The 72,089-nt window shown below is 36.1% G+C and overlaps 1 long non-coding RNA gene across 1 annotated transcript; it reads left to right on the forward strand.

Moving 5' to 3' along the window:
• Positions 1-4,463: 4,463 nt before the first annotated feature.
• LOC140498647 (uncharacterized) lies at positions 4,464-28,337 on the forward strand. The gene is made up of 5 exons (XR_011965159.1): positions 4,464-4,542; positions 9,991-10,072; positions 23,772-23,878; positions 26,023-26,067; positions 28,237-28,337. It is a non-coding gene; the product is annotated as an uncharacterized lncRNA (long non-coding RNA).
• The last annotated feature ends 43,752 nt before the right edge of the window (positions 28,338-72,089 follow it).

A 72,089-nucleotide genomic window follows, 5' to 3' on the forward strand; every position in this document is an offset into this window, starting at 1 on the left:
CAGTCTTCTTTCACCTTATTCCCTGCTATATATATTCTTCCATCCACACTGTTCTCTGTGCTGTTCCACAAAGAAGACATTCTGTTTCTTAGCTGTGGGCATTGTCTCTGTCTCTAATGCCTGGAATGCTCTCCCTCCTTGTCTCTGTGTACTGACTCCCCTGGCTTCTTTTAAGTCTCCACTAAAATCCTGCCTTCCACATGAAACCTTTACGAAACTCTCTTAATTCTAGACCTCCCCTCTTAATTATTTCCTATTTACCCCTTATATTAGATTGCAAGCCACTGGAGTGCAGTGACTCTTTTTTTCCTCTTTTCATATTCCCCAGTACTTAACACAGTACCTGTAACATACAGTAACTGCTTTTTAATATTTATTGAATTGAATTGATAAAACAACACTTGCCTACTTGCACACCTATCTCTGTGCTTTTACACTGACTATACTAACGTATGGAATATTCTCCCTGATGACTGCTGGTGCTTAGCTTTCATGGATTCCTTTAAGACTCAGCTCAACTTCTACCTTCATAAGTCTTCTTATCATTTCTCAAGATGCTAGTACTTTTCATCATTTCATGGAATTCTATCCATGTTTTTCTAAGATCATCAAGCTCATTTCTTACAGCACAGGAGTATTTCATCACAATCACATGTGACAAATTTTCAGCCACTCCCTAAAGGATGGGCATCCCCACAATTCTACTACTTTGCCACTACAAAGAGATTTGCTATAAATATTTTAAAACATATAAGTTCTTTTCCCTTTTCCCTAATTATTTAGAGAAAAAAGTCTAGTAGTAGTATTAGCTACAGATGACATATTAAGGAAGATACTATCTGCATCCAGAGGGGAAAAAAACCTGATAAATAGTAGCATGTATGGGATGGTTTCACACATGCACATGTACACACACACATATACACACATTTATGACTAATGATAGTCATCTCTAGAGTAAGGGGGAGGGAAGGAAAAAAGGAAAAAATGTTATGTGATAACTTTATTATATGTTTAAAAGAAATAGCAAGTTGTACATAATAGATTCACAGTTTTATGTATAATCACATTTTTTCTATTCTACAGTAATTCAGAAATGCTTGTTTTATTTCTTCAGTTCAGAAAAAAAATCTTAAGAAAAGATGCAAATGTTTTTCTGTAGAGAATTTTTTTCCAACTACTCTGCTTACACTTTAATATCCTTACTTATTTATACTTTTTCTCCCCCATTGGAATGTGGACTTTTTGAGTAGAGGGACAATGTTTTGGCCTCTCTTTTTATGCTCAACGTTTAGCCCAGATGGCTGGAGGTTAATTTTGTTCAATAATTTCCACCATGTCTAACTCCTTGTGACTCCATTTTGGGGTTTTCTTGGCAAAGATACTATAGCAGTTTGTCATTTTCTTCTCCAACTCATTTTACAGATGAGGAAATTGAGGTAAACAGTATTAACAGGTAAACAGGGTCACACAGCTAGGAATTGCCTGAGACTGGATTTGAACTGAAGATGAGTCTTCTTGGTTCCTATCCAGGGTTCTATCTATGGTGCCAATTTAAGAAGACTACTAAATTATAGAGATGATATTGTAGAGAATGAATTGTTTAGCAGGGGGGAAAAGGTTCATGTTCTTACCTTTCTCCCTCTAATATTTCTGTTTTAGCCAATGAACCAAGGGATTATCCTACATTTATTTCAAGTACTACCTTAGGGAAAAATGCTTAGTACACTATTACTTAGAACAAGAAAGTCAATGAACTCATAAGTAACACTGGAAAGTTTTCAATGTCTTGGGGACACTCTTTAGAGGGCAGAAAATTCAATCTTGGTAGTATCTAAGAAATAACAACCACAACAACTTTTATGAATTTGTTAATGATTTACAACGATTCAATACCAAGTTGTTGCTATTGCTTAAGATGTCAGGCCAGCTATGCCAGGACCAGAATCTCCCTGATGAAATTTCATTTGATATCCACAACATGGGAAAGCTTTTCCTAAAAGAAGACAAAGTTGTCCCTTTGATCTCACTTCCTAAATGCAGTTTCCAGGTCATCTAGTGAGATGAAAAGTCCCAGACACGTGGAGTCTCATCCTTTCAGACTTGGGTGCCAAAGACCATGAGAGTGCCCATGTGGGGGTGGCAAGTTATTTTGCAGGGTGGTCTTGAAAGAATTCACAGAGTCAGTCCATCTCCAAACCAAGCAAAGGCATTTATTGAGGATTACATTCTTCAAGTGGGCTAGGTTCCTTAGAGAAGCTAGTAACTAACAAACAAGACAGGAATTTTTTATAAGGCAAAGATGTATATGAATATGCATTATAAAACATATGAATATTAAAATAAAGGAGGGATTTGCTAATATAAGAAGGGATCCTTGCATTGGTAGAACTGCATGTGTGACTACCCAGAATGCATATAGAAAAGACCACTGGGGGGAATATTAATGTATGATAATGATATTATAATAAGCTTCTCTAAGTCATAAGTTCACCTAAGGACAATTCTTTGCTGTTACTATGCAGGTGTTCCCTTCTGTGATTTAGTGGTCAAACAACCTGCTCACTATCCTGTTGGTACTGTTTTTTTGTTTATTGGTTGGCTATTATGGGTCTTGCCTAAAAACAGCCAGATGTGGTTGACATGCTTGGTGCTCTAGTGAGGTATATGAGGAAGCTGAGATTTTGGGGCTGGGGGCAGCAGCTAGATGCCATCATTCAAACTCTGATAACTTACTGGCCAGAAGCATTTCTACGTGGAGATGAGGGAAGCTTCATCCAGAAAAGATGAGTATTCTTTTTTACATTCCTTGCTTTATTAGGGTAAAATAAATCTCCTTTCGGAAATGTTCAACGTCTTATGAGTTCCTCATTTAATTCCAAAATTGAATCTAGACCAAGACCGTGCTGGCATTAGAGGCACACCTCCAGCAACACCTATGTAAAACTTAAGACAAAAGATCCAGTGATCTCATAGGAACGAGACGATGCCTGTCCTTCCTGAGGAATAAAGGACGTGAAATGATCAGACCTATAAGCAATAATCTTCTTCCATTATAAGGTAATATTACAACAATTCAAAACAGGTGAATGAGGCCTCTAGCACGTGAAGCTAACCTGGCAACATCTGAAGAAATGAGCCCCAAGGTAAACAAAATAGGGAGACTTTCAACTTAATCTGGAAAGCTTCTACTTTCCACAAGGAAATGTTCCATTAGAAAAGGGGACAGCAAAAAACAGCCAAAGTTTCCTGTCAGCTTCTCCAAAAGAAAACGTTACCCTAAATCTTTAGGAAAGTTTCTTCAGACATGCTTATTCAAAGCTCGTTATTACCTTTCCCAATTCCATGCCCCCAGGGATCCTGCCATTTCTGATTCATCTAAATAACAAAAAGATAATTAAATAAAAGAAGGAATGTTTAAGGGGCATTCCTTTTATCTATCTTAAGGAAAAGAAGAGACAGTTATATGAAGTAGTGGATAGAAGTAAGGACTTCGGAAGTTCTGAATTCCAATAATCGTAATGATAGCTAGTATTTATATGTCACTTTATGTTTTGCACAGTGATTTACAAACACTATACAGTTTCTTTTCATAACATTTATTCTTATCTGGGAGGTAGGTACTATTACTATCCGTATTTTTTGTTGTTTAGTCATGTCCGACTCATTGTTGACCCCATTTGGAGATGTTTTAACTAAGATATTGAAGTGATTTTACTTTTCCTTCTCCAATCCCTATTTCACAGATGAGGAAACTGAGGAACAGAATGGTTAAGTGATTTGCCCAGGGTTACACAGGATATAGATGTTGATTTGAACTCAGTCTTCCTGACTCCACATCCAGCACTCTTTCCATTAGCACACTTAGCTACTTCAGACTATAGTGCTATGTAGTACTATTGCTAGCTTAACAGTAGCATCTACGTTGCAAAGTTGTTATGAGGATCAAATATAGCGTCATATGTAAAGTGCTTTGCAAACCTTAAAACATGTCAGAGTCTTCTTTTATTAAGTTTGTGATTACTAAGTGATTTTAGAATGTTATGTGAACACACACACATATAATTGATTGAAGAAGTTGGTGGTCTATTATGTAAAAAGACTGGTCATAATGATGTTTCTTGGCAATGTAATCAGGGCAATGCTCAAGTCAACTCACGGTAGCTGGAGAACCAATTGTTAAATTTTCATTATGAGTAGAGCTCAAAAATCAGTAAATTGCACATCAGTGTTTGATTCATTGCTTTGTTGATTGTCTAGACTTAAGAAAGTGATGGAAAAGTGTTAATAACAGAGCCTAAGCTAAAAGCGCATCCTGCATACATTTTTGAATCCAATTGTTAAGTATTTACCAGTACAACTCTAAATATAACCTTCTATTATGAGATCATTTCCATAGGGAAAAAAAAAATCAAGATTCTGGTTCTAGTGCCTTTTCCAGAAATCTAAGTCACTGTAAGGACAAGTACTGCTGGTAATATGAAGTCTTTAGATAGTCTGAAGAATGACTCATTAACATCAGGACAGCTTTCCTGTAGCAAGGTCATTCATCCAATTTTACAACTTTGGCAAAGAAGGCAGCTTTCAGACTGGGTTCAAGTAAGGGCAAGGTGAAGTGGGATGAATAAGAAGGAAGGAGACGCATGAAAGGACTTAGTGAAGTAAAGTAATCAAGCAAGGGAACACAGGTGGAAAACTGTAACCTAGCAGATAGAGTAGTGGATCTGGAGTCGGAAATATTTGGGTTTGAATCCCACCTCTCTTAAGGAAGTCCCTCAATTTCTTTGAGTTTTAGATTCCTTATCTGTAAAATAGGGATAATAACAACTGTTCTAGCTGGTTGATATGGTTTTTGTTATGAAGTGCAAAGTAGATAAAGCATATAAAACATTTTGCCAATTTTAGAGCATTATATGAATGTCAGTTATAGGGATCATAAATCTAGAGCTGGAAGAGGAACATCATTTAGTCTAATCCTTTAATTTCATAGATAAGAAAGCTCAGGCTGAGAGTATTGAAGTTATTTGCCTGAGGCCAAAAGGATGGTAAGTATAAGAGGCTTGATTTCAGGGGGCAGTTAGATGGTGCAGAGGAGAGAATACCAGGCCTTGAATCAGGAAGACTCATCTTCCTGAGTACAAATCCAGCCTCACACACTTCAGCGCTGTGTGACCCTGAGCAAGTCATTTGACCCCATTTGTCTCAGTTTCCTCATATGTAAAGTGAGCTGGAGAAGGAAATGGCAAATTACTCCAGTATCTTTGCTAAGAAAATCCCAAAATGGGGTCAGGAAGAGAGATAGGGCTGAAAAAAACATCAGTAGTCTAAAAGTTATAAATAAATAATGAGAGGCTTTACAATGAACAATTACTATTCCTTAGTGGAAGGGCTATCATGAAAGTGGTAAAAAAAAATTGGTTCATTCATTTTCTTTCTCTTTATCTGTACTCGTATACCAGAATAACAATATTATCAGTTAAAATAAGTTTGAATGTGACAGAGAGAATATTATTAGAGTATTAATAGATTCCCCCAAGATATTTTAAGGTTCATCTTTTCCCACTAGATGAGGTAAAATACATAAATAGACAAATGAGTAAACAAATAACTGAATGGATGGATAGATAAATAAATGAATTACTTAAATAATAAGACCACAATGATTTAAAAAGAGTTTTGCCAGTTACCCCCAACAAAACCAGGCAAAATTTTTAAACTTGATTCTTTCCATGACCAAACTGTATGAATAAGTTGACATATTTTACATTTTCTCATAAAATATATGATTGTTCATTATTTGGTGAATTGAAGCTCACTTTCCATTTCAAGAAAGACAAAAGGGTACTTCATGATTTTACTAAAATGCAAATGAACTAAAACAATGTGTTGTCAAAATGAGAAAGATGAATGCAAAATGTGAGTTCTAAAAGATGATCTGACCTCTTTTTGTCATTCAGAATCATGAAATCTTTCTCTATGGCTTTTTAAAATGTGCAGACTTAGATATTTAATACACCTAACTTTTTTTCTGGAGAAGGAGAAACTTCAATGAACACCCATCCAATCATCCTTTCAGACACACCTGAAATGGGAGATTCCAGAGGTGATCCATGGATTAATGTTGTCATTGAGCATATTTTCCCTCAAGAATTCATCAGTTTGATGTTAAAGGCTCAATGTAGTTACCATGTTCTTTTGCACATGTTCTTTTGAAGAGCAGCTGTTCTGCAGCTTTGTAAAGCTAAAGGCACAAGACAAATGGATGATCTAAAGCAAACTCGGGTGGTCAAACGGTTGATTACATATCAGTTACAGCATGTTGGGCAATCATCCAGTCTACCATTTCTGCAGTGCCGATTTCCAAAGAAAATGTCAATGAGGAACATGCATTGTCTGCCTATTACTGGCTTTAGTTGGATTTCTATAAATGCCGTGCAATATTAATACAAGCCAAATTTGAGCCAATGAATGAACATTATTTCCATGAAACAGTCTCATAATGCTCTGTATTAGGCTTGCTAATCACTCTGACCAATCGTAGGCATCCTAAAATTGATAAGTCTGGTGAATAATTAGTTAGAAAATTGGCAGAATATCCGCACACACACAGAGGCACACACCTATAGGTACACAGACACAGATAAAAATAATTTCTTCCCACCTATCTCTGTATTGTTTATGTTAGCTTGCACTATAGAATTCAGAATGCAGCATTATCCCTGACGAAATCAAATTAAACTTAAATTGAGCTGCTCCATAAGACCAAATCGTAATTCCTTATTTTTCTTTTTTGAAACCAGTGGCGGGCTTTGACTAGCCCTGAACACACAAGGTTGTATTTAAACTATGATAAAACATCTCCTATTGTTCAAATAGAAAAAAAAAATTGGTCAGTTACAGAATTTGGAAATGAGAAGAAAGCAAAGCACATAATAGCAACTATTGAAATGAATGTGTCTTCCTTTTATATTTAAAATTAAGGAAGATTTCTGCCTTGCTTTGCAGGTAGGTACTGAGACCCATTGGTGCCATGTGCCTGGATGTAAGAAAAACAAATAATTTGTCTCATTATTTTGCTGCAGCTCTCTGGTGACTTCCATTTTCTTTTTTTTCTTTTTTTTTTTTTGTATGTGTAATGGTAATTATACAAGGTTTAATATTTCCTCTGAAGTCTTAAAAACAGGCCAAAATGAAGGGGGGATACTTCATTGAATCATACCTAGGACTATACTCACTTGGAATTTTCTTATTAAGAGGATAATTCGTTTAAAATAAACAAACAAAAAACCCTGGTGACCTAAAATATACAAGAACAAATCTAATAAAAGGTTAAGAATCTCTGAAAAATATTGTCCCTTTGCAACGTCTTCATATATTCCTAAGTATATGTTCTCTTAAGAATTTGATCCATTCTTCATGTAATGTATAGAATTTAACCAGATAGCTTTTCTTCACTTGTTTAAAAAAAGCAGAAATCGAAGTGAATTTTACAATGTAGATGGACATATAAATGTGTGTATTAATTATTATGTTTATTAACTAAATACTACTGTATATGTATGCAAATATGTCGTGATAAAATACATAGTCCTAATTCCAAAGAACTTATGAGATTTCTTCTTCATATAATGATTTTTAATATTTTTTTTGGTAGTTTTAGCAAAAGAGTCACTACCATGTTGGGAGTACCATTCTAATTGGTTCCTCTGTGGAGGGAAAAGAAATGTGAATCATTTCAATTCACACTAATTCTGAGAATGTTTCAGGTCATTGACCTGCACAGATAGGATGTACATTAAACTCCACCTATCATTTCATGATATATTTAATTTCTGTATACTAGATCTCACATGTTCCCATTGTAATCATATATGTTGGTTATTTCATTTTGGTACATATGTGGGAGGTGGGTTGAGGAGAACTTGATACATGTCATTCAAGTGTTGCCCATGTGTATAAAGAAAACAGATTTAAAAAATATATTTTAAATAAACCTAAAAATTATTTTAAAATAGATTTTTAAACATTTCTTACTAAATAAGTGATTAAAATTATGTACATCAGAGTGAAAATTTCTATCCCAAAGTGAAGGAATAGAAACAAACATTTTTGTGAACTTTGTATCTTTAAAAAATTGGGCAAGTGGGTATGTACAGGCTTAGGCTCAAGTTAAAAATAATTTTCACTTCAAATTCTGGATGTAGTAGTGACTGTGGAAGTACAATCACAAAATACGAAATTATTTAATAGCAGCTTTATGTAAGGTTGGTAATGAGAGACTTGAAATATATTAAGAACTTTCATTTATTAACTGAGATATTGTGATGTGGGAAAAGGCTTTTCCCAACCTTTTTAGAACTTTAATGAGGCCATTTTAAAAGATTACTACCACCTCCTCAATACACCCAACTTCTCAATCCTGCTCTCAGGGAATCACATGAGTACTTGACCTCAGTAAGATTTTAAGAAGAAAAACAAACTTCATAAAACTTAATCACATTAGTTAAAGCTGGAAGGGTGTTTTAATGTGCCTCCTAAGCTACCAAGTTCCATTACCTGAAAACCATCAACATAATCCTTCCTAAGAAAGAAAGGAATGAATCAAATTGAAAAGATTTGTAATTGAATTATCCTCAGTCTCTGGGCCAATTAGAAACATTTTTTATAAGAACACCTAGATATAACCTTGACTGTTTCTAATTAGTCCATCAGCTCAGATAATAAGAAAACGCAAGAACACTTTTACAGTGTTGTAAATTGAAAAGGGTTCATATTGTTGATAGCACACATATTACATATATGAACAGACAAAGAGAGCAAAGGGGGGAGAGAAAGTACATTTATAATAAGTTGCAGTGGTATGACATAACATATTTCCATTAGTGATTAATCAAGGTCATTCCTTCACAAGGAGGAAGTTATAATTTTATTGTTCTCTAGTTCGTATTCTTTTTGGAGTTGACTTTTTTTTAAAAGCTACTTAGATTTTTCTTTTAGAAGTAAAATGCTCAGAGAAGGGATAACTTCAAAGAAGAGTCACAAGCTGAAAGACTGATTACCTTTGGTGTCAAATAAAAGAGAAAGAAAGAGAAAGAGAGAGAGAGAGAGAGAGAGAGAGAGAGAGAGAGAGAAAGAGAAAGAGAGACAGACAGACAGAGATAAGAGTTTAATTTTATTTACTGACAGATTGGAGATTTTTAAATCATTCAAAGAAAGAGTCAATATATAAATTTTTAAAAAGAAACACGATTAAGGTACAATTAGATGAATTTTGAACTTTTTGTTTTGGTCTTATATTCAGGAAGTTCAGAATCATATATAAACATACATATGAATATGTATATATACTTGTGTATACATATGTACATATACACATGTATGTTTATATACATCTATATGTATTATGTACATCTAATCTATCATCTATCAATAACTTTGCCTCCATGTCTACTATATATGTATGTATGTGTACATACACATATATACACATAAATACACACACACACATATATATATATACATACATACAAATAAAAGTTTTGGTCAGGTGGCTTCCTTGCTTGAATAAAAAAAAAAACAATAGCTTTGACAAAAAAAACATTTATCTTTATTTTCAAAACTTGAAAATTTTTAGTGAGAGTTAAAAAAAATAACTCGATATTTATGAAGCAAATTTAATAAGATCAGTTTTAAGAAAGTCGTCTGGGACAAAACAAAAAAGTTTCAATTTTTCTAATTTTTTTTTGTCTTTCCTGTATAGAGTTGACAGTGATTTTAAAAGCAGTGGTGTACAGATAGGGGAAGATATACACTTAGAGAAACAGTCTAATAATTAGAAAGGAATGGAACTTTAACTTTGAGAAGCAAGGGCTGGGGGGAGGGGCAGGAAGAACAAAACAATTTCAGATTTTCCAAAGTCTCTTCTTTACAAGACTAACCTAATTCAACAGAAATTTTTCCTCACTATAATTTGCATAATCATATTTTCAGTTTTAGAAACTCACTTCTCTAATCTTCGTGACGCACAATGAGCTTGACAAGAACAGACCTGTACACCAAATCTGCAACAGAGGTAAAGCATTTCCCTCATTACCAAGCTTGCCAATTTGGCAATTTTGAGAGATTACAAGGAAATGAAAGTGGAATATGATTTGATTTAATACTCTAGATTGATTTTTAAATTTGTGTTCTTTAAAATATGGGATTGTTTTAGTCTATAGATAATAATGAAGATAAAGTAAATATTTTGAGGATCTAGTGCCAAAAATACAATTTAATCATCATTTGGAATGGATTATCAAAAGCAATCTGATGTCAATGAGAATGGCCAGATGATACTGAACAAATAGAATCAGATCCATCTTCAAGAAGGGAGAGAGATTTATAAAGACATCGGACAAATTCCATTTCATTACTTAAAGAGCTCTAAATGAACTATAAAGAAGTACTTAGCTACTATGTGATTGCTATTTTTCAATTTTTCAATGAGATATTGTATTGTAGTAGAGAGCTAGTCAGCCTTTAAATCAGGAATACTTGGGTTTAAATTCCCCCTTTGACAACGTGTTTGTGACCCTGGGCAAATCATTTAACTTCTCGTTTTTAAGGCTGGAAGGCTGTAAGCTGCATTCATATTCTAGAGGTCCCTACACCAATTAAATCACAGGTCTAGCTACCCCCCCCACCAAAAACTAAAAAAGTTTTCTCTTGATGAAATGCAACCGTCTGGAAGAAAACTGTAATGAGGTATTTTCCTAATCAGTCTATATTTTAATGTAATTTTAGGGTCACAATGTTTAGTTATACAATCTGCTCTAGTATACAAGTAACGTTTAACATTTCTAATGGCAATAGTAGAAATGTAAAAGTGTGAGAAATAATATAAAATTCTCTATTTTCAGTCTTTTTTCCTATTAGGAACATTTATGTCCATCATCAATGCAGATCATGATTAATTTGTGCTTTAGGGAAGAAAAAGAAATCACCAGATGCCAAACTTTGGGTTATGAACTTTTCAGGCTGATTCTTGCATAATGACAGATATACTTGCCCACATTTGAATGCCTTGAAACTTACTAGAACCTATGGAGTATGGGTTCCTTTGACTTAACCTTAGAAAACCCAGGGTTAGAATCACAAGATAATAAGGTGCCAAAGTCAGGTATTAGTAGAAAATTAGGAATATTGAAGAAGTTAAAGTATTAAGCACATGGGAGTTAGTGAAGAAATGTGAACATCAGGTCCTTTTTTAAAAATTGTTACAACACATATCTTTTTAGATTAAAAATTCTTACCTCCTTACTTAACACTGATGGTCTAGTGGGGCTTTTCATACTTAATACCAATTTTCCAGACATATCATGGTGATAATAAATACTATACATTATGAGCACACTATTTTCTTCTGCTAGCCTATACTCACTGGGAAAAAGAGATGGGGGAAAAACGAAAATATTGGCAGGGAATTCCCAATTGTCTACATGAAATTTTATTTGTGATAATTCAATTCTAGGTCATAAACCCCCTTTTCATGGTGATTCACAATCTTTCTCAGGGGAAAAAATGCCCTCACTAGGCCATGCCCTTTCTGAGGAGATATATAGGTCATGTTCAGGCTCCTTAAGTCATTCCCTTGAGCCTTATCACCAAATATGTCAATTATGAAGTATGAAACCATACTTTGCTCCCCCAAGGAGAATGAAGAATTATACAACCATATAAGACTTAAACCCTCTTTTTTTGCAATCTACATCCAAGAGGGTGGTGCCTTTGGGACAGAGAAAGACCTTGATAAGATAAATTTGGGTTGGCTCCAAAGTAGCAACATTGAGTTGCCTGCAAGATGCCATTACAGGTGTGATACTATTAATAATGTTAAAAATTCATTTTATTCACTATCCCTTAGTCATGAAATGTGTCTTTTCAGATTCAGTATAATAAACAAGTTAGATAAAAACAAAATCTCAGTTCTAAAAACTCAAAATGAGGAGACACCAGTAAGAAGTATATACCTGCAAAAAAAAGTAGCAATGTTCTGGGGCTGAAGTTTAGACTGAATGCATTTGTTTGTTGAAGAAGAGCTGACAAAAAGTAAAGATCTTTTGAAATAAAGTCCCAGTTAAATGAATGTGGTCTTTAATTTTCAACTTCCCTTCCACACAGACCTCCTCTCTCTTCAACTCTTTATTTTGCAGGTTAGAAATGCCATATGCTTTGTGGACATCCTACCAGGTAGTCAGCAAAAAGTGAATGCACTTTATTATGAGGTTTCCTGAGGGGGCAGGTGTCCTGGGCACTTTAAAACCATTAATAATAAATTTGCATTTGTTATTGATGTCTTAATGTTACAAGTGGCTCAGTGCAGTTACAAGAAAACATAAGGAAAAACGTGGGCTTAGAGAAATTACATTTTCTAACCAGAGGAACATCAATATGCCACTTTTATTTTCCTCTCCTGATAAACTGTAGCGAGGTAAAAATGCCTTACTACACTAAAATCTTACCTTGAGGTTACATGCCATCTATCTGTAGCTAAGGCATGAGGAAACAATATAGTTCTTGCCAGCACAAAAAACAAAAGTCAGGCTACTGAGGGATTGTCTACATTTTTTATATTTATGTTATGGTTAATCATACCCTTGCAGCTTGTAATCCCTTCAATTTCTGACTTCATCCATTAAGGGTTAGGTGTTAATATCACCAGTCTTCATCATAGTCTAGCCAAGTAATGGGAATATCACATAATATAGAGATGGCGAGAACAGTAGCCCTAACACCTAGAACTGATTTATTAAAAACAACAAACAAACAATGACTAAAAGACATACTTCTGCAGGTAACTGCTGGGAGAGTTTTTAGGTTTCTGGTTTTTCATGTATATAATGGGCACAGGACATATGAATATAAGTATGCTCAATTTGAAGGAGTGCAATTTTTTAAATGAAAAGTATTCCATAACTCAATGATTGGCATAGCATTTGACATCATAATGCAATCTTGTATTGGCTGAAAAAGTTTAGTTTAAATTAAAGTAGGAGAAGGGGACAGTGAAAGGATGCTTAGGTCTGCACCCTCAGTTTATAGGAGTGTATTGACTGTATAGTTTGGAATCTTGGAAAAGGTTAACTTGGAGTTCAAAGGAGTTGATGTTCCTTGTTATTACAGCTCCAAAAGAAAACCTGGAATATCTTACCTTTAATTGAATCAGATTTATTCATTTTATGCAATTAAAGTTTGACTTTGTAATACAGTAATAAAATTTCTTCCTCTTTGGAAACATGACAGCCTTTCTCCCACTGTTCATCTACACAGCCATGTAATGGAGACCTATATATATGTATATATATATATATAATATACACATATGTATATATGTATGTATACACACTCACACACACATATATATATATGTATGTATGTATTTATGCAAGAATTCCTCCAAAAGCAAGCTCTAATTTCTGATTCTGTCCAAAGAGAGATGCATATAAATCTCTATGACTAGAAGAGATAAGAAGATTATAAAAATGTCAATACACATCATAACCCTGAACATCTAACCCAGAGATAAAGGGAGAGTCATGGGTTACTATGGCATTGGTAGCATGATAATCTATAACAAATCTATGGAGAATCTCAAACTGTAAGGAATACAACGACTTTCTTAAAACAAGAACAACACATGAGGGAAAAAAGCAAGCCGTGGAAACATAAATTCTGCTTGAGTTTTGTGTCACTAAGACAGAATAGTTCAAAATCAAATATTATGTGAAGTGCTTTAGATTGCTCTTATGAAAGGCACTATAGAAATGTCACCCTATTATAACCTACTGTATTTAAGAATTAGCTACAGCAGGACAGCCACAGGAGATGAATATATACTGATGTGATCATCGCCTTCAATTGCCCACCAGCCATTAATACAAGGCACTCTTCAGAAAAGAAGCTGGAAGACAAAGAAATAAACACATTATTTAAAAAAAAGGACTGCATTTAATACCAGGATTTTCTCCCCATTCTAAGAGACTCTCCTACTACAGTATTTTCTCTTTAATAATAGGAGCCTTTCATTTAAATGATGCAATCAGTATGCCACAAGCGGGTTCTTTCTTTGGTGGGAGGAGTCAGCAGCTCCAACATTCAATTGACCTGTTTCCAAATAATCTACAGAAAAAAAATGAAGTTTAAGCCCTCTAACAAGAGCAGTTTTCACAGTCTAGCATACAAAGAGAAGGATTCGGTAAAAAGATGAGAGGGCAAGCCGCATTGTGCTGGCCCACTTAAATCTTATTTCCAATTCACTAAATGTGTTATTTGACTTGGCAAGTGAGCTGGCATGTGTATTAGATCAGCAGGGAGCCTAATCAAGGAGATGCCAAGTTTGCTGCAGCCCCTCTGTGCTGCATTAGCCTCAACTAGTGACCTTAAGCAAAGTGGGTGGTTGAACCCAAAAGAGAATAGCTTTAACTTTTGCTTGAAGTTCAGCCTCATTTGAAGTCTCCTTTTGTGCTTTATTCCAAAAAAAAATGCAAAAAGCATTTAACAGAATGGAATCTAGTCTGCTCAGCACCATCTTCACATGCAAGGCTTTATAGAAGCTTGCCTCCATTAATGCTGACGCATGCAAAAGAGAAGAAAAAGCATGAACTCAGCGAAGGCACTTGATTTTGCAGCTGCAGAACAATTCGCTTTGTAGCTCAGTAACTCAGATGGGGTTTTTCCACCCAGATAAACTGCTAATTTGCTAATTGATACAAAAAGTATTTTCAAATATTAAATAAACTGCAAATAAAGCAAAAAAAATGGACATCAAATTACAGAGTAGTAGGAAAGACATGCTTTTGTCCATCTTTCCTAAATAGAAAAGAATTTTAATGCTTCTTAAACACCTCATCTTTTCTCTATCATCCTAGTTTCATGTACTAGGTGGTGAGTATAATAAACCTGCTCAAATGTACTTAGTACTGTGTGAAGGATTTTAGTAACTGCAGTTTTTACCAAAAAATACATTGCAGTGTGCAAATAATCCATCTAACATGAATTTTGCTGTCAAAACCATGCACTCATGGTTTGATTTTCCTAATTGTAATGTTGCATCATGATCCCACAACTCAAACCCCATTTGGAAAAAAATACATTCAATCCATTATTTATCTGAGTATTTCAGTCAATCTCTGGCATACTGAGTTGAATAAGTGTGGACATCATTATTAGCACGACCAGCATCAATATATAGAACTTGGGTGCTTTAGGGCATTTTATTTTAAGATACTGTTTTGTAATGTTGCCCTTGTGTCTACAGACAACCAAAGGGGATACTCTCTTATCTCTGTCTTCATCCTTGACTATTTGCTCAGCTTCTTTCCCTAACACCAGTTAAATTATGCACCAAGCCACTGAATCCTTTCAGCTCTGGAGACTGCAGAATTAATGCAAGCAGAGGACAACATCCATCCCATCAAAGACTAGTTCCCTTGGTGCTCAAGTCATGGGACAAGGCTGAAAAATTAGGTTTCTCTCTTAATAGAATGTCTCAGGTTGAGGGGAAATTTTACTGAGGCAGTTAACACTGATGCATGTGATCTCAATTTAGGTTTCCTCATTAAAACAGAATTACTTCTGAAATGTAATTGTCATGGCACAACACAGATATTTAGAAAAGTATAATGCCATGACTGACTTTCTAGACATCAAACATAAATATAATTGGCACTGACATTGTTCTCTTTTATTCAATGATCTCTAAACATTTTCCAAACATTAATTGCAATGGTACCCTAGTGGGGTTGATATTATTATACCTATTTTCCAGAAGGGTAAGCAGGAAGCCGAGGGCCCATTTCTTGTCTTGCCCTTGCCCTGCAGAGCTTGTTCAAGCTCAGAGCTCCTTTGAAACATACTGGATCAGCTCCAGGGGAGCAGAAAGCAAAAAAAAAGGAATGAATGGCCTCACAGAGATTTAAGTGACTTCCTAAGGTTGTATTCGAGTAAGTAGAAGAGTTAGATAGAAGTTACAACTTGGCACCCTAGCTTCCTTATTTAAAGTTTAAATATATGACACTATTAAGATGCCACATGCGAAGTATTTGACTTAAAAGAATATATACTGGAGAATTTCAAAGCTGTTGCAACATACATCTTTGACCATGATGAAAAACAAATTTTAAATTTAAAAAAATCACTGAGATTAAAACATTTAAATAGTCTATAGCAAGTGAATTCTCAAGAGTTGAATTCACAGAGGCCAGTTGTTACTCTGTACTGAATTTGCATACAGATTTAAAAAAAAAAGACAAACTCTTGCAGTCTAATCTGCCAGGTTCTGCTCCCATATGAGAAAGATCACCGTTATAAAGGAGAGCCATATACCGAGGGTGAAATGAGGGGTTACAAGTCACACCAAACATGCTGGAAAGGCCTTCAGGCATCTCAACCTTTATTCTTTAATTGGGAGGAGAAGAGCTGTTACTAAAGACTAAGTCGACAATGTAGGCCGGCAACCCAACTGGGAAATACCCTTGATTTGAGCAGTTCGCAGTGGTCCTATTCTAAACTCTTTGCATGGATCTTCTTTCAAACCTGGGATATGATTTTTTTTTAAGTAGAAAAGGCATTTTACTAATTTTTTAAATGAAACTTTGACTATCAGAAATACTTGAAGTTGGTAATCATTTGCAGACTCCTTTCCTCTTCTGCACGGCAGGACTGAGGGTAGTTTCACAGCTGGTTTGCAGCACAGCTCTCGTTACTAACACCAATTATTGGTTTTTAAAGGGTTTGCAGTATTAGTATCTGGTTCCATCTTTTCACCCACAATCTTAACTTTTGGTCTGTCTCTATGCTTAAAAAAAAAAAAAAAATCTGAGTCTAACTTTTGTATAGTTCTGTAGTCAGTGTGGATTTCCTTCACATTTTCTTTCACATGATTGGAAACCATGAATGGTTTTTTTAACATTGGTGCTCATATAGAACTGTCACAAAAAGTTACACTTGAAAAATCCTGATCTTCCTGTTACTTACCATGTAAGGAGAAAGTGAATGAGCAGAGAAGAAAGGAAAATGGTAAACCAAGATTTCAGGATCTCTACCCATTGCACTTTCTACTAATTGAGTTGCCTTAATTTCCTCCTATACTCAGCTAGTATCACACATTTCTGTTACATAAACTTACCTGCTTTCACCTTTTCCATCTTGTCATTTATGTGGGCCTTTGCTGCTATCTAGAAATATGTATTTATACTCCTTTTCATATGTTCCTCCTTTGCAAAAGACTCATTCCATGAAGTCTTCTCAGAGCTCTCTTTGGCTTCTTTCATGCCAACCATTCTAGCAAAGCCTCTTGCCTATGATTTTATTCTCCTGTCTTTCTCAGTGAACAAAGGTTTGCATTAGAATATAGGCCAGGTGTGCTGGCATAATCAACACATGTTTTAGTGATGCTTTTTTCTGGGATTCTGTCTCCTGGGAAGTAATGGTTATCTTTTTATATGCTCTTGTGACATATACTTACAAATATTCATCACAGCTAAAGACTTACAGACTTCCCTTTAAGTAAGAAATAACAATTAGCAAACCAACCAGTTACTCCTTTATCTACATAACACTTAGACGCAAGTATTTTCTGTAGATGACACAGTGCCTTGTCTAAAAACCAATATTTAATAAAACTTTGAAATTCACAAGAATGTTGCCTATTTTATATAAGAATATCAAATTCAGCCACTATTTAAATCCTTGAGCAGTCAACAGATGTTAGTTTTAAGGATTTATATAGAAGTGTAAAAGTCAATACCTACGATAAGTTGGTATCTATCTAATTTCAAAGACAAGAACAAGACATATCAACTCAATTAGTGAAAAAAATTGGACATGATAAGGTGCTAATTGTTCAGTACAGTCAATTAAGATATAGGCAGTGTGTAATAAGGTGCTAATTGTACAGAATAGATGATAAGGGAAATGGAGTTGGAAAAAAAAAACTTTATAAATCATTTTTATGTATTTAACCATGAGACATTTAACCATTTCTAATGTGTCCTGAAAGCCATACTGGTTCCTAAGGCAATGTCTACTCAGTTCAAAAATCACAAAATGTTTAGATATTTGATGTCAAACAGACAAAGTCAACAGGAGACTAAATAACTTTCACTTCTCACTCAGATATTTTGACATCATATCATCATAACCTTAATTTGAACATGAGTTACTATTTGTTAAGACTTTAGGGAAAATAAGTCAACATGGTTGGGGCAGTAGTAGACAGGCCTAATCCACAGAGTTATCTTTTTGGATTGTAAAGAATATTTGTTTAAGCTTTATGTTTAGATTCTCTGAAGACTTTGAAATGATAAAATATGTATAAATGCCATTGGTTTTCTAATAGCAATAATTAAACTTCCAAGTCCACCCACCAGGTAAATTTCATGTCTTATTTCTTTGCACCTGTTATTCAAATGCCAATCAATATATTGCTGTAAACAGCCCCATACTTTGAGCATGTATAATTTTTGTCAGTGTCAGAATTCCCTCCGATGACACATATCACAACCCCTCTGCAACTCACTAGATTATCTTCAAAAGATGACACTGTGGCAAAAAAGAAAAAAAAAAATTCCATCCTCCTATGGTTGACTCTTACAATTCCAAAGGTAGTAAGCTGATCCTTGGTGAGATAATAAAGATGAATCTAAAATTGGGTTGCATTGATAATGCATTTTTATTTGTTTTACTCTAATCAAGTGCCTCTGATTGAATAATTTGATTAAAGAAGATATTCCCCAGCCATTAATGGACCTGGTAAGACTTGTAGGAAGGACCACACCTTTTGTTAATGAAGCACTGGTTCTCAAGGGTTGTGATGCTTTTTGGATCTAAAGAGGGTAAAAAGACTGAAGTGAGGTTTTACTTTGGGGTTTACTCTTTGGAAGTGTTTGTTTGGCTAGAGAAGACTCTAGGAAGCTACTAAGGAGCCCTCAGGTTTTGAAAACCTAGATGTTGGTGCTTCTCTCTTTGGTAACTATGTAAGTAATGGTCAGACAGTTTTGGATCTGTCTATTGAACTATGATGTATGTATTGCTTATGTCAGACAATTAGCAGCTCTGCCTGTTGGTTTTGATTTCTCTGTATTTTCTCTGAAGTTCAGGGTGCTGACTTTTTCCCCTGAACTAAATGAATGATATACATGTGCTTGATCAAACTGATTGTTGACCCCCTCAAAAACTGCCTGTCCTTTTAGGAAAGCAGAACAAAAAACCTATACAGCAGGCCTTCCTGTGTATGTTACATGGGCTCATACTCAAAACATTTCTTGTTTACTTGAACTTACTAGAGCTAATGTTTGCCAAGAATACCTCCACAGTGGGATGAAGCATGAGTGGGACTTGAACATAAATAGGTTATTTAATCTACAAAGTGAAGTGAATAATTCTGGTCAGTGACTTAGCCACAATCATAAGATCTAGCAGTTAAGTGAGCATTACTCATCTGATGCAAACAAAATAATCTCCAATCAATAATTATTTTATTATTTATTCATAAATATAATTAAGACACTGAGGTTAATGGATAGAAAGCTAACCTAGAATTCAAGCAGACCTGGCTTCAATTTTTGACTCCTCTGACACTTATTTTATTATTCTGGGCAAGTCATTTAACTTTGGAGTGCTTTAGACAATTCTCTAAGACTATAAGTTGCAGAGAAGGTGCTCACCTGAATTAACAGAGAGAGTTTCCTTACCTGAGAATTTCTTATACCAATAAATTCAGAGCGGACTTGAATGTTTAGTTACTGCTATTAGAAAACTAACGGCATTTATATGTATTTTGTCATTTCAAAGTCTTCAGAGGATCTAAACACAAAGCTTTAACAAATGTTCTTTACACTCTAAAAAGATAACTCTGTGGATTAGGCCTGTCTGCTACTGCCTCAACCATGTTGACTTTTCTTTTCCCCCTGAAGTCTTAACAAATAGTAACTCATGTTGAAATTAAAGTTATGATGATATAATGACAAAAATATTCCCACGTGCCTGTAATTATAATTAATTAACTAATTTAATAATTAATTTGTAATCAAGTGTCAAATGACTTTGGAGTTCATAGGTTTCTAGACTTCACCTTATTGGAAAAGTTTGTTCAACTGCCCACATGTGCATATTTAAGTAATTATTGTTATTGTTATCAGTATCAGTATTGATTATCCTTATCGTCAGCCTAAATTTTTTCTCTTATCATTAAAAATCTTGAAATTTACCTTATTTTTGCTAAACACCATGCGATTGGAATATTAAATTACTCTACACTTTTCTCCAGAAACTGGTCCTGAAATATTATAGTCTCCAGAGGCCGTGAAGAGAATTTACATGAAACTACACATGAAACTTACATGAAACTATATGACTTCCAAAGAATAAGGTTATGTCTTGAACACATCCAAGATTATAGCTACAAAAAAGTTATTCTTTAAATAATGAGTATGTTGACCATTTAATTTGACAGTACCTGTCAAAATTTATCAAAGATAAATTAGCATAGTTAAGGTCACCAAAAGGAAACTATTAAAACAAAAATGTTTTCATTTCTCCTCATCTAGTACTTTTCCTACAGAGTTATATATCACTTTAGTGTTTCCTAATTAAGAATGAAATTTTCCTCCTACCCTTGGTCTACCAGGCAAACATTTCTCTAGTCTCTTTTTCTTTTGATTTACAAAGTAGTTTATAAAGCTCGATTCCATTAATAGCTAAATACATAGTGCTTTAAGAGTTACAAATAGTTTTATAAATATTATCTCATTTTATCCCAAAAATAACATTGGCTAGTATATGCCATTATGATCCCAGTTTTGTAGATAAAGAGGCAGGACATGGTTCATTGATTTGCTCAGGGTCATATAGTGATTTGTTTTGAGACTAGGTTTCCTTGCTCCAGATCTAGCAGCTTATTCTCTATGCCATGTAACTAACTCCATTATCTTATCATAAAATCAACACATGATGGGTGATTTTTAAAAGTAATATTTTTATATATAGCGAAAATCTGAAATTGAGAAATATTCCAAATTCAGGTATTAGATACTGCCAGAGATTCTATCTTAGTACATATAAAACAATACTGCTTTATTATCTTAGACATTCTCGTAATTCAAACACTTTGAACTTACCTCTATCTTCCTTAATTTCAAATGTAATCTTTGACTATTTGCTTCTTATGAAACATATTAGCATGATTTGCTCCCTTTAACATCCAGAAACAGCTATACAAATGTTTTATGTAGAACTAGTGAGCAGCACAACTTCTAAAATACAGATTTCCTCAGTTTCATACAATAAATGGAATCCACTCTAATGTCAATTGAGTCCAACCACTTATGGATAATCCATTTCCCAATTAGTCTATTTTCTCATGAATTCTAGGACAATCTCATTAAATGCATTTTCCCTCAATCCTAACCAATAATGAGTTACTCTTTGAGATCTCAAAAAAGGGGCCCAGATAACGTGGAAAGGTTGCCATCATTCCCTCCAACACCACCACCACCAAAGACAAAATAAAGAAATGCCAACTCCCTTTTCATGAATTCACACCATAGTTTCTAATCATAAGTTCAAAAGAGGTTAAGAAATATGAATCCATTTTCAGAGTTGGGGCATCAGCTCATTAAGAGTAATAGAGCAGGCTTCCAGTTTGAAAAAGGCACTGACTCCAATTTGTAATGATTTCACTTTCAAATTTCTTTTATCTCAGCTGCTTCTATTTCAACAAATACAAGTGCTTCAGATATAATAAGTAGACTAATGAGCATTGCAGCTGATTACTAAAATATTATAATATTTCCCAAGGCATAATGACATCTTTTTTTTCCAAATTAAGAAAAAAAGCCTTATTTTTTTCCTTATTGGAGTCTTTATTGCCAGAGTATGACCTCAGCTGAAACTACAAGTTCAACTTTTGAGCAGAACTGAGAAGGAAAGTAGTCTTTGAATAGAATGATTCTACTTGTAAGAGAGGTTTTTTTTTTATTAATTTTAGCTTAGATGATGGAAGTGTTCTAGCATTATTAAAATGAAAGCATACTGGAATGGGTCATATGAAATATTTGCCTCATTGAGATTTGGAGTTGGCGTTTTCTTGATCAGTTCACTATGTCCTTATGGATTTTCTCTCTGTCTCCATCTGTCTCTTTGTCTCTCTCTGTCTCTCTGTTTTCATCTCTGTGTCTCTGCCTCTGTCTCTGTCTCTCTGTGTCTGTCTGTCTGTCTGCTTTTCTCTCATATAGGTTGGTGCCAAGCATAAAAGATTTATTTGCTTTCCACTCAGTAGGGCTGGGTATTTCAGAACCAAGCACACAAGTCCTTTCACCAGCAGCAGTCTGAAAATGTCAAGTCAGTTTCTAGGAACCCCCTTCCTCAAAGCAGTCAATTGACAGTTTGTATACCAAGCAGTCCTCAGAGAAGAATTCTTAGCCATTATCACACAAAATAATTTTAAAACAAACAAAAATATCATCCAATTTGACCCTCTAAATGAGACATCTGTGGTACATTGCAGCAGCAAAAAGTGAAACTCTCAGCATCTCCAGGGTCCTGTTTTGTAATTTAGTACTGTTTTGGGTTTGCTTTCATTCTATCTGAAGACAGATTGCTTTACAAGGTACATCAGCCTTCAGGGAATAGCAATTTCCTTTTTCCTCCACAACAAAACAAATGTAACTTTTTAAACTGTTTATCTTTGATCAAAAATATATTACTTAGCACACTAAGTAAACAGCCCTATAATTTGTCATAGAAATTATTGCTTCCTGTGGCTATTTTTAGTGTTTTTACATTTGCTGGGCAATTGGTAATGAGGGCTGATAACCCAGCCATTTGTTTTTTATTTTTGTAATGATCTCAGAAAAACATTTTGAAATATGATCTGTTCTTTAATGTAATGGATATACTACCATACTGCCAGGAATTATACCCAACTTCCTCACTCAATAATCATGGGAACTAGAGCAACAACCACAACCCACACACATAATGCAGGAAACCATACGGAACACATAGATTACATTTCTGTGGTGATGTGTTTACCAAGGAAGGCCACTTCAGCATTATGGAGGCACAGAGCGAATTAATCTTTGTGCAAGCAAAATTATGAAATGTCAGTGTAATAGGGTAGCCAATTGTAGGTGTTTTGACATAAATTTTTGAAATATCTTGACCAATACTTTCCTATTCAGATTAAGTTATTTTTCTTTACATCTAGCATTTACTATTTTTAATAGTAACTGTATTTTTAATACAGTTTTCCCTGTATGATGAAAAAACTCTAATATCAATAAGTTTTAATCTTGTTTCCTCATCCTAAAATATCATTGATAGCTTTTTGATTAGTGGATTATGGCTTTATAGAAAAGAAGGAAGAACCAGCACCATGGGTAGTAGGTAAGTTCAGAAAAAAAAAACGAAACGGTACTCAAACGTGTGATACGGGAATGGAGCAAGCTACAATTTTCAACATGCTTATTTACAAATTCCTATATTTTTAAGCATGGGGAGTTCTGCTGTCTTTAGTAAGTACTCGCTCTGTGTTATGTCCATTAACATACATTTTGGTAATGGCCCAAAGTTCCACTTAGCACATGGGTGGGGAGAATTTTCAGCACTTTTCTAGGGCACTAAATACCTTGTCCTGGCTCTGAAGGATTGGGTTCAGAATCATGGGATCATGCCATTTAGAATTATAAGGGACCTTCAAAGTCATTTAGTTCAATTCTCTTGGTTTACAGATGGAGAAACAGGCCTAGAGAGATTAAATGGCTTGAACAAGGTGATACAAGGGATTTCGACCTAAGTCCTGGGATACAAAATTCTTTGACTGAAGTTCTGTACACAGGTATGTTGGAACCAGTTTGAATTGGCTTGTGGGAGACAATTTTTACTTTTTAGTAAACTTTTTTAGTAAATGTTAACTAATTTTAGTTAATTTCCTATACCTAGGAAATTAGCAAAGGCTACAAATCATGGTTTGATTTAATTCTTTGTTGATTTTTAGATTTATTAAAGTGGTGGATAAAAATATTAATAATGAAGATTAAGCATAAACATGGGTGTTTATCAATCTTGGCTCTGCCTTCTAACTCTATATACTCTAATTCTGTTTTCTTTCTGCTAAGATTACTCCTTGGTGTGGAAAGTCCTTCCTCTTCATTTGTGCCTTCGTGGAGTTCCCGGATTCCTTTAAGATTCAGCTCAAGTGTCACATCTTACATGAGACCTTTTATGATCCTCACTTTTTTCAATTTCTAGTGCCTTCCTAAAAATTATTTTCTACTTATTTTTTCTATTTTGTGTTTATTTGTCTGTGTATATGTTGTTTTGCCTCAGGTGGAAAGTAAACTTCTTGAGAGGAAAGTGCAGTTTTATTCCTGTCTTTGTATTCTCAGCACCTAGGACAGTGCTTATCACATAGGAGGGCCTTTATAGGAGGCAACTAGTGGCTCAGTGAATAGAGCCCATGGGCCTGGGTTCAGGAAGACCTAAACTCAAATCCATCCCAAGTACTTACTAGATGTGTGATAATGGGCAAGTAACTTAACCTCTGCCTTAATCCATTAGGAAAGGAAATGGCAAACCACTCCAGTATCTTTGTCAAGTAAACTTCATAGACAGTATTAAAGTGCTATGGTTCATGGGGTCATGGAGAGGTGAATATGACTGAAAAACCACAAAGGATTAAATAGATGCTTATTAGATGGAACTAAATGTGACATATTTTTTTTTCCTTCATGCTACTCTGCACCAGCCAGAAGTACTGATTTGGGACCACTAATTGCTTAAGTTATAGAGATTTAAATGTCAAGAATTTTAAAGTTTACTGTTAAGTTTCTTTATGTATGTGAGAGGAATTGTGATTTAAAAAAAATAAAATATTCCTTTTCTAATCTTTCTGGATTGGCATATGACAAACAGAAGCAATGATGAGATCTTATGTCCTTGGGCTCAAAGAAGATTGAAGATGGCAACTACAGCCATGAAATTAGAAAAGATGGTTGCTCCTTAGAGAGAAAGCTATGGTGAATCAATACAGCATTCTAAAAAGCAGAGATATCACCTTGTCAATGGACGTTATTACAGTCAAAGCTATTTTTTTTTCCTGGAGTGATGTATGACTGATAGAGTTGGAATATAAGAAAAGCAGAGTACCCTAGGATTGATCCTTTCACATTGTGGTGCCAGAGAAGACTTTTAAGAGTTTCTTGGAGAGCAAGGATATCAACTCAGTCAATACTTAAAAAATAACTTTGACTATTCATTGAAAGGAAAAAATAATGAAGTTGAAGCTGTTCCTTGGCCACATAATGAGAAGGCCAGACTTTAATGCTGGAAAAAAAAAAATTAAAGAAGGAGGAGATAGCAGAGGATGAGACAGATAGATAACTTCATGGAAGCAACAAAGCATGAGCTTGGATAGACTTTGGAGAGACAGTGGAGGACAGAAGGGCCTTGTGTGCTATGGTTCATGGGGTCATGAAAAGTCAGATGCAACTGTATGACTGTACAACCACCACACACACAAAATAGTTCTGTTTTAGCCTTGACTTGCTCTTGACTGAATGGGTAATTCTTCTGTATCAGAATACTTCACTCAGTCCCACATGAAAATGCCCTTGATATTTTGTTTTGGCATATGTGGACCCTAACTGATTGTCCTTGTAAATTTTAATTTTAAATAAAAGGAAAGACATATAGATTCTTAATAATATTTTTGATGATTGATTGGTTGATTTTTAGAGTGTGAAGGCAAAATCAAATATTATTTTTCTATTTTGCATGTGAGGAAACCCTAAGAGGCAAAACAGCTTGTCTGAGCATGTCATTTTAGAGGTGTTATTTACACCTAGGTTTTTTGACTCTTAATAAATATTTTATAATAATGCATTGCCGGTTATTTTATCAGTCATTTCTACTTGAAGAGTATGACTATATCTAACTTTGATGATATAACAGTTCTTTGTCATTATAAAACTGTCATTCTAGGGATAGGATTCTTTGAATTCTGATCTTCTTGACTGAGAACTCCAGGTAAGTGATCTCCAGTAGAAAGCCTCAAAGATCTGGACTTGTTGACTTGGTCCTATACTAACACACAGATGTGTATTTTATATATATATGTGTGTGTGTGTGTGTGTGTGTGTGTGTGTGTGTGTGTGTGTGTGTGTGTCTGCGTGTGTATATATACATATGCTGTTTATTGCAGTATATATAGTACATCTCAGATGGCAGAAAGCTGAGGGAAGAACAAACGCTCTACGTGACACAGTCAGGATTTTAAGGAGTCTTAAAAGGTTAGAATACTGGGATAAATCTAAAAAAATATAACTCTACATGGTTAAATGTGAAATCTTATACATATTTAAAAGATAAATTTCATAAACACAAGTGGGGGAGGTATGATTAGGTAGCAGTTGGTGTGAAGCATATCTAGAGATTTTAGCAGAATGCAAGCTCAAAATGACAAAGAAGCCAAAAAACTTAATGTTATCTTGGACAGAATGAAAAAAGTATTTAGGAGTAAGGTCAGGAGAATTTGAGTATTCTATTCTGATCTGGGCATCATAGTTTAGGAAGGACATTGATAAGCTAGAGAACACCCACTGAAGGACAGCCAGGATGATGAAAGGATTTAAATTTGTCTCCTATGAGGAATTTTAACTCGGAGCAGCAAAGACTCAGATTGTTATCATCAAGTAGTTGAAGAGATCTCCTCTTAAAGAGGGAATGCACTTATTGTTTTTGCCCCTAGAGGGTAGAACAAAGAACCATGTGTTCCAGTAGCAAGGAACCAAATTTAGACAGGATGTTAGGAAAAAAATCTTCCTCAACCTATCTAGCCATAAATGGGACAGACTGCTTTGAGAAGTAAAGGGGCTCCCATTCATTGAAAGCCTTCAACAAAGAATGCATTACTATTTGTTGGACATGTTGTAAAGGAGATCCCACCACCTGGCCTATACAATTCTTTCCAAATATAAAATTATTTGATATAGCAATACCCACTATGAGAATGCCTAATTTGGCTAGTAACACACTTTCCTCTTATAAACTTATATTACTGATCTTTAACAAAGTTATTTGGCTACAGTGATGTGAAGTATCAGGGAAGACATAAAGAATTCTGTATACAACTGGAGAACATATGTCAAACACTTTGCAAACCCTAAGGCACTATAGAAGTGTTTGTTTTTATCATTGCTGCTATTATTATTACATAAAATGATTATACATTTCTTTGTGAGAGATTTTACATGCAAAAGGTGGTAATGAAGGATAATCATATCAATTATCTCTCTGGATATTTTTGTAAAGAAAGGTTTTTTATAGTAAGAAAGCAAGGCAGTAAAAGTGTGTTTCTCTTGATAGCCCTGCACAAAGGTACATATACTGAGATGGAGAGTATCCTTCCTGTGCAGATCTCTATCACATAGGTAGAGTCGGCAAAAATGTCACAGTTTAAATTGCTTCCACCTATTTGCCTTACAAACCAGAGTATAAAAGCATAATTCATGTAGTATTGTTCATCGACCCTTAAACAATTTTGCCAGTTTCAGTAGCAAATACATTGCATAATCCAAACACATGACAATTTTTAAATTTGGAAACTAACTAATGAAACACAGAAAATGAAAGGTTAAAAAGTATTATTTCTATAAAATTAAAATCAGTAGAAAATTATTCAGAATGTTGCATCTTAACAGGTCCTTAAAATATAAGCAGACCCATGGGAAATGAAAGGGCCCATTGTTATTACATTCAAATACCACAAATGTATCATAATTTCTTCTGTCAGAAGTTGTGTCCTAGAAAAATTCAACCAAACAACGGAAAAAAAATTGTAAATCTACCATGGAAACAAAGCTCATCTTTTAAAAAACATTTTATTTGAGAACAGGACTCAACCATTCTTCCTTTTTTTTTTTTTGCCACTTAACTTCCTCTGCATAATGGGAAATTTTGAAAATGAGACGTAACTTTGAAATATGGTAAAGGAAGATTAAGAAGTGTCAAGAAAAAGGTTAAAGTTTTTTTAAAAATTCCAGCACAAATGGCATGATAAGGACTTAGAACTTTTTGACAGTCGTGCATGTCTTTTAGATGTCGACTTTTGCCTTTTGAATAAAATCATATAATTCCATCTTCAGAATATCAAGAGGATATATTAATTTTGCATCTTTTTTTTTGTTTTCCTTATAGTCTGCAATGAAAGTGAGAATATGTAATGAAGTGAGCCCGAGAAACATTAACACTCTGTGATAACTCATTCCAGCATTAAAGATAATGCCCACAAAAAAAGAGAATGGTGTTTTCTACTAGCTCTCTGCCAGTAGATGTACAAGGAAGAAAAATGTCATTGAATTACCTCATTTCTTTGAATATTTAAATACTTAAAAATTTAAATACTACTTATCATTCATTTCTTACCCACATGACCTTTTTGCCATGATCTCTGAATTATTTACCCTAGGACAGTTGCTTTTCATACTAAAACTTCATGCATGGTAGCTTCTCATGACATATATCTGTGCATTGATAAGACAGTTTCAATAACCAGAAGTTCAAAGGTTTATAAACTAGAAAGACTTAGATGATCTCATCCAATGCCTTCATTGTAGAGTGAAGGAAGCTGAGATCCAGAGAACTTAAGTGATTGTCCCAAGGTCACACAGAGAATACATAGCAGAACTAGGATATGAACATTGCCTCAGACATTTACTAGTTGTATCACTTAACCCTGTTTACCTCAGTTTTTTCAGCTGTAAAATGGACTGGAAAAGAAAATGCAAACCACTCCACTATCTTTGCCAAGAAAACCCCAAATGGCATCATAAAGGTCAATCACAATTTAACAATGAGTAAAGAACAAACAACTGATTCCAAATGCATGCTCTTTCCACTAAACCAAAGGTTCTTAACCTGGCTCCATAGACATGGAGAGGAAAAAAATACTCACTCAATTTTGAATAATATTTTTAAAAAGAAGGCATCTGAGGCTTCACCAGCCTGTAAAAAGTTTCCAAGACAAACAGAGAAAAGGTGAAGAAACCTTCAATTATACAATTGCTAGGCTGTAATGTTAAATACGCTAGATTCAAGTGAATTTTGGAAAAAAAAGTCTTTAAAGGTCAAATTGAACTCTTCTTTAATTGTTGGATTGTCCTACATTATATCAGTGGATAACAATTGTTTTTCCCCTACCAGAAAATGAGATTTCCTCTGTATCTCTCCACTGATATCTATCAGTACCTGTACTGCAGCTTTTAGTCTTAGAAAGTCACCTGAGAATGCCAAAAGTTGAAAGGACTTTTCCCGGGTCACAAATTCTATATGCATTAAAGTGGTCTTGGACATAGTATCTTCCTGATGCTGAACCAGATGTCTGTTTTCTATGATATAACTGCCTTTAGAATAATGATTATTCCATTTCTACATAATATATTTGAATGTGACTTTTTGCATTTTAAAAATATTATTTTCAACATTAAGAAATGATTTCCAAATTTTCTCCCTCCTGCCTACCCCTCCAAATCTACTGAGAAGGCAAGCACTATGCTGGCAATTGTAAATATGAAATTATGCAAAACATATTTCCATTTAACATGACTTTTTAAATAGTTTTACTTCATTTTGAAATTGCTCACTTTTACAAGTATATCCCTTCTTTCCTCCCACCTCTGCCAAGAGACATCTTTTAAGACAAAAAATTTTAAGAAGAAAATAAATATAACAGTTGGACAAAGCTAATCAGCATATTGAAAAGTTTTGACATTGTATGCATGGTTCCATACCCATATTCCCCTATATCTGCAAAGAACTGGGTTAGGATGCTTCCTTATATCTATCCCTTGGGTCTGGGCTTCGACATTACAATTTTGAAGCGTTCAATATCGTGCTTTTGTGGCTGTTGCACACTTCATTTACACTATTGGAATCACTGTGTTCATTGTTTTCTTGGTTCTAATATACTTTGCTTTTAACTCTTCCTTTCCCATATTTTTTTGCATTTATTTTCTCTTGCACCATAGTCATAGTCCATGACATTCATGTACTTGTAGCCATTCCCCAATTGATGAGTTTCAATTCCAATTTACTCTTCCAACTTGCAAGGACCTGCAATTAGCTCTCATTTACCATCATTGATAGTGACCCCTCTAAAACTCAAATAGGTTATCTTTGAGAGTTGATGGAGATGAAGGCTTTATCTCTGTGAGAATACTCTGATAGTAAGTCTTTCTTAACATACCTGATTGATAGGGGCAACTAGGTGGTGCAGTGGATAGAACACCAGTGCAGGAATCAGGAGGACCTGAGTTCAAATCTCACCTCAGACCCTTAACACTCACTAGCTGTGTGTCCTTGGGCAAGTCACTTAACCCCAAATGCCTCATCCTGGGTCATCCCCAGTCATCCTAATGAATATCTGGTCACTGAATTTATATGGCTCTGGAGGAGAAGTGACCTGCACAGCCCTTCTTTACTCAAAGTCAAGTGCAAGTCATGTAATCATTTCTCTGATGACATGGTCTTCTTTGGCAATGCAGGATAAACACATACACACACCTGATTGATGATAAAATTTCATTCCATTGCTGACCTTTTGCTTAAAGTCTCTTTAGGGTGGTGAGACTCACCAGAGCTAGTGTTCCAAAAGTATAGCATTCAAGTACAAAGTGGGTCCTCTCTAAGGCATAAAGATGCTCTGTATAGACAATCTTCAGTGAAGACCCAAATTCATGCTTTCATATTATATATCAGATTGGCTAATTTGCAAAGAAAATAATTATACTTTCATTTGGAATTTCTTGGCTAATCATAATAAAATACTTGTGAAAAGATGATGATCTGACTACTTATATTGCAGCTTGCCATTCAGGAAAACTAGTGAAAGAATTTATTTGAGAGTAAAGGATAAATGGATGTTAATCCAAATACTTGTGACAGAGACTGGTAGAATTCTAGCTACAATGAAGTAAGCCCATCTTGAATATTACAGGCCTCACCTCTTTCACAGAAACATAAACCAAATGATCCAGAGAGAAGATTGACTTTGGTACGGCAAGCGTCTTCCCACTTAACTGGAGGTAAGTTGTCACTCTCAACAGTTGTTAAAAGATGGGGAGGGACAAGAAACAAGAAGATCACAGGATAATGCTGATTAAAAAAGGAGCAGTCATCTCACATATTTTAAACATATTGGGTAACATGACATCTGATTTCTTTAAATGATTCGACCCTTGTCACAAGTTAACTTTAGAATACACAATGACGTTTATAATATAGAAAGGCTAAAAATAAATGGAACTGAAAATAACAATTTTCTGGACAAGTTGTAATTGCTTAATCATGTGTTCTTTGATTTATGAGCCAATGTCATAGAAGCTTGAATTTCTTAAATTCTAAAATTGTATTCAAATAGCTTTTGCATGTGCCCACCCTCCTCTATGCTGCTGTATCAGTAGGTCAGGAACCTTTGATTTGGTCTGCTCACATGATGCTCATTTATAACTTAGATATGACTTAGGAAACTATCTGAAACCCTAAATCATTTAGCAACAATAAGCGGCTTGGAAAGAAGGACTAATGACTATCTGCCATAATTATTTGAAGATATTATTTTATGATAAAATATTTTTTTACCTCTTTTATTTAACACAGTCCACTTTATCATACAATATTTATCTACTTTTCTTACCTTGCATACTGGATTATTTTCTGTAGCTCTGTTCATCTCTGCACTTAGCATATCATTTTACACATAGATATAAAATAAATGTGTCTCTTTGTTTCACTAACTTACAATGTAGTTCTTACACAAAGGTGAAATAGATCTTTGTGATGGCATCTAAAGAGTATGGAAAGACCTGTTATGCAAAAAATATAAATTCCATTTACCTGGTTACCATTCTTCTTTTTAAAATATGTCCTCCCAAGTTTAAAGTGGTTTCTCCACACCATATCATGCTGTCTGCTAAGGACTAGAGAGATAGTTGACTCTTGACTGACTGAGGAACTTTATAAGCTAATGATGTTGCATTATTTACATGGAGGTAGAATTCAGAGAGAAAAGTCAAGAAGGGCAAATCTCATCTTTTAAATAAGTATGTCATCCCCATACAAAGGTGTAATATAACTGTTTTAAATAATTTCCTTGTTAGAACGCCTAAAAGAACATGTACTTTAACACTGTCTTTACATAGATATACAGCTTCCCAGGTCTCTCAGCCAATCAGGAGTCATGACTTCCTCTTCAAGTTTCATAAGGCTATCCCCTAGGAAAAATACCTAAGGCAATGGTAGAATTAGGATTCTCTCTTTCTCTCTCTTCCTCTCTCTCTCTCTTTCTCTTTCTCTCTCTCTTTCTCTCTCTTTTCTTTCTTTTTTAAAAAGTTCTCTGTGAGAGGAAGAAAACAAAACATCTTCTAATAAATCATATTAAAGAGTGGAGTAAGATTATTTTTAATAGGGTGTGGGAGAAGGAATGATTCCCAGAAAGTACAGTTCTGTGAGAGGAATCACAATGAGAGGCCCTGGACAATTTAGGGAGGCAGGATGAAGGAATTAGGCTACCCAGCTATGTTGAGGGGGCTGCTATTAAAAAAAAAAAAAAGGGAGGGGCAGGGCAAATAGAAAGTATCAGGAAAGCTCAAGAGTAACAATAACTACTTTACGATTTTGCCCAGGGTTAACCTGAGTAGCTGTGCTTTGCTTCATATGACGGAGTCCAACAATTCAAGTGATGCTTGGGGATGAATATATTTCATAAATTGCAAGAGTTCTATTTGGAGAAGCAGATGAGTTTGCAAAGTTCTCTCTCCTCTCCTCCCTCCTCCTATTTAATGGGAGCTTGGCTAGAAACGGTTGCATTACCAGAAACACTTAGAGCAGCAACACAGTTCCTGATAACTCTCATTTGATTTATTCAACAAATCTCCTTCTCACAATAACAGCTTCCTGGCTCCCCTGGCTAAGCCCCATCTCCTGCTTTCCCCTTCCAGTCAGGACTGTAACTTCTAATATCTTTGGAGCAAAAGTGTCTCTGACTTTAAAACCAAACCCAAAGAATGGACATGTTAGAATGGAACATAACGTAATGAATGATGCCTGCTTTGGGAGACAGGTTGGATCCATGTGATAAGTGACAAAATTAGCCGAAGAGCCCTTTGGAAGAAGTTGCCTCTTGATATTTGAACAAATCAATGTACATAAAGTGCTTAACAAAAGAATAAAATCATGTTGTCGTAAAGCTATAAGGGATTAGATTTCTTCCAAAATCTCGCAAACTTTATGCCTGTGTAAATGAAAATTTTTAAACCAAAGCTGAGAATGATATCTAAGTTAGAATACTCTGTTAAATTTAGTAGTGTTAAAAACAAAATGTACAAAAGACCTTGGTTTGTTAGCTGCAGTCATAATCTTAGAAGTGAAAGAAACTGATTTCACTTAAAAATTGTGTTTTCAAGTCACCTGGAACAGTAACTTACAAACACTGACTTTAGAACTCACTACTTCTAATTGAAGACATATGATCTGAAAATTTTTGTGAAGTAATAGAATTCATTGGAAGAGTTAGAGGACTGGAGTCTAAGGAAACTGGGATGAAAGTCTGCTTCTGCCATTTACTAACTGTGTTACCTTAGGCAAATCACATAACCTCACCAAACCTCCATTCGTGTTCTCATCTGTAAGCATAAGAGGTTAGATTAGATGGTCTCTAAAGTCCCTTCCAACTCTATAATTGTGATTATATGAATACAATTAAAATACCATTAAGAATTCAATAACAAATGAACAACAACAACAAAAAGAATTCAATAACAAAAGATGTAAATTTATGCTAAGTAATTACTCTCCAATCTCAATCCATATGTAAATACTCTTCCATAAGTAAATGCTAATCTACTAACATATGTAAATCTAGGTATTTAACGTGACTGATGTGTCTTTAGCTTGTATCTTTTGAGAAAAACACAAAGCTGTCACAGGAAGCATGAAAGTTTTCAATTTCAATTAAGAAAATATTTAATTATATTCTACCTTATGAAAATTTACTACCCTAATGGAGGATGAGAACAAGATGGTTTTTGGTTGTTGTTGTTTAATGCATGTGTATGTCACACACAGACAATTTTCCATATTTTTATTAGGAGGAATTGGTTAACCATTGGAACATAACTCCAGAAATCAAAACATGATGTGACACAATTAGCCAAATCTAACCTCAGACCACATGCATGAATTTTCTCCACCATCCTAGTGAGTTGCTGGCATGGAAGGTGTATGGTGAAAAAAAATACTCACTAGAATCCTCAAAAAGACCATGTTTATGTTATCTAAGCTACTTGGACTTGAATCAACCAGTAGACCATTTCCTCTTCCACCTCTTCACTTCATAAAAGCAGTCTTTCATTTTAAAGGACCCTAACAAGAATATAAAATATTTATTTTTCTTAAAATTTAGAGATATACCTGGAAATCTGAAGTTCCAGTTTAATGGGGTAGGCTCTGTCTCTATATTTCCAACAGTAATGAATCATTTTAATTAATATTACATTGATTATCATGCATGAAAACACTTTAAAAGAGGTCTATAAATAGAAATAAAAGTTGCTCTTCTTGGAGGCAGTGTGGTACAGCAAAATGATCATGGGTCTTAAAGAGTCAGAGGACCTGACTTTAAATTCCCCTGGCTTTATAACATTTTTCCAAGTCACTTAGCCTCCCTGGGCCTCAGTTTCATCATCACTCATACAAGAGAGTTGGACTATACTTATGAGGTCTTTTTATCTGTAGCTATGTTTTCATGATAGTGCATAAAATGGTTATCACTTGGTGTTAAAGGTAAGCGAAGCATTTATTTGATGCCTACCCTGTGCCAGGTGTTGTTCTAAGTACTGGAGAAATGAAGGAAAGCAAAGCCAAAGCAAAATAATACCAGTCTTTGCTGTCATGGAATGCTCAGTCTAATGGAGAAAATATGCAAAGAATTATCTACAAACAGGATATATACAGGATAAATTGGAGATAACCTCAGGAAAAAGGTATGAAGATTAAAAAGAAGTGAGAAAACCTTCTTTAGAAGAAATGGATTTAGGCAAGACTTGAAGGGGACCAGGAGAACCTCAAGGTAGAAATTAGTAAGGAGAGCATTGCAGGCATGGAGGAAACCCAGTGAAAATGCTCAAAATTGGGAGATGATATGTCCTGTTCAAGGAACAGCAAGGAAGCCAGTATTACCACATCTTAATGTATGAGGAGGAAAACAAGATCAAGAAGATTGGAGAAGGAGGAATGGGCTAGGATATAGAGAATTTTAAAAATCAAACAGAGGTTTATATTTGATGCTAAGGGTAATAGAGAGATATGAAGCCAATGCTATACCAATGGCAGCCACTATGAATACACATGTGTATTTGCAAGGTAAATTCACAAAATATAAATAACTCTTCCTCAAAGTTAAAACCAAAATATTTATTCAGATACCAGAAAGCCAATTTCCCTGTGGTAACAAAGAAGTTTATAAACATCATAAATCCATGGAGCATCAACAATCCCAAGCCTTCCCTCCTTTAGACCTCCCTACAAACAAGATCCCTTAGGCAAAATTCCTCTTTCTCTCAGTCATACTAGCTGCTCTGCCTCAGCTCTGCCTCACTTTCTCTTTCTACAACACTCTTTGGCAAGCTTCTCCCACCTCCATTTGTCTCAGGCTATATCACAGCTGTCAGCTAGGCCAAAGTTCAATGCAGGTCACTTAGGTCTATTAATGGGTGGGAAAGATCTTCCCATTCCATTAAAAGAGCCTGGGAAGTTCATTGAATATGGAAGTAACCTATGCTTAAGGCAGCTCAATGGAGGATGGACTGAAATGGTAGAGACACTTGAGGCAGGGAGACCAATCAGAAGGCCAACAAAATCATGCAAGAATTAGATCATAAGATCCTCTGCACTAGTGTATTGGCAGTATCAGAGGAAAGAAGGGAACATAAATATTAAAAAATATATAGTTAAAAACTAAAATAAAAATAAAACAATAAATATAATTGTGTTTATTTTAATAAATCATTAAACAATATATCATATATGATTAATATATAATAAAGATAAAACAAGCAACTAGAATGAAAAAGTTAAAAAAAGTAGGAACAGACCTTGGTAATTTACTAGATTTTAGGGGGAAGGAGAGTGAGTAGTTGAGGATGACACTTTGGTTTCGAGACTGATTATCAATTCTTAATAGGAAAAGGAAAGTTGGGTGGGGGGTGGAGCCAAGATGGTGAAGTAGAAGGATGGAAGTGCTCTAGCTCTCCCCACATAGCACATAAAATACCTGTAAAAATGACTCTAAACAAATTGTAGAGCAGCAGAAACCACAAATTGACAGTGAAAGAGATTCCCAGCCCAAGGCATCCTGGAAGGCTGATAGAAAAGATTGATTACACTGGGTTAGGAGCCCAACCATGGGCCACATGGCTCAGAAAGGACTGGAGCAAGCTTCAGGGCACAGAATCATGGGTAGTAGCTGTAGTTCCTAGATTTCTCAACCCACAAATGCCAAAGACATCTTCAAAAGACAGTAAGAAAGTTCTTTCACCTGAGTGAGAGGGGAGCATGGTATGTTCCCCAGTTCCAGGGTGGAGTCAGTCACTGTGGTAGCAGTGTCTACTTTTGGACCCCTCAGCCTAAATACCCTGGGGGAATCAAGCAACTGATCTGGGTCTCAGTTCTGAGTTGCAGTTCTGGGGTAGGGGAGTCATAGTGTGTTGGAGCTTGTGGTGGCTGTGGAGAGGGAACCCTACTTTCAGTTCCAGGGTAGAAAAGATTGCTTGTGGTTGCTCAAAGATCAGAGCACAGGCCAGGAGAGGAGTAAATTTCTCTCCCTTGATGGTGACACTTGGGAGGTACTGAGAAGTTATAGGTCCCTAGAGTATATCCTTCACTTGAAAAAGGAATTGAAAGTCAAGTAACTGGCTGGGAAAATGCCCCCAAAAGGAAAAAAAATATAGAATTGTAGAAGATTATATTCTTGGTGAAAAGGTATTTTCTTCCAACCTTTTGGATGAGGAAAACAAAGCATACCATCAGAGGAAGACATCAAAGTCAAAGCTTCTATATCCAAAACCTCCAAATAAAATATGCAATGGTCTCAGTCCATGGAAGAACTCAAAAAGGATTTTGAAAATTAAGTAAGAGAGGTGGAGGAAAAATTTGGGAGATAAATGAGAGTGATACAAGAAAATCATGAAAAGGGAGTCAACAGCTTGCTAAGGAAGGTCCAAAAAAAGCAGAAGAAAATAATACCTTCAAAAATAGACTAACTCAAATGGCAAAAGCAGTCCAAAACGTCAACGAGGAGAAAATGTCTTTAAAAAAAAGCAGAATTGGCCAAATGGAAAAGGAGGTTCAAAAACTCATTGAGAAAAATAGTTTTTTTCTTTTTTTAACACTTAGAATGGAGTAGATGGAAGCTAATGACTTTGTGAGAAACCAAGAAATTATGAAACAAAACCAAAAGAATGAAAAAATAGAAGACAATGTGAAATATCTCATTGGAAAAACAACTGACCTGGAAAATAAATCCAGGAGAGATAATTTAAAAATTATTGGTCTACCTAAAAAACATGATAAAAATAGACCTTAGACATCATCTTACAAGAAATTATCAAGGAAAGCTTTCCTGATAGTTCAGATACAGAGGGTAAATTAAAAATGAAAAGAGTTCACCAATCACTTCCTGAAAGAGATCCCAAAAGGAAAACTCCTAGGAATATTATAGCCAAATTCCATAATTCCCAGGTCAAGGAGAAAATATTCAGGCAAGGAGAAACTTCTTCAGGCAGTCAAATTTTGACAAAATTTTCCATAAGCCCTCATGACTAACAGTGTCAACGGCCTTGGTCAGATCTACAAATGTTGTATACAGACCTCTCTTCTGCTACTGTCATTTCTCTTGAGTTGTCAGGCAGCAAACACCATGTTGACTGTTCCTCAGCCCTTACTGAAGCCACTCTGACTCTCAGATATATGACCATCTTCCAGGTGAAGGATCAGACTATTAATGAGGACTCTAGAAAGAATTTTGCCAGCAATGTGTAAGAGAGAGACCCCCCCTATGATTGTCGCAGGACAATCTATTCCTTTTATCTTTACAGAGATGGACAATGGAGGCATCCTTGAACTCCTGGGGGATGACCTCCTCTTGCCATATAACCTGGAAAATTTCAGTCAGCTTTTGTATGAGCAATGCTCTCTCTACCTTGTAAATCTCAGCTGGAATAGAATCAGCACCAGGCACTTTGCCACATGAAAGGAGCCTAATGGCTCTTAAAACCTCTCCTTCAATTGGAAGTTCAGTTAAGGAGGGATTGAATTCAACTTGAAGTAAAAGGTCAGTGTCCTAAGCATTGATTTATGATGGTCTGTTGAGAACACTATAGAATTTTTCAACCCATCTCTCTAGTATTATGTCTTTGTGACTAATCAATAACTTGATCAGCACTAGTAGTTGTGATACACCATAGGTTTTTGGTCCATAAATAGCTTTCAGGGAATCATAAAAGTGGTTTGGATTATTACTATCAGAATAAAACTGAATTTCATCTGCCTTCTCACTGAGCCAGGAATCCTACATCTCTGTAAGCTTTGCTTGTGCTTTGCTTTTGATGGAATTAAATGCTGCCTTCTAAGAGGTAGATGAATTATCATGCTAGCACATCCTGTGGAATTCTCTTTTTTTGTTTAGCAGCTTCTGAATTTCCCCATCATTTTCATCAAACCGGTATTGGTGTTTGTGAGTGTTTTGACCCAGATGAGCAAATGCAGTGCTGTACTCCAAATCTCTGAAAGCTGTCCACTCCTTTTCTGCTCCATTGCTGTCAACTATGTGCTGGCTCAACTTTCCCTCCAAGGTAGTAACAAACTGTTCATGCTGAGAGAAGTGCTCTAATTTGTTGACATAGATTCTTCTGGTAGTAATTTTGCCTTGGGGGTGGCACTTTTGATGAATATGAATATTTAACTTGGAAAGGATAAGTCTATGATCAGTCCAGCACTCTGCACCATACACTGACTTTGTCACTTACCCATCCTATGTGTCTCTTCTCCTTACAATTACATAGTCTATTAGATGCCAATGTTTGCTGTGAGGGTACATCCACGAAGTTTTATTGCATTTAGGTAAAAGGAAAACAGTGTTGGTGATAAGAAGGTCCTGGGATGCACAAGCCTTCAGCATTCTCATGAGCCTGTCATTCACTCCTTTTGACAGGCATACCAGCTTACTGACTAGATAAGTTTTGATTGCAAAACCCATCCCAGCTTCATGGCACTCCCCTTCACTGCACCCACTCCAGAAAAATGTGCATCCAGCTCCAACTTCAGTAAGTTGGCCTTCATTTGCCACCCTTGTTTCACTCAGGGTTGCTATTTGGATGAGATGCCTGTCGAATTCTCTTGCAACAAGAGAAATTCATCTTTCAGTTCTAGTGAATTTTGTGTTGTCTGTAAGTGTGTGTGGGTTTCATGTGCCAATGTTGAGTGAAAATATCTTTGCAGATGTTTTTGTACATTTTGTACATTTTTTTGTGTTTTGACCTCCTAGTGGGCTTCCCTGCCTACCATGGTAATCTGACCAGGGTTGGGTAAGCGTACAATGTTTGGGGCACCTTTTCTAGTCCCCTTCCTCACACCAAGAGGTGAGCAGCGTGATCCTTTAAAGGCTGCTCAGATACCCAGGGGGCTTCTGATTTCCACTGCTGCTTCCAGTGAGAAATGACCCTATGACCTGGGCCACCTGTGTGCAAAGTTGTGACTAAATCTCCCAGTGTATTTGCACCTGCTGCTTCATCACTTGCCTACCACCACAGGACTTTGAGGCATAATAGTAAAATGGTATGGGTGATGTCTTGATACATGTGTAAATTGGATTTAAGTGAGGCAGAGTTGCACGAAGTTGTCAGCCTCACTCTCTCCTCCAGAGCCATCATAGTTCAGTGGCAGGACAGAGTTAAGTTGAGTGATGATGACTCAGGCTGCAGTGGATGACCTTGACGTCTTAGGTGTCTAACCAAGCTCTAAGCACTCCACATCACCTACTTCAGCTTCCTTCATGGCTATTGGAACAAATTGTTCTCATCTGCACATTCCACCCGAGGAAGTCTGCACATGCTTGGGGTAGACACCCCCCTAAGTCATCAATGGGCTTGAGACGCCTTGGTTACCCTCAACCTGGTTTGGCCCATCTGCCAAAACAGTTTACTGGGGTGTGGTTGCTGCGCATGCTGCAGCTTCTTGGAGTCACAGATGAGAGTTGGGGGAACAAGTGAACACCAAAGGTGAAAAGGGGCCCAAAAAGGGCTTGGCAGCCATCACACCAAGGTACTGGTCCTCCTTGAACACACTGTACACCCCCTCATAGGACCACTCCTTAGTACAAGCTATTCCATTAGATTAATGGAACTTTGCTTCTCCTATTTCTAATGAGTAGTTTTGAAAAACTGCTTTATGTTCTTTTAAAATTTGAATATCAAGTTCCCAGATGACTGTACCAGTAGTTATGAGTTCAGTTATTGAATTTTGTTTTAGTCATTCTGTTAATGCATTATGTGATTATTTTTGTTCATCATTATTTATGCATAAGAATAAAATACCATCTACATAGGTAATTCATACTATGTATAGTTATCATAGAATTATAGATCTTGAGATAGAAGAGACCTCAGAGGTCATCTGCCTTGTTACTTTCCCATATTGGAGAACACTAGACTTGTAAATCATAATCTCATTTATTATGTTTAGCATTATCTTCAGCATGCTGAGGCAAGTGTTTGTTAATGAGCTAATGAAAGTGAGAAAAAAATGATTCCTCTCTTCCAGAGGCAGACTGCCCAGTATTGAACCTTTTTCACAAACTGCAATGGTGCAGTACAAAATAAGGAGGGACAAGTTCTCCAGTCCCTATGTTCTCCCCCGAATATTTCACACTTTTGAATTAAGAAAAATAATCATTTATAAATATATTTTAAACTTTTTTTAAGTTTAAGATTTTCCTTTTCATTTCTGATGTTTGATGATATATTGAACATAATGTCCTGTACTCCACATAATGCTCTACCCTCCTTTCAAAACCCAAATTTATTTAAAGCAAAATAATATTTTTTCTGATTATAAGTTCAAAAAATGGAAAAGATCAATGGGGGCTTATAAGGGATGTAAGATGCCAATACACTGAAATGTTTAAACCCTAGCCCAATGCTTAAATCACAGAGAAATGATTCCCAGGTCAACACATTTCAAGCTGTTCAAACACCCACTAGGATATTTATTTTCCACCAGTATGCAAACAGGAAGCAAAGAAAAAAAAAAGAAGGAAGTTTAAACAACCAGCTTCTATAGCACATCACAATCCACATATGCCCAAAGCCCACAGAAGTTTGAAGTCTGCCAAATTCTAATCCTTCATTTTTAAGTTTAGATCTAATTCATAAACATTAAAAAAAAAAAACTAGTTTACTGTATAGCAAGCAAATTAAAATGAGAATAACAAAATTAGCTCCTGTTTTTTTAGCGCACAAAGTCAGAAACTCAATATGTGACTCATCATAATGGCACAGCTCGGATGCTATCTTTGGACATAGCTGCAGTATTTTTTTCACTATTTGGTCAAAGAGGTTATTTTTTTTTTAGTGATTAATATGTGTTTTCTTTTGGGTGTATAAATTAGAATCTTTTTTGGAAAAATAATAAGATTCTTTTTCAAAATAACTGGTAAGATTCAGCTTTAGCAATGAACAAAAATATACATTACCCTGCCTACTTTTCTGATTTAAGATTCTTTTTTTTGAAAGAGTACAAAATGTCAGTTATCACTTAATATTTGCTTGAGATAAATTATTTCAAAGCTTCAAATACTGAGCAATTGGCATCAGACAGTTCCATTTGCAGGGAGCATGTATCTAAATGCCTGGGATCAGGAGTACAAGAATATTGGGAAATGACAGTGAAACCAGTTAAGAATGGATTTCAATGGTATTGCCCCAATTATTGGAAAACTGAGGTCACCAATACCAAAGCAAGAATAGCCCAAGAAATACTAAATTCAGAGCTTCTTTTGGCCCCTTTGCTTGGGGCAAAAATTGGGCTAGAGCTGAAACTCTTTTAGTAGTTTTTCCTTTTTTCTGATTAATAATTTATTTATTTTTCAATTCTTAACATCCACTTCCCCAAGAGTTTGAATTCAAAATTTTCTCCTCACCTGTCCCCACTTCCCACCCCAGGAAGCATATACCCCATGCACCCTTTCCTCCAGTCTGTCCTCCCTTCTATTACTCACCCATCTTCTTCTTCTACCCTTTCCCTTCTATTTTCCTGTAGGGCAAAATAGATTTCTATACTCCATTGTCTGTATAGCTTAATTTCCAGTTGCATGCCAAAACAATTTTTAACATTCATTCTAAAAGCTTTGAGTTCCATTTCCTTGCCCTCACTCCCCACCCACCCTCATTGAGAAAATAAGCAATTCAATGTAGATCATACATGTGTAACTATGCAAAGAACTTCCATAATAGTTATGTTGTAAAATACTAACCATATTTCCCTCTGTTCTATCCTTACCTTCATTTATTCCATTCTCTTCCTTGACGTGTCCTCCCCCAATTATGTTTGCTTCTGATTATCCCTTTCCCCAATTTGCTGCTCTTTCTATTATCTTCCCTCTCCTATTATCTTCCCCCTTGCCTTCCTGCAGGGTAAAATAGATTTCCATATTGAATGGAGTGTATGTTATTCCCTCCTTAAGCAAAAACCCATCAGAGTAAGGCCCAATTATTTCATTTCATTGCCCCTCTTGCCTTCCATTGTAAAAGGTCTTTCTTGACTCTTTTATGTGAGACAATTTGCTACATTCTACCTCTCCCTATCTCTTACTCTATCCCTTAGTTTAGAAGCTGCTAAATTCTGTCTTATCCTGATTGTATTTCCACAATACATGAATTATTTCTTTCTAGCTGCTTGTAATATTTTCTCCTTGACCTGAGAATTCTGGAATTTGACTACAATATTTGTAGGAGCTATCCTTTTGGAATCCCTTTCTGGTGGTGAATAGTGAATTCATTTCTATTTTACCCTCTGTGTCTAGAATATCAGGACAGTTTTCCTTGATAATTACTTGGAAGATGATATGTAGGCTTTTTTTTTTGATCATGCTTTTCAGGTAGAACAATAATTTTAAAATTATCTCTCCTGCATCTATTTTCCAGGTTGGTTGCTTTTCCAGTGAGATATTTCACACTGTCCTCTATTTTTTTCATTCTTTTGGTTTTGTTTTATAATTTCTTTGTTTCTTACAAAGTCATTGGCTTTCATCTACTCCGTTCTAATTTAAAAAAAAAACTATTTTCTTCAGTGACCTTTTGAACCTCCTTTTCCATTTGGCTAATTCTACTTTTTAAAGCATTCTTCACCTCATTGGCTTTTTGGAACTCTTTTGCCATTTGGTTTAGTTTGTTTTTCAAAGTATTATTTTCTTCAGCATTTTTTGGGTCTCCTTTAGCAACCTGTTGACTCATTTTTCATGATTTTCTTGGACCGTTCTCATTTCTCTTCCCAATTTTTCTTCTACCTCTCTTACTTTTTTTCAAAATCCTTTTTGAGCTCTTCCATAGCCTGAGACCATTGCATATTTATTTTGGCAGTTTTGGACGTAGAAGCCTTGACTTTGATGTTGTCCTCTGCATGCTTTGTTCTTTCTCATCTGAAAGGAGGGAAGAAAATACCTTTTCACCAAGAAAATAGCCATCTATAATCTTATTTTTTCCCATTTCTTGGGCATTTTCCCAGCCAGTTACTTGACTTTTGAGTCCTCTGTGAAGTGGAGGGTATACTCTAGGGACCTGTATGTTCTCAGTTCCTCGGTGGCACAATCAAGGGAGAGGAGGTTACTCCTCTCCTGACCTGTACTCTGGTCTGTGAGAAACCACAAGCACTCTTTTCTGTCCAGGATCTGTGAGTATGATTCCTTCTCCACAGTCACCACCACCTCCACCATGCCAGGAGGCCTCTCACCCCAGCATTGCTACTCATAACTGACACCCAGATAAGCTGCTCAATTTCCCCAACATCTTTAGCTGAAACAGATGCTGCTGCTACAGTGTCTGCTACTGCCCTAGGGCCAGGGCTGCGGCCAGACCCCCTTCCCTCTCACCCAGGTGAAAGAGCTTTCTCATTGACCTTTGAAGCTGTCTTTGGCATTTGTTGGTTGAAAAATCTGAGAACTGTGGCTGATATCCATGATTAAGTGCCCTGAAGCCTGCTCGTATTCCAATCCTGTCCATGTCAGCCAAGGCTGTGCTTCACTCTGCTCTGAGTCTGGTTTCCCAGTTGGCTTTCTTGGCTGTCTTGGGCTGGACATCTCTTTCACTCTGTCATTTTTTGGATTCTGCTGCTCTAGAATTTGTTTAGAGTCATTTTTACAGGTATTTTATGGGCTATAGGTGGAGAGCTAGAGCAGGTTCATCTTTCTCCTCTGCCATGTTGACTCTACTCACTGCTTTAAGATCCTGGTAAGGCGGAGGCATATCTAATAACAGTCAATTAATAGATAAGATTAAAAAAAATCTGGAACACCTTTCTAGAACTGAATATGAGATTTATTATTGTTGCAGTCTTCATTATTATTCACTCCAATATTGTGATCATATTCTTATTAAAATTACTAGTAATGTACTTGTGCTGATACAAAATGGATTTGGAAGTTTTCTTTTGATATAGCTTTAAAATGATACAAGATGATCATTTCTCCAGGATCTCATGGACCAACCATAACTATGTCTTTGAACACAAACATTTTTTTTCTGATAATATGGCAGTAAAATTTATATTTCCTCTCATTAGCATTGTAATTATTTCATCTTAGTCACAAAGATGATAGCACAACCTAACTCATGATAATTTGTCCCTGTCCTTTCATTCATTATTGACTATGATATTTGGTACTGATCTGTTGTCAGTAAAATAGCAATTAGAATTTTCTTTTCAAAATGCTGATTAATTTTCACTGAAGCATCATCTTTCTTTCTCCTACTCATAGTAGTCTCTCTGTAGCTAATGAGATATAACAGAGAGACAGTTAGCCAAAAGGAAGACATGAAGTGACCATAGAAATGAAAGTAACAGTAAGGTTCAACATATTGACCTAAAGAATACGTACTCAAAATACACTCTGATTTTTAAAATGACTTTTCCAAGACTAAATTAGAAAGATATGAGGGAAGCCATGAAACAGAACTCACTCACTTGCTTCCAGAGCATCATTTTTTTTTTTTAAAGCAATGTAAGGATGGGCATTGAGTGAACTAGTATCTTGATGAAAATATTAGATTGCTCTTTTGACTGAGTGAATTGTCCTGACCTTGAAAATGCTTTCATTCTTCATCGGAGAGGCAGGAAAGGAAAAACATCAAAGGTTCTTGTATGAAACACCAAAGTTATGCACAGAGATTATGAAACTGTTTACCTTGCCATCAGCCACAAGTGTTCCACATCCATCACTGTGAACTCTAAAGTTCCTTTATCAGATCATAATTTGTTGTCACTCTCCCTCTTCTTCTGCCTCAGAACTTCAAACCCTGACTGAAACCTTACTTAAACCTTTACTCCTACCAACCAACCCCCCCCCCCCCCGCCCCGCCACTTTTTCTTTTTCCCATCAAGGACATTACCCTCATGCAAGAGTGAAATAGGGCAGTTCTACATTCTCCTGTTTCTCAAGTCCCTCGCCTCCTTTTTAATGCAGTACTTTACCTGCCAATCCTAATCCTTGACCTCCTCAGATGAACCCCTGCCCTCACTCCTATTCACATGATGGAGAACAAAACTGAAAGAAATCAAGATATCACACTGACTGTATCTACTATAAATTTATTTTACAAAAATTCAACTTGATTGTCACTGTGGCAAGACAACCCTTCATACCTCCCTAATCATTCACTATTGCACTCAACATAGTAGCTTTCCTCAAATTATTTTTCATTCTTTCATGAGCCTTGCTTCTTTCTCCATTTCTCTGAGTACAGAACCTTGTTTTACATTTCACTTAAAAAACTGAAAGCATTAACTTAGGGCTTCCTGTTCTCCCCTCCTCCTCATCTGATATCACTCACATACCTTCTACAACTATGCCCTTTTTCATCTTTGTTACTAAACAATAGATGACCTTCCTCCTTGCCAAGTTGAATTCCTTTAAATATCCAAATTATCTCCTAAAGTCCTGTCTTCTCCAGAAGATTTGTCTATCATCCCTACTCACTCTAATCTTCCATTTCTCTATCTATTCCTTACTTCCTTACTCCCTACAAACATGCCAATGTTTCACCATCTTCAAAAAATTCTCCCTTGCCCCATCTATCCCTGCTAGTGACACTCTTTTATCTTTTATCTATTTTGTGGCTAACTTCCTTGACAATTCTATATATAGTAGGTACTTCTAATTTTTTTCCTCTTACTCTCTTCTTACTCAGAAGTCTGCCTTCTGACTTCATCATTCAACTGAAACTCTTCTCTCCAAAGTTACTAATCTCAAATGCTAAATTAAATGGCCTTTTCTCAGTTCTCATCATTTTTGACCTCTTCCTAGAATTTTACTTTCCTTGATATTCTCCTGTTTCTAGGTTTTTAAGAAACCACTCTCCCTTTATTCTTTTTCTATATACTTCACCTCTTCTTCTCAGTATCCTTTATAAATTTTTCATCTTGATTATGCCTTCTAACCCTAGAAGTCCTCAAAGGCTCTTTCCTGCATTCTATTCTTTTCCCCTAAATCATTTTGCTTGAAGATCTTATCAGCTCCTGCAGATTCAATATTCATCTCTGTGGAGATGATTCTTAGATCTATTTTTCCACCTTAGTCTTCTCGTCTTGCCTCTAACTCTAAATTGTATATTGGGCATCTAGAACTGGATATCCCATAGACATCTTAAACACAACAGATTCGAAACTAAATGTAAACTTCTCCCCCAATCCTTTACCCTTCCTAACTTTCCTACTACTGTTGAGAGTCTCACTATCCTACTAGTTACCTCGATTCACAACCTACATATCATTCTTGACTTTTCATTCTTTCTCAATCCCCAACATCTAATTAATTATAAAATCCTTTCATTTCTACTCTCATTCCATCTCCTGTATATGTTCCCTTCTTGCCTCTGACATTTTCAGAACTCATGGCCCTCATCACCTTATACTTGGACTAATATATTAAACTTCTAATCATTCTTCTTGCCTTAAATTTTTCCTCAATTGAGGCTATCCTTTACTCAGCAATCAAATTGTTTTTTCTAATTCAGTTCTGACTATGTCAACTCTAATTCAAAAGATTCCCTTGGAGTCAACTACATTGGCTCTCTATTTTGTTGTTGTTCAGTAGTTTTCAGTTGTGTTTGACCTTTCATGATACCATTTGAGGTTTTCTTGGCAAAGATACTGGAGTGGTTTGCCATTTACTTCTCCAGCTGATTTTACACATGAGAAAACTGAGGCAAACACGGTGACTTGGGTTGGGTGACTTGCTCATGGTCACATAAACTAGCAAGTGTTTGAGGCTAGAAGTAAGTGTTTGAACTCAGGAAGATGATTCTTCCCAACTCCAGGTCTGAAGCTGTATTCACTGTGCCTCCTAAATACATAAATGATCACTTTACCTCAAGCCTTTCCTCCATCTAATCCATCTTTCATATAGCAACCACACTGATTGTCTTCAAACCTAGGCCTGGCCACATGATATCCTTTATCAGTAAACTCTATTGGTTCTATATTACTCCTAGAATCAAATATAAACTCCTCAGTTTAGAATTTACATTCCTTTACAATATGGCCTCAGTCTGTGTTTCCAGTCATCTAACCTATTGCTTCTCTCAACATACTTTGTGATCCTGCTGTACTTGGTCGTTTGTTGTTCTACCAACATACAACAACATCCTCCATATTCATGTCTTTGCAATAATTGCCCCAGTGCTTAGAATATACTACCTCCTCCCACCTACCTTTTAGATACCCTGGTTTCTTTCAGTTTTCAGATTAACCCCTACCTTCTTCATGAATCCTTTCTTAATCCCACCCCCTACTACTAGAACCTTCCCCTCAACTCTCTTGTTCTCATTTTTAGACATTACTGTGTGTAAAGAGGATTTGTTATTCTTTTTAGTTTAGTTTCTAAGGCTCCATGGCCATGGGAAATTTTAGTTTCCAGGTGTTAGATAATAACTCCCAGAATAGTTCCAAGGATTTTAGATGGAAGCTGTTAGAATCATAGTGACAGACAGTCCTATTGAGACTGTGCTGTGAGGTAAGGGGGGACATAATCAATATTTACTGTACTTGCACAGAAGGATGATATTGTTAAAGTTAACTGATAGACAAGATGCTTTCTTTATCTGGTGCCCTATGAAAGAAAGTGGGTATTAGTGAGTGAGTAGGGTGTGTTTATCCTTTGTTGCCTAAGACCATGCCATCAGAGAAATAATGACATGATTTGCACTTGACTTCGTTTTGCATGAGGGAAGGCTGTGCACATCACTAGCCTCATTTCTCCTCCAGAACCATCTGAATCCAGTGACCAGATATTCATCAGGATGACTGGAGATGATGCAAGATGAGGCAGTTGGGGTTAATTGACTTGCCCAAGGTCACACAGCTAGGGAATGTCAAGTGTCTGAGGTGAGATCTGAACTCAGGTCCTCCTGACTCCTGCACTGATGTACTATCCACTGAACCACCTAGCTGCCCCTAGGGAGTGGGGTGAAACCATGGGAAATCCATAGGGAACCCAACTGAACCCCGTTGAGGCTTGAGGGGAATACACAAGTGTGTCTGCCTTGATTGACCCCAAGGAGATGTAGAGGTAATTGTCTCCCCTTCTTGCCAGCACCTGTGAGAAGGGTTATTAGGGAATGCTGCAGGAGCTAATTCTCCCACAACTCTTTGTGAAGACTAGACTAGAATAAAGCTGATTATTAACCCCTCCAAAGCTGTCTGCCTATATGACCAGATCAAGAGTTAACTTGTTAGAGGCTGGATGTCAAAATCCCCAATGCCTCCTGTGTGTTATCTGTAAAACAAGCACATACATATTTATCCATGCTGTTGACATATTGGTTGATTTCTCATACATATTAAACTTGAAGAGGGACTATATATATATATATATATATATACATATATATATATATATATATACAGAGAGGGAGAGAGAGAGGGAAAGAGAGAGAGAGAGAGAGAGAGAGAGAGAGAGAGAGAGAGAGAGAGAGAGAGAGAGAAAGAGAGAGAGAGAGAGGTAAGGATCAAGAGGAAAGAAAGAAAAAGAAAATCACTTTCAAAGGCTCTTTCCAAGTTAATTCTTGACTGAATCAAATTCTTTGGCTATTCCTCTACTCTACATACCCTAATGTAATACTATATTTCTAGAAAAGTCTATTTTATTGTGATTTTTTTCACACTCTAGGAAATAGAAGACTAGGACCTTAAGTCTTTTGCCAAGCATTTGTGGTAATAAACCGAGTCAGAGTCTTTCATTATTATACCACTGCCATCCATAGAGTCAATTTTTTGCTTACATTTCCATTTTCTCATTGTCAGTTACACAGAGTCCAAATCCAGTCATGATGGTTTGAGGGCAGGGGCTGGCAGGGAACATACACAAATATGCTTTTCTCATGTAGAAATGGTCTGGAAATTGAATTGAGAACACCAACTCTTTTCACCTGGTCATAGGCCATTAAACAAACTTTAGAATGAGTAACAATTCATCCATTACCATCCCAAGCTGGATTTGAACTAATGACCTAGAAGCAAAGACTGCGCAGCCCATTATTTTTAGCCCTGAGCTATCAAGTTCCCTAAGCATACTTTGTCAATTTGTATGACCTTTATAATAGCAAATCCTTGGAAAAGGTAATAAAGTTACTAGTTTAAATTGATTTCCGTGATACATAGCATTAATTCTCTTATGTTCAGTCAAGGAAAAAAGAAGATAGTTTTCAGAAACAGTAATGTCAAAACACTATTTTATATATTCAAAACACTTCAAAGTAAACAAGACTATAGTTTTCTTCCATGTTTTCTATTTGGATGCTGATTCAGTTGTTTTTTCAGTTGAGAACATAAGGAGATATTTACTAGTGGCTATTTGAAAACTAAACTTCAAAGTTTAGAATTCCTAGTGAGACATAGTTATTACTTGTGCAATATATTAAAAAGATGGGACAGTGTGGCTGAATATAGAGAGCATTGCATGACTAACAATTTTTTAAAAAATCCTTTAGTTGAAGGATTTGACTAAAGTTCCCACTGCCAGCTGTGTATTTCAAAAAGGTAAAAGATAGGAATATAGGTCCAACATAAACCAAAATAATCATAATAGTATTTTTATTATCAAAGAAATGGAAACAAAACAGGTAATGTCATTGAATATTACTTTCCAATAAGAAATAATAAAGACTGGATGATTCAGAAAAGCCTGGAAAGATATAGGAAATGGTGCATAATGATGTAAGCAGAAACAAGTAAATGACATACACAGTAAAGACAGCAACTGAAAAAGAAAGAATAACACCAAGAAATATTAACAAGCAAGTTTATAACAGTTCAGTACAGCAAACTCTCTCCCTTCAATGTAAAGGCAGTGAATTACGGATATGAAATTTTGCTTGTGCTGTCAGACACAGTTGATGTATTCACTAGTTTTGCTGAATTGCTTTTTCCTCTCCCTTCTTAGCCTTTGTTACAAGGGATGGCTCAATCAGAGAGAGGATAAGGGTTTATTCTGAAATGAATAATGTAAAACCTGAAGGAATCCAATGAAATCATATTAAGACTTTTCTAAAAATTAAAAGTGTTAAATTAGTCAGGAAGAGACCTGAGTATTACTCACCACTGTACCCTGATTGCCTTGAATAATTCAAATCATTTAACAGGTAGGAAAGTATAGTGGAAAGAGAATTGAATTTAGGTTATGGAACCTGAGTTTTTACAATCATAGGGTAAGGGATTTCCAGCAGGAAGAGAATTTTTTTTATCATGAGTCCTTTGGAATTACCTTGGATCACTGTACAGAGCAGAGTAGCTAAATTTTTCACAATTGATCATCATTGGATTATTCCAGTTATTGTATATGATGACCTCAAGGTTCTGTTCAGTAACTTTATGTCAGTTCATATAGGGCTTCTCTTTTTTTTTCTGAAACCATGTCCTCATTGTTTATTATAGCACAATATCACCCCATCACAATCATATGCCACAACTTCTTCAGCCTTTCCCCAGTTGATGAACATCCTCTTGATTTTCAATTCTTTGCCACAGCAAAAAGTTGCTTTAAATATTTTTGTACACATAGGTCATTTTTCTTTAATCTTCTTGAAGCACAGACCAAGTAGTGGTATTGTGCGTCAAAAGGTATGCACAGTTTTATAGCCCCAGAATAGTTGGACTCCTTCACAATTCCATCAACAATTCATTAGTGGAACTATTTTTCCTTATCTCCTCCAGTATTTGTTATTTATGATTACTGTGAGGTGGTACCTCAGAGGCATTTTAGTTTACTTTTCTCTAATCAATAGTGATTTAGAGTGTTTTTTCATATGACTATAGATAGCTTTGACTTCTTCTGAATACTGCCTATTCCTATATTTTAATCATATATCAATTAGGGAATGGCTCTTATTTTTTTTTTTAATAAATCTGTCTCAGTTCTCTATATAGCTGAAAAACAACGCATTTATCAGAGGAACTAGTTGCAAAAAAAATCTGATACGCTGTCACTGGTTTCTTTTTAGCAAAATGTAATTTCCCTGATTATCTCCGTTAATTAGGTCTAATTTGGGCTTTGCTTGTTTTTAAGATTGTGATTGCTACCCTTTTAGTTAACTTTAGCTGAAGCAAAATAGATTTTGCTCCATATCCTTGTTTTAACTCTGTGTGAGCATCTTTCTCTTTCAAGTATGTCTCTTGTAAAATATATATGTGCACATGGATATGTAGTTGTATTCTAGTTTCTCGTCCATTTTGCTGTCCATTTCCACTCTATGGTTAATCTCATTCATATTCAATGTTACAATTAGTTTGTATTTCCCCCATCGAATTTTCTTCTGTGTATGTTCTCTCTCTCTGTCTCCCTCTCTCTTTCTACTCCTCTTCCTCTCTCCACATCCTTCCTTAAATGTCTACTTTATTTCTAACCATTATCTTCTTTAATCTGCCCTTTTTGAAAAAAAATCATCTCCTCATTCTCTTGTCCACTTCTACTAGTCTGCTATTTTTCTGTTGGATATCATAGATTTCTGTGCCCTATTGAGTGTGTGTATTATATTCTTCCCTCTTTGGATCACTTACAGTGAGAATAAGGTTCAAGCATTACTCACCACCTCACCCATTTCTCCTTTCAATATAAAAGTTCTTCCTTAGATATCTCTTTTATGGGATATGATTTTCCCCATTTTGCTTTTTCCTTCCCCCTTCTCCCAGGACATCCCTTTTTCTAATACCTTCAATATTTGGAGATCATCCCAACATAAACAGCACATAAGCATTGCCTCTGTCCATGCCTCATCTTCTAACTGTCCTAATAATAATAATGTTATTAGATTTAAATGGATCATCTTCCCATATAGAAATATAGAGTTTAACTTTCTTGATTCCCTTGTGATTTCTGTTTCATATTTACGTTTGTTTGAAAGTACTCTAATTGTTTCAATATCCATTTTTTCCCTTGAAGGCTCATAACCAGTTTTGCTGTGCAAGTAATTCTTGGTTGTACTACTAGCTCCTTTGCCTTTTGGTATAGCATATTCCAAGCCCTCCTCTCTTTTAATGGTAAAGTTGCTAAATCTTATGCAATCCTGACACAATATTTGGATTGTTTTTCTCTGGCTATTTGAAGTATTGTTTTCCCTTTTGCCTGGGAACTCTGGAATTTGTCTCCTAGAAATGTTCATTTTTGGATTTCCTTCAGGAAGTGATCAGTGCATTCTTTCAATTTATAGTTTGCCCTGTTTATCTAAGATATTGGGTCACTTTTTCTTGATAATTTATTGAAATATTCTGATTATATATTTTTTTACTTTTGGCCATGGCTTTCAGGAAGTCTGATAATTCTTTAAGTTATTTCTCTTCAATTTATTTCCCAGGTCAGTTCTTTTTCTTTCAAGATATTTCATAGTTTCTTTTACTTTTCATTCTTTTCACTTTGTTTTATTGTTTCTTGATATCTCTTGTTGGATTCCACTTGCCCAGTTCTAATTTTTAAGAAAATTTTTCCATAAGTGAGACTGTGTACCACTTTATCCACTTGGCCTTTTATGCTTTTTAAGGAGTTCTTTTCTTTAGAGAATTTTTTTGCCTCTTTAATTATTTCTAAATATTTTAGGTATTATTTTCTTAGTTTTTGTGCCTCTTTTACCAAGTTGTTAATTCTCTTTTCATAATTTTCTTACATCTCTCTCATTTCGTTTCCCAATATTTTCCCTACCATTTTTATCTCTTTCTTTATGTCTTCTTGGAATTAGTGGTGGGATTGGGTTCAATTAGCATTTTTCTTTGGAGCTTTGCTTGTAGATATTTTCACATTGTTGAAGTTTATGTTTTGGTATTCCCTGTCACTGTAGCAGTTTTTGATAGTCAAATTCTTTGTTGTTGTTTGCTCATTCTTCCAGCCTGTTTCTGAACTTTGAAATTTATGTCAGGGAACTAGGAAATGCAGTGGATAAAGCTCTGTCTCTGGAGTCAGGATGATCTGGGTTTAAATCTGGCCTCAGACAATAGCTGTGTGATCCTAAGCAAGTCACTTAACCCTGATTAACTCAAAAAAGATACTAATATCAAAATATTAATGTTGGCCCCTGTTTATCTGAAGAGTAGGAGTTCTTTACCCAGAAAGGGCCCCTCTTACCTTACAGCCACAAGTACCACCACTCCTCTTGGCCTTGGAACTGTGATCAGCTACACTGCTCTCCTGCAACCACAATGCTAATGCTCCTCGATGCCTTGGAACTGTATCCAATGCCCCTGCTCACTTGTGACAGACCATGAGCGATTTTTTTCTACTCTGAAGCTGTGATCCAGAACTGCTTATGGGTGATAGCACTGTCAATCAGTGCAAGTTTTACCCTGTGCCAGTAAAAGGCCCCCTGTAATCTCTTTATGACCATTTGTCCATCTCCTTTAACATCTCTGGGCTGAGAGCTCTGGAAGCTGTTGTTTCATACTAGGCCTTCTACTGGTATTGCTGCTAAGTGTGTTCTAGGCTGGTCCTTGCTTGGTGTTACAGACTTCTCCTACCAATCTTCTAAATTGTCTTTAGACTAAAAAAATGTCTCACCTTGACATTTTTGTTTTGCTCTGCCACACTAAAATTTTATATTCAGTATTATTTCAGGGCTATTTGGAAGGAAATGTTGGAAAAATTAGACTGGGTTTCTGCCTCTAATCTCTGGTTTTGATCAAAACTATATATTTATTGGTGCTTTTTTATATTACTGACACTTCCCAATAACATCTTAAAAGAACCCTGAACTTTACTTGTGACAAATATAATCAAGTAAAAGAAAAAAAATCTATTAGCAAGTCTCATTCCATACTTATAATCTATTAGGTCTCTGACAAGAATATTAAAATATGACTCACTATCATTTCCTCCAAAGCACCTCTCTCTCTCTCTCTCTCTCTCTCTCTCTCTCTCTCTCTCTCTCCCTTCCTCCCTCCCTTTCTCTCTCTGTCTCTGTCTCTTTTTGTCTCTCTGGGTGTATATTTATGTGTGTGTTTGTGTGTGTGTGTGTGTGTGTGTGTATTTATATGTGGCAAATGTTGTCTTTGGTGTTTGACCTTCTGGGTCAGTTTGAGGCAACTAAGTGGCAGAGTAGATGGAGCATTTGAACCTGGAGTCAGGAAGACTGAAACTCAAATCTGACCTCAGGTACTTTCTAGCTATGTGACAAGAAACAAGTCACTTAACCTGTTTTCCTCAGTTTCATCAAGTATAAAACAAAGATAATAATATCACTCATTTTCTAGGATTATTTTGAAGATCAAATGAGATAATATTTGTAAAGTACAAAGCACAGTTTCTGGTACATAGTAGTTGCATGTTATTTTTTTCTCTTTCATTTTTTCCTATGCTTCATCTTAGGAGCATCATTGTTCATTCTTCTAGCCAATTTAATCTATTGGGGTTAACCTCCAGCACTGCTAGACTTTGCATTTTTCTGTTATTTGGGGACTTAAACATCTTTGTGATAGATGATAGTCATGGTTGGTTGGTTGTTGTCCTTCATTCTCAAAGAGGACCAAAATGATGTCACCATGATAAAGTGAAGTTTCACTGTATCTGATCGCAACTGATCAGACCAATAGAAATTAGGAATGTTCTACCACAGATTGGACACAGATAGTCCATGTGAATATTGGGGGTAGATACTCCAAATTTGCACATCCTATATTTCCTTTGTGCTACTTTGCTCATAAATGTGAGTTCTGCATAAAATAATCTTTTTGATAAGTGTACATTCTGCTTTTGAACATCATGCCCAGTCCATCAGAGTTGCATTGTCGGAAGCATACTTTGAATGCTTGGTGGTTCAGCTTGAGCAAAGACTTCAGTGTTGGGTACCTTATCCTGCCAGGTGATCCTCAGAATTTTCCTAAGGCAGTTCAAATGAGGGAGACGGGGCAGAGCTAAGATGGTGGAGAAGAAAGAAGCATATATTTTGTCACTTCCCCCACAGCCCACAAAATATATGTAAAAATGACTCACAACAAATTCTAGAGCAGCAGAAGCCACAGAACAACATAGTGAAAGAGATTTCCAGCCAAAGGTAACCCAGAAGGCTGACAGGAAAGGTCTATCCCACAGGACTCTGAGTGGAGCAGAGTTCAGCCCTGGCCACACAGCACAAGGCGGGACAGGACCTGAACAGGCCTCTAGGGTAGAATCCTCAGCAGAGAGGGTCCCAGATCCTTCAACCTACAAGTGCCAAAGAAAGCTTCAAAGGTCAGTGTGGGAGGGCTTTCCCAGCTGGGCGAGAGGGGAGTGGGGTCCCCCTAGTACTGGCCCCAGATGGCAGCAGAGGCAGCGACAGCAGTAGCAGTGGGTGGCAGGCAGCTACAATGGCAGTGGAAGCAGCCTGGGTCCACTGTCTGAGCAGCTCAGTTTAAAGCCTATGAGGGAATTGAGTAGCTCTTCTGAAACTCAGCCCTGAGCACAGTTCTGGGGGGAGGAGGAACACTAGGACCCTCCTCTTGACAAACAATTCAGAAGGCAAGTAACTGGCTGAGAAAATGACCAAAAAGAGGGAAAAAAGTAAGACCATAGAAGGTTACTTTCTTGGTGAACAGGTATCTCTTTCCATCTTCTCAGATGAGGAAAAATAATGCGTACTGTCAGAGGAAGTCAAGGCTTCTGCCTCCAGTACCTCCAAAATGAACGTGAAATGGTCTCAGGCCATAAAAGAGCTTGAAAAGAGAGTCAGTAGCTTGCTAAAGGAGAACCAAAAAAAATGCTGAGGAAAATAACACCTTTAAAAATAGTCTAACTCAATTGGTCCAAAAGGCCAATGAAGAGAAGAATGCTTTAAAAAGCAGAATTAGTCAAATGGAAAACAAGGTTCAAAAGCTCACTGAACAAAATAGTTCTTTAAAAATGAGAGTGGAGTTCAGGGAAGATAATGACTATACAATAAACCAAGAAGTTACAAAACAAAACCAAAAGACTGAAAAAATAGAAGATAATGTGAAACATTTCATTGGAAAAACAACTGACTTGGAAAATAGATCCAGGAGAGACAGTTTAAAAATTATGGGACTACCTGAAAACCATGATCAAAAAAAAGAACCTAGACATTACCTTTCATGAAATTATCAAGGAAAACTGCCCTGATATTCTAGAACCAGAGGGCAAAATAAATATTGAAAGAATCCACCAATCACCTCCTGAAGGAGACCAGAAAAGAGAAACTCCTAGGAATACTGTGGCCAAATTTCAAAGTTGCCAGGTCAAGGAGAAAATATTGCAAGCAGCTAAAAATAAACAATTCAAGTATTTTGGAAATACAATCAAGATAACACAGGATCTGGAAGCTTCTACATTAAGGGACTGAAGGACTTGGAATAGGATATTCCAGAAGTCAAAAGAACTGGAATTAAAACCAAGAATCACCAATCCAACGAAACTGAGTATAATACTTTAAGGGAAAAAATGGTCATTCAGTGATTTAGATGACTTTCAAGCATTTATGATGAAAAGACCAGAACTGAAAAGAAAATTTAACTTTCAAACACAAGAATCAAGAGAAGCATGAAAAGGTAAACAGGAAAGAGAAGTCATAAAGGACTTTCTAAAGGTGAACTGTTTATATTCCTACATGGAAAGATAGTATTTGTAACTCTTGAGCCTTTTCTCAGTATTTGGATAGTTGGAGGGATTATACACACACAAGCATGCACACACACACACACACACACACACACACACACACACACACACACACCCATATAGACAGAGAGTACAGGTTGAGTTGAATCAGAAGAGATGATATCCATAAAAAAATGAAATAAAATTAAGGTGTGAGAGAGGAAAATATTGGGAGGAGAATAGGAGAAATGGAATGGGGCAAATTATCACTCATAAAAGAGATAATAAAAATCTTTTTGACTGGAGGAGAAGAGGGAGGAGGTGAGAGGGGGAAAGTGAAGCTTACTCTTTTCACATATGGCTTAAGGAGGGAATAACATTGGTATAAAAATCTATCTTACACTACAGTAAAGTAGAGGAGAAGGGGATAAGTGGGGTGAGGGGAATGATAGAAGAGAGGGTAAATGAGAGAAGGAAGTAACTAGAAGTAAAGACTTTTGGGAAAGAACAAGGTCAAATGAGAGAATAGAACAAAAATGGGAGACAGGGTAGGATAGAGGGAAATATAGCTCGTCTTACACAGCATGACTATTATGGAAGTTGTTTGCAAAATGATACATATATAACCTGCATTGAATTGTTTGCCTTCTTGGTGGGGGTGGTGAGTAGGGAGGGAGGGAGGGAAATTGCAATTCAAAGTATTAGAAATGAATGTTGCATATAACTGGGAAATAAGAAATACAGGTAATGGGGTATAGAAATTTATCTTGCCCTACAAGAAAAGAAAGAAGATGGGGATAAGGGAAGGATGGGGTATGTTAGAATAGAGGGCACATTGGCGAAAGGGTAATCAGAATGCAAGGTATTCTGGGGTGGGAGAAAGGGAGAGATGGGGAGATAAATTGGAAGTCAAAATTTTCTGAAAATGAATATTGAAATCTAAATATAAATGAATAAAACTTAAAAAAAAGCAGTGCAAATGAAAGCAATTCAGTTTTCTGGCATGGTGCTGGTAGACTGTTCATGTTTCACAGGCATACAGTCATGAGGTCAGTACAATGACTCTGTAGACCAGTTTGGTAGTCAGTCTAATACCTCTTCTCTCCCAAACTTTTCTTCAGAGCCTCCCAAACACTGAACTAGCTCTGGCAAAGCGTATGTCAACCTCATTGTCAATGTATACATTCCTGGAAAGTACACTACCAAAATAAGTGAATTTATCTGCAGCATTCAAAACTTCTCCATTTGTTGTAATTGATGGTTTCATGTATGGATGGTGTGGTGGTGGCTAATGGAGCCCCTGTGTTTTCTTGGTGTTAATTATTAGGCCAAAATTAGCACAGACAGCAGAGAATTGATTCATACTTTGTTGCATCTCAACTTCAGAGGCTGCACTGAGTGCAAATTCATCTCCAAACAGAAAATCATGCACCAACACTCCCTCTGCTTTGGTCTTGGCTTGGCAATTTTTCAAATTGAAAAACTTACCATCAGTATGCTAGCTAACTTTGATGCCAGGTTCATCCTCATTGAAAACATTTAACAACAAACATCATGCTAAAAAGCTTGGGAGCAAGCACACAGCCTGTTTAACTCCATTGTGACTGAGAAGGCATGAGAGTATTGTCTACTATCCAGAACCCAGGCAAACATGTCCTCAACAAATTGACATACAATGCTGATGAACTTCTCTGGGCAGCCAAAGTTTGACATAACTTTTCATAAACTTTCATCACTAACAGTGTCAAAGGCCTTGATAAGATCTACAAATGTTGTATACAGACCTCTGTTCTGCTCCTGGAGCTGTCTGGCAGCAAACACTATATCGACTGTTCCTTGGCCTTTTCTGAAGCCACCCTGGCTTTCAGAAAAATTACCATCTCCCAGGTGAAGATTCAGCCTATTAAGGAGGACTCTAGGAAGAGTCTTCTAGCAATGACTAAAAGAGAGACTCCCATGTGATTTTGGCAGGACAATCTATTCCATTTACCTTTATAGAGAAGGACAATGGAGACATCCTTGAATTCCTGGAGGATAACCTCCCCTTGCCTTGTTGTCTGGAAAATTTCAGTCAACTTTTGTATGAGCAATGGTCCCCCTACTTTGTAAATCTCAACTGGAATAGAATCAGCACCAGGTGCTTTGCACATAAAAGGAGTCTAATGATCCTCAAAGGCTCTTCTTCAGTTGGAAGTTCAACTAAGGAGGCATTTACTTCAACCTGAGGTAATAGGTCAATGGCCTCAGCATTGCTTGATGATGGTCTGTTGAGAACACTATAGAAGTGTTCAGCCCATCTCTCTAGTATCATGTCCTTATCACTAATCAGTAGCTCCATCAGTACTGAGTAGTTGTGGTGCACCATAGGTTTTTGATCCATAAATGGCTTTCAGGGAATTGCAAAAGCCCTTTGGATTGTTACTATCAGCATAAAACTGAATTTTTTCTGTCTTCTTACTGAGCCAGGAATCCTGCATCTCTCTAAAGTTTGCTTGTGCTTTGCTTTTGATGGAATTAAATGCTGCCTTCTTAGAGGTGGATGAACTACGCTCTTGAAAAATCCTGTGTTCTCCTTTTTCATTGAGCATCTTCTGGATTTCCCCATCATTTTCATCAATCCAGTCTTGGTGTGTGTGAGTGTTCTGACCCAGATGAGCAAATGCATTGCTGTACACCAAATCTCTGAAAGCTGCCCACTCCTTTTCTGCTCCACTATTGTCACTGTGTGTTGGCTTGACTTTCTTTCCAAGTTAGCAACAAAATTTTCATGCTCAGAGAAGGGCTGTAATTTTTTGACATTATTTCTTCTGGAAGTTTCTTGCCTTGGGGTTGGCGCTTTTGATGAATGTGAATATTTAGCTTGGAAAGGATAAGTCTATGAGTAGTCCAGCACTCTGCACCACACTTTGCCTTTGTCACTCTGACATCTTGTCTGTCTCTTCTCCCTGCAATCACATAATCTATTAGATATTTGCTGTGAGGGTGCATCCATGAAGTTTTAAACAGAAAACAGTGTTGATGGTGAGCTCATGTGATGCACAATCCTTCAGTAGTAACTGGCCATTGTTGTTGCTGTTTCCAACTGTATTCCTCCCCAGAACACCCTGTCACATCTGGTAGTCTGAGTCTGCTATAGCTTTAAAGTCACCCAGAATGATAAGTTTGTCCTCTTCTGGCACATTGATGATAAGGATCCCTACACCTTCATAAAATTGCTCTTTGCTCTCATCAGGGTTTGTCATGGTGGGAGCATAGGCACTGATGGTAGTGGCATGACATTTTCCTGCAAGGGGCAATCACATTGTCATGAGCCTGTCATTCACTCCTTTTTTCAGGCATACCAGCTTGCTGACTAGAGTAGTTTTGATTGCAAAAGCTGTGCTAGTTTCGTGATGCTCCCCTTCACTGCGGCCACTCCAAAAAAATGTGTATGCAGATAGTCATATTTCTTTTTAGAATAGCTAATTACATGACAGAGCCAGGAGGATACTTCGAAGCAGTGCAGTGAGATCATTATCCCCATAAAACTAAACTAAACTAAAACAACAACAATTAAAAAAAACTTTTCTAAACAGATCTAGATTATGTACCAAACTAAATCATTCCAGATAAATCCAGGAAAAAATTCACAATGAATTAGTTTTTTAACCCATGTTAGTAAAGGGAGACAAAGTGGTCTGTGGACAATGGAGACATGATCTAGACAAGCATTCACTGCCATAGAGAAATCCAATGTAGAAAGAAGCTGTATAGCAGAGCAAAATGAGATCTTAGATGCAAATGGGGCATCTTCAAAGCCATACCATTGGAAACACTATTGGAATACATACTAGCTGGAAGCTTTGTGGCCCACTCTGCAGTTCTGGGTCACAAATACAGAGCAGACTGAAGAAAAAATTTGTGCCTGGTGGTGATGTCCAGTGTGAGAAGCAATAGTGCCCCCTGAGTGGTGTACATAGTGGGACAAGTTCAGAGTAAGCAGCAGCTAGGTGGCTAAGATACTAGGATCTTATTCTACAGTTTGCAGAGAAATAATAAGATCACAGATATGATATATTATTACGACTCAATGGAACTCTTTTGGGGTGTTGAAAACTTGTAGATCTGCAGTCTGAGCTGTCTGAAAGATTCTGAGACAATATAGAACTAAAAAATAGGAGTAGCACATACTTTCTTTCCAGAAATGTGCAGAGCCTGGCCTCAAATCCCATGTTAGGATATAAGAGTGAGAAGAAGGAGAAAATGAAGAAACAAAAAAATCCTAAAATAAAGAGCTATTATGATTACAGAGTTAATCAAGGCACAATCCCAGAAAAATCGAATAACTCCAAAATATCTACAAGCACATACTCACAAGAAAAGAAAAACTTGTGAAGAAATTATACTAGAAGTTCTGAAAGAGATGAAGCAAGCACTTCAAAAAGAGTTTTAAAATGTGCTACTTATCAATGAAATGAAGGAGTTAGAAGTGAAGGAGGGAATAAAGGAGAGTTATGGAAGAAAGAATTGGAAACAGATGAATTAACTTGACTCAATGGGTCTAAAATCCTTCAACAAGCTCGTGTTAAAATAAGATGAACCACGTAGAATCCAATGACTCCATAAGACAATGAGAAATATCAACATAGTCAAAAGATTGAAAATATAGAAGAAAAATGAAGTATCCCATAGCAAATATAATGGACCTAGAAAACAGAAGAGATAGAGGAAAATAATCAATAATCCTCAAATTAAATGAATGCCATGACTCACTCCCAACAAAACACAAACAAGAAAACACCAAAAAAAAGGGGGGGGGGGAAGAAAAAGGTTTTAGTAATCATGATTCAAGACAAAATCTTAAAAAAAAACAAAACAAATAATAAAAACCTACCCAGATCTCCTAGAATCTGAGGATAAAACAGAAATAGAAATGTCATCAGTCTTCTCCTAAAAGAAGACTTCAATAAAAATTCCCAGAGAAATCATAGTCAAAATTCAGAGTTCTATGTCAAAGGGAAAAAAATATTGAAATCAGGTAGAAAGAAAGAATTCAGGTACCAAGGAGCCATAATCATTCCACACATAATTTAGTAGTCACCCCTCTAAAGGAATAGAGAACTTGGAATACCATATTCTAGAAAACAAAGACTTCCAGCCAAGAATAACTGACCTAGAAAAATTAGGCCCAATTTTGCCTAGAGGACACAAAATGGACCTTTAGTGAAATACTTCCAAATATTTCTCATGAAAATAGCTGAGTTTTAAACAAATTACGAATTTCAAATTCCAGAATTAAGAGAAACATAGAAAGGCAAATACAAAATTTCAATGACAAAAGAAAATAAAGAATAAAGAACTTACATTCTGATATGGGGCTAATATAATTAGAAAAGGCCTAGGAGTTATTCTGTTATATTTTGATGACATTAAGAGAAGAAAGGAAAGAGAAGGAAAGAGCGAGGCATTCAGGAAAAGAGGAAGGGAGGTTAAGGAAAGTATTTTAATACATTTTTCAGGTTTTCTTACTGTTTGCATTTGCTTAGTTGGACATATTACACTTCTTGTCAGCAAATATTTTGTCTTCAACTACTCTTTGATATACAGTTATATGGTGCAAATTTATATTCTCAAAACCATGATTTTTATCAGGACATAATCTAAAAGCTGCAATCAGCAAACACTTCCTTGTGCAGTCACCTTCAGTAAAAGACTTCCCAGCAGCAACAATTACAAATCTGAGAACTAACCTTAGTAGTAGCCTCATTTTCTGAGTTTATTTTCTTGAAAAACCATTGCTCTTCACTGAGATTTTTCAACAACTCTGATGCTTTAATCTGTTTATCATTGGTGCTCAATTTGCTTACGTCAGGGTGCTTTGATTAAAAATGATAAAGATTATATTCCTTCAGAATGGCCATTATCTCTCATCAAACAAGGCACAATATTTTGTCTGTTGTGCAAGTAAACAAGTATCTATTTATCCAATCTGTATTAAACACTATATGTTCTGATTCAATTTTCCATTTTTTATCAATCATTTTAGAAGTTTACCCCAAAACTTAAATGTTGGAACCAAAAAATTTCCACAGCAACTACTCACATAAAAGAAATACTGAACTGAGTGTCTGGAGAGAGAGTGCCAGACGCTCATGTTACTTGGAGGTCAATCATGAATTGAGAGAGGGGAAGGAGCTCTCAGGTTGTTGCCACTCACCACGTAGCAGGCTTCAGCTGCATTGGCTGTTGACTATATTGACTATACTTGCTTTGTCCCTGTTCAATGCAATAGTGACCAAAATCACAGTGAAAAGATATGACTCTCCCTCCTCTCAGACTAGAGACAAACAGGATGGCTGGCTGCCATGGGCCATGTGGTAAATAGAAGAGTGTGTGCAGTGGCAACCAAACTGCTAATTTATATAACACGCACAAGAATGACTAGTGGAAGGCTGGTTAAGTGGGGCATGGGCAAAGTACTCATTACATCTTTACTTTCTTTTACATCCTCAACATTTTTCACAGGTCACTTGAAATCCTTTGGTGGGCCACAAGTGGTGCATGGGCCATATGTTATGCAGGCCCATTTTATATGTTGCATATATACACACATACATATCATATAATATATGCAATATATATTCATACACTACTTATCACTTATTAACATACACAGTCATATACACATATTACATTTGTATAATCATAGATGTATACATATATAACTATATAGATATATGTAATGTTAATGAGATTTATGTTAATGAAAAATATTTCCCACCCATTAATATGTCTCAGGTGGAGCCCATTAAGGAAAGCTTGATGTATGCATGCAATGGCCAGACATTTGCATCTGTCTGTTGATCTGTGGTCAATGTATTGCTTATGGTCAGACAGTTGGAAGCCCTGCCTATTGGTCCTTATTTCTCTACTTGTATTTTTTCTGTTGGTATATGTGATTAAAGAAGATTGTTGACCCCTCAAAAATTTCTATCCTTTCATAAAAGAAGATCAAAGAACCTGTGTAGAAGGCCCTCCTGGATGTGTCAGGGTGCTTGCTATTACAGCATAGACATGAATAATGTGGAAGTTTGTCTTTCTTCACTATTCCTTTTTGTAACTGAGATTTTATTTTTCTTTCACTTTCAATATTGAACTTCAACAGGGACAAAATGAGTGTCTTCCCCACATGGAAAGCAGAGGCCCACTTTAATATGTAGTTAAAAGTGAAGAAGTATGCTGGAAAAAAATGAGCAAAAAACTAACTATAGAAAGTTACTATGATGGTAGGGAAGATCAGCCCAAACTCAGAAGACAACAAATTTAAAATTGCTACTCAAAGCTTAAAGAAAAATATGGATTGGTATTAGGTTCAAAAATCCTTCTTGGAAGCAGTCAAAAAGGATTTTAAAAATCAATAAACAGAGCAGAAAAGAAGTTAGAAAAATAAATTTAAATGAGGAAAGAAAATTATGAAAAAGAGAATCAATGGCTTAGTAGAGGAGGCAAAAGAAATCCTGAAGAAACTAACTTAAACAGTTTTAAAAAAGACAAATGCCACATGAAAAAAGACATAAAAATCCACTGAAGAGAAGATCTACTTAAAGAGCAGAATTGGGCAAAATATTTACAAAATTTCACTAAAGAGAAAAATACCTCAACAGGGACGAGTGACCAAATGAAAAAAGAGGTACAAAAATTCATGAAGAAAAGAACTCCTTAAAAAATAGCATTGGGCAAGTACAACCTAATGACTTCATGAGACATCGAGAAACCATAAAACAAAATCAAAAGAATGAAAATGAAAAGAAAACTGAGGGAAATGTGAATTATCTCCTGGGAAAAATAACTGACCTGAATAATAAATCCAAGAGACATAATTTAATATTAATTGGACTACCTGAAAGCCATGACAAAAAAAAGACTCTAGTCATCATCTTTCAAGAAATTATCAAGGAAAAATACCCTGATATTCTGGAACTAGTGGGTAAAATAGAATTTGGAAGAATCCACCAATCATCTCCTGAAAGAAATCCCTAATTGAAAATTTTCAGGAATATTTTGGCCAAATTCCAGAATTCCCAGGTCAAGTAGAAAGTATTGCAAGCGGTGAGAAAGAAACAACTCAGAATCATGTAGTCAGAAAAACACAAGCTTTAGTAGCTTCTCTGCTAAAAGAATTGAGGGCTTGGAATATGATATTCTGGAAGGCAAAGGAGTTAGACAAAGAATCACCTACCCAGCAAAACTGAGTGTAGTTCTTCAGGAGAAACAGTGGATATTCAATAAATAAAGGATTTTTAAAGCATTTCTGGTGAAAAGACGATCTGAATAGAAAATTTGACATTCAAATTCAAGACTCAAGAGAAGTAGTAAAGGTAGTAGTAGTAAAAGTAGTAAAAGAAGTAGTAAAAGTAAATACGAAAGGGAAATCGTTAAGAATTTCAACGAAGTTTCACAGAAAGTTGTACTTGTAACTCCAAGAATTTTCTCATTATTAGGGCAATTAGAAGGAGTATATGTAGGCAGAGGGCAGGGGTGGAAATAGAACACGAAGGGATGATATCTAAAACTGTAAAAATTAAAATGGGGAAAAAGAGGAATGCATTGGCATAAGGGAAAAAGAAGCAAAAGAATGAGTTAATTATCTCACATAAAAGAAGCATGAAAGCTTTTAAAGTGGAGGGGAAAATGGCGGGAAGTGATTGAAGCTTACTCTTATTGAAATTGCCTCAAAGAGGGAATAACATATAGACTTAGATGGGTATAAAAATCTATTTTACCCTATAGGAAAGTGAGTGAGGAAAGTAATAAAAGATAGGGGGTGATGCTGAAGGAGGGGAGACAGATTGGGGGGAGATGGTAGTCAGAAGCAAAAAACTTTTGAGGATAGATAGGGTAAAAGGAGAGAGACTAGGATAAAAAGGGGGAAATAGGATGGAAAGAAATATATATACATATATTCTTAACTATTCATAAATTTATAACTCTGAAAAATATATATTTCCACCAACAGAATCAATACAGCAAGTGTAACATTGGAGTGTCTATATCCACTGTAGCATCTCATACCTTCATCATGGTTTCTGGATTTCTACATACTCTCTGTGTTGGCTTGTTCCATCCACCTTGTGGTTACACTGGAAGATCAACATTCCCTGGGATATACCACCATCACATGGTTACAGTCAAATTCTTTCAAGATTATAGTTGCAATCTTGTTGAGGTTTAATGCAATTTCCTTAATTGCCCCTGTTACTTTTGGATCTTTACCTATATATTTCTATTTGTATGTGCCATTCAAAATAATGACACTTTAGATCTTGAATATAAATATTTATTTACCAATAAGGCAAAATAATAATAATGATAATAAATATAGGGATAAAATAATACTAGTATTAAAGCATAATGATAATATTATAGGAATTTATATATTAAAGCAAGTTAATACATAATACATGAATACATAATCTAAACATAAATCTTGGCCATAGATACTCCCACTAATATACAAAATATTTGTAGGGGAATATGGGAACTCACACGGAGCTGGCAACAAAGCATGTTAGTGATGAAAAACCATGTACTTGGGGAAATTCACTACTTTAAACCAAATACTCAATATCACCAACCCATCTAGCAACATCTGTACCACATAAAAGTGCTCCTCTGCTAATCACTTGTCTATTGGTCATCAACGCTTTCCATCAGGGAAAATCTTGACTCAAATTATGATTACTTTGAAAAGGACATTCACAAAATGTTGCTTCTTCCTAGGAGTAACAGGTCTCTTTTAGTTAGCTAGGTGGCACAGTGAATAGAATTCTGGTCTTGCAGTCAGGAAGACTTGGATTCAAATCCTGATTTAGATACATACTAACTGTGTGACCCTGGGGAAGTCACTTAAACCTGTTTCCTCATCTGTCAAATGCGCTGGAGAAGGAAATGGCAAATCACTCCAGCATCTTTGCCAAGATACCCCCAAATGGAATCACAGAGAGTTAGACCCAACTGAAAATGACTCAACAACAACAATGAAACCACAAAACTCCAAAGTGAATCAGTCTGGTAACAATTCACATAGGCCAGCCCATAAAGTTATTCACTTATTCAGATGCTACATTACACAATCAGAACAGATGGGGGAGATAATTCTGGGAAAATGGTGGAGTAGGTCAGAAAATTCAAGCTCTCAAGATTTTTCTTCACAAAAGAGATAAAATAGGGCCCTGAAAGCAAATAAAAGTAGAGGAAGAACAGAGGTCCTTTTAGGACAATCAAACAAGACCTGAAAAAAAATACTAGGACTAGATTTCCTCCCTGTGAGACTAAAACCCTGGAGGTTACAGTCTACTTTAACGACAAGTAGCAAGCTGCTAAAACAACAAATAGCAAGCCCTGGGGTTAGCTGGGTTGAGAGGCTGCCCTGGGACAGTGAGGTGAGCTAGGCATCTGACCTGGGAAACATCTACGGAACCTTTGCTGACAAGGAATGCCAGACACAACTGTGCAGCAGAGAGTAGTGGGGGCAAGAAGGAACCAGCACATGCCAGATAAGTGCAGAAGAAATGAGGTGGGACATGACTGACTCTGGCCACTTACAGGAATATGGATATCTTGGTATGAGTTCAAGGTCAAAGGGGATAACTGAAGAGGATCAGAGGCTGAACACACTACCCCCCCCCCCATGCCCCATGACTAGAGGTAATTATAAAAACTATTATTATCAAAAAAAATTAGACAGGCAAAGGAGAAAGAATCCAACCATTAAGAACTACAATGTGAGTGGAGAAGATGGAGGATCTACTTCAGAGGAGGATACTGAAGCAAAGAAACCCTCTTCTAAATGAAAGAATAATGCCAAATGGTCACCTGCCCCAAAATAATTCGTTGAAGAACTTAAAAAAGACTTTAAAATCAAATGAGAGAGATTGAAGAAAAATAAGAATAATACAAGAAAAACAAGAAAATATGACAAAAAGTCAACCAATTAGAAAAGGAAATCCAGAATCTGAAGGAAGAAAATGAGTCTTTGAAAATCAGAATTGGGCAAGGGGAAGTCAGTGAAGTTATAAGAGATGAAACAAGAAAAAAAGCAAGAACAAAAAATAAAGAATGAAAAAATAGAAGAGAATGTGAAAAAAACTCATAAGAAAAATTATGGATCTAGAAAATAGATCAAGAAAAGAAAACATAAAAATAATTAGGTTACCCGAAAGTTCTAATCAAAAAAAGAATCTTGATGCAATAATACAATAAGTATCTTTTAAAAAATTGTCCTGAAGCAATAGAAGAACAGGGGAAAGTAAGAATAGTAGGAGAAAGTAGGAAAAAAAAAAAACCACTCACCTCCTGAAAGAGATCCTACAAGGATAACTCAGGAGCATTATAGATAAATTCTGAAACTCCCAGATCAAGGACAAAATATTACTAGCAACAAGAAAAAAAATTTATATATAATGGTATCACCATTAGAATCACAAGATGTAGCTTTGGCTACAGACTTTGGCTAGAAGACTGCAGGTCTTGGAACACAGTATATCAAAGAGCAAAAGAACTGTGCCTCTGGATGAAAATATCACACCCAGCAAAGCAAAGCACAATTTTGAATGGGGAAAAAAAAATGGACATCTCATCAAGTGTCAGACTTTAAGGACTTTGTTAGAAAGGAATAAACAAACAAACCCTCAACTCAATAGATTTAACATATGAGAGCCAAGAGAACTACATATCAATGGCCAATTGCAAGGGACTAAATAAGGATAGAATGTTTATGTTTTATGTGCAGAACATGTGAAACCTACTTCTAAGATTGTTACCACTAGTTAGATTCCTTATAAGGAAGATGGGGTAGACCTCAATATGAAATGATTTTAAAAAGTAAAACCATTCAAGAACAGTCAAAAGAGCAATTATCTTATATAATGAGGTGCAAGAGGAAGAACCAATACAGAGGAATTTGATGTGGGAAGGGAGTTGTTACTTCTGGAAACCTACCTTCATCATGAATGGGTTTAAGAGGGGAAAATACACATACATCTAGAAGAGTATAAAAGTTTTCTAAATTTAGAAAGAAATAAAATTCTAAGGGGATAGGGAGGAAGGAGAGGATAAAGAAGGAATCTTTAGAGAGGAGAGAGATGGACTGGGTTAAAAGGGGGTACAGAAGTGTACTTAGATTCAGGTGAATAGGAAGATAAGGGAGGGATCCTTGGGGGAGGTAGTAATAGGAGGTAATAATGGTAGGGCAGGGTAGCATGTAGGAGTAAAGAAGAGGGGTTAGGAGAGATAGGAAGAAAAGATATGCACATACTTAAAAACAAGATTAGGAGTAGAATCTCTATTAAGTATATGTTTATATATGCATATATGCATTTACATATGTATATATGTGTATTTATGTGTATATATGTATACAGGTATGCATATATAAATACCTATATATAAATATATCCATGCTCAATTGTAGCCTTGGGTTGGCGTGTTGGGAGGAGGAAGGGAGACAAAAAAGAGTAAAGTAAAGTGTGCAGCAGAGAACAAAAGAAAACCTACAAGGAAGCACAGAAAAGATGGAGAGTTTTCAACTTAATTTACAGCATTTAATATATAGGCTTTCTCGAAATGACAAGTTATTGCTATATATTTTGAATCCTCTCCTATGTTATGCAGTACATGTATTTTTTTCTTTTCTTATTTTATATTTATGCTTAATATTTGAGTTTATAATGTTACTTTTTCTTTTCTTCTATATTTAAGTTTTAGTATTTGTCTAAAACAAAAAAAGAACTATCCTGGAAAAAAGAACAAATTTCACTTCAAACATCTGAGATTAACTTTTTGAGCAAGGCAAATTATCCTAGTTATTTCTTACACAACAGAAAGGTTTTAGTATCTTTGTAACATACTGAAGCTTTCATAGTGGAATATATTTACTTTCAAAGATATAATAGCAAATGTACAAAAATAGTCTCCCAACAAGTGGGAGGCAAAATTCTCCTCCCCTTCTACATTACTTTGATCTCTCTCTGGGGAGGAGAAGAGGAACAGGTTAATAGCTTAGTTTCAGTCCTATAGAGCAATATATCAGTTCCAAGGCCCAAACTGACCCTGGACCTGAAATCCCAGATACCCTGATTTCTTAGGGTTTCTATGCAGACATGGCTAATTCCTGTACCACCCCATCTTCAACCATGGCTCCGAGGTTCCCATAGCTCAAATTCCTGGTCCACTGGGAACCAGTTTCAATACCTGAAACTGAATGAGTACCCCAAACCCATTTCTTAGAGTTGGCGTAAAAGAAAAAGAGCAAGCAAGGTGTTTGCTCCTTTCCCCTCACTCCCTTCAGTTCATGGCACCCATACTGGCTGGGCATAGCAGCTAGGAGGACAGCTGAAAAGGTGGTGTTAACACCAGCTGAATCTCTCCAGTTTTAAAGATTCATGTAGTCAATCAAATGATGCTCCTCCCCCCACGTGATACAGAATGCAGCAGACTCCATGTTTTGTTGTCAAGCAAACAAAGCATATTACTAAAAAAAAAAGTTATACCTGTCTTTTCTTATTCTACATTTTCCTCTCAAACTAGGGATTGAAAAAAGGGGTGCCCAAACTTTTCAAAAGCTTCACATGTATAACAATTTATGTGGTGCAGAAAGACAGTAGCTGAAATTGGGGTCTTCGTTATGCCAATCAGCCATCACAAGGCTCAACATTTCTTTCTAAATGTTATTTTTATGGGCTTCTTCAAACCTCTCCAACAATCAGCTTTTTCTTTTTCTGCCATTCCTGAATCTCATCGACGTGCCCTATGTCCTATGATTGTTTTACTCCTATATCTCTATGGCTTTCAGGGGCTTATATCACAACACAGATGGAAAGGAATTCACAGACCATCTGGTCTGAACTCTATTTCATGGACAGAGAAACTGAGGACCAAAGAATTTAACTGATTTACCAAGGTCACAAAGTTGCATCTAGTATGTGTATTATAACAGTGTATGTCACAGGTAGGATTAAAACTGATCCTCTGAGTTCTGAACCAAAAATATTCCACTACAAAACACTACCTCATAAATAGTCGCATCATTACCTACTAAAATGAGCACAAGTAGTCATATAATTTAAGAGGCCATAATTCCCTCGAGCTTTAAAGTATTCAACATAACCGTCTAGTTCATCTTCTGTTTTTAAACTTATTTCTTTGTAGTCACAAAGAGGTAGACAATGGAAAGAGAAAGGTTCTGTAAATGCATTTACAGTAACAGTTTTTGTATTAGGAGAGAACTAGAAGGAAAGTGAGTTCCCTTAGAGTAGAGCAAGAGAGGGAAATGACTAGAAAATGCATATGAATGAAGTGGAATATTCCTGTAACATAAGGAATTATGAATATGAAAAATTCAGAGGAACTTGGGAAGATGTGTGTGAACTCATCATAAGAGATTTAAGCAAAACCAAGAGACCATTTTGCAGGTTGACCACAATAAAATAAAGGAAAATATCACTCAAAGACGATAGAATTATGACAAATGGAAAGACCTGTCCTTAGCTCAGAGAAAGATGGTTAAACATGCCTCTCCCATTGCTTGGCAGAATTTAAGATGTCCATGAAACATCTAGTTCAAGATTTTCTGTTGGAAATGAGAGACTGGAGGTCAACAGAGATGAAACGGCAGGAGCAGGAGAAG

Source organism: Notamacropus eugenii, chromosome 4 (genome assembly GCF_028372415.1).
Source record: "Notamacropus eugenii isolate mMacEug1 chromosome 4, mMacEug1.pri_v2, whole genome shotgun sequence".
Lineage (NCBI taxonomy): Eukaryota > Metazoa > Chordata > Mammalia > Diprotodontia > Macropodidae > Notamacropus > Notamacropus eugenii.